This window comes from Gorilla gorilla, chromosome 23 (assembly GCF_029281585.2).
Source record: "Gorilla gorilla gorilla isolate KB3781 chromosome 23, NHGRI_mGorGor1-v2.1_pri, whole genome shotgun sequence".
NCBI lineage: Eukaryota > Metazoa > Chordata > Mammalia > Primates > Hominidae > Gorilla > Gorilla gorilla.
The window spans coordinates 8,442,357-8,514,445 of NC_086018.1; positions in this window are offsets into that span (position 1 = coordinate 8,442,357).

Genomic DNA, 72,089 nt, shown 5'->3' on the forward strand with positions numbered 1-72,089 from the left:
GAGGATGATGCTTGCTGACGAGGATGACGATGCGGGCTGACGAAGATGATGACGCGGGCAGACGACGATGATGATGCGGGCTGACGACGATGGTGATGTAGGCTGACGAGGATGATGATGCATGCTGACGAGGATGATGATGCGGGCAGACGAGGATGATGATGCGGGCTGACGGTGATGATGATGCGGCCTGACGAGGATGATGATGCGGGCTGACTAGGAGGATGATGTGGGCTTAGGAGGATGATGCTGTGGTCTGACGATGATGATGATGTGGTCTGACGATGATGATGATGTAGGCTGACGATGACGATGATGTGGGCTGACGAGGATGATGATGCGGGCTGACGAGGATGATGCAGGCTGATGAGGATGATGATGCGGGCTGACGACGATGATGATGCGGGCTGACGACGATGGTGATGCAGACTGACGACGATGGTGATGCGGGCTGACGAGGATGATGATGCGGGCTGACGAGGATGCTGAAGCGGGCTGCGAGGATGATGATGCGGGCTGATGAGGATGATGATGCGTGCTGACGAGGATGATGATGTGGGCTGAAGGTGATGGTGATGCGGGCTGACGAGGATGATGATGCGGGATGACGAGGATGATGATGCGTTCTGACGAGGATGATGATGCGGGCTGAGAGGATGATGATGCGGGCTGACGAGGATGATGATTCGTGCTGATGAGGATGATGACGCGGGCTGACGACGATGATGATCCGGGCTGACGACGATGATGATGCAGCCTGACGACGATGGTGATGCAGGCTGAAGAGGATGATGATGCGTGCTGACGAGGATGATGATGCGGGCTGACGAGGATGATGAAGCGGGCTGACGGTGATGATGATGCGGGCTGACGAGGATGATGATGCGGGCTGAAGAGGATGATGATGCGTGCCGACGAGGATGATGATGCGGGCTGCGAGGATGATGATGCGGGCTGACGGTGATGATGATGCGGGCTGACGAGGATGATGATGTGGGCTGACGAGGATGATGATGCGTGCTGCCGAGGATGATGATGCGGGCTGACGACGATGATGATGCGGGCAGACGAGGATGATGCAGGCTGATGAGGATGATGCAGGCTGATGAGGATGATGATGCGGGCTGACGAGGATGATGATGCGGACTGACGACGATGATGATGCGGGCTGACGACGATGGTGATGCAGTCTGACGACGATGGTGATGCGGGGTGACGAGGATGATGATACGGGCTGACGAGGATGCTGAAGCGGGCTGGGAGGATGATGATGCGGGCTGAGGAGGAGGATGATGTCGGCCTAGGAGGATGATGATGTGGCCTGACGAGGATGATGATGTGGGCTGACGAGGAGGATGATGTGGGCCTAGGAGGATGATGATGTGGTCTGACGATGATGATGATGTGGTCTGACGATGACGATGATGTAGGCTGACGATGACGATGATGTGGGCTGACGAGGATGATGATGCGGGCTGACGAGGATGCTGAAGCGGGCTGCGAGGATGATGATGCGGGCTGATGAGGATGATGATGCGTGCTGACGAGGATGATGATGTGGGCTGAAGGTGATGGTGATGCGGGCTGACGAGGATGATGATGCGGGATGACGAGGATGATGATGCGTTCTGACGAGGATGATGATGCGGGCTGAGAGGATGATGATGCGGGCTGACGAGGATGATGATTCGTGCTGATGAGGATGATGACGCGGGCTGACGACGATGATGATCCGGGCTGACGACGATGATGATGCAGCCTGACGACGATGGTGATGCAGGCTGAAGAGGATGATGATGCGTGCTGACGAGGATGATGATGCGGGCTGACGAGGATGATGAAGCGGGCTGACGGTGATGATGATGCGGGCTGACGAGGATGATGATGCGGGCTGAAGAGGATGATGATGCGTGCCGACGAGGATGATGATGCGGGCTGCGAGGATGATGATGCGGGCTGACGGTGATGATGATGCGGGCTGACGAGGATGATGATGTGGGCTGACGAGGATGATGATGCGTGCTGCCGAGGATGATGATGCGGGCTGACGACGATGATGATGCGGGCAGACGAGGATGATGCAGGCTGATGAGGATGATGCAGGCTGATGAGGATGATGATGCGGGCTGACGAGGATGATGATGCGGACTGACGACGATGATGATGCGGGCTGACGACGATGGTGATGCAGTCTGACGACGATGGTGATGCGGGGTGACGAGGATGATGATACGGGCTGACGAGGATGCTGAAGCGGGCTGGGAGGATGATGATGCGGGCTGAGGAGGAGGATGATGTCGGCCTAGGAGGATGATGATGTGGCCTGACGAGGATGATGATGTGGGCTGACGAGGAGGATGATGTGGGCCTAGGAGGATGATGATGTGGTCTGACGATGATGATGATGTGGTCTGACGATGACGATGATGTAGGCTGACGATGACGATGATGTGGGCTGACGAGGATGATGATGCGGGCTGACGAGGATGATGCAGGCTGATGAGGATGATGATTCGGGCTGACGAGGATGATGATGCGGGCTGACGACGATGATGATGCGGGCTGAGGACGACGGTGATGCGGGCTGACAAGGATGATGGTGCGGGCTGACGAGGATGATGATCTGGGCTGATGATGATTATGTGGGCTGACGACGATGTTGATGTGGGCTGATGACGACGCTGATGTGGGATGATGACGATGCTGATGTGGGCTGACGAGGACGATGATATGGGCTGTCGATGATGATGATGTGGGCTGAAGATGACGATGATGTTGGCTGACAATGAAGATGAGGTAGGCTGACAAGGATGAGGATGCGGGCTGAGGAGGATGATGATGTGGCCTGACGAGGATGATGATGTGGGCTGACGAGGAGGATGATGTGGGCCTAGGAGGATGATGATGTGGTCTGACGATGATGATGATGTGGTCTGACGATGATGATGATGTAGGCTGACGATGAAGATGATGTGGGCTGACGAGGATGATTATGCGGGCTGACGAGGATGATGCAGGCTGATGAGGATGATGATGCGGGCTGACGAGGATGATGATGCGGGCTGACGACGATGATGATGCGGGCTGAGGACGACGATGATGCGGGCTGACAAGGAAGATGATGCGGGCTGACGAGGATGATGAGGCGGGCTGACGACGATGGTGATGCGGGCTGACGGTGATGATGATGGGGGCTGACGAGGATGCTGAAACGGGCTGCGAGGATGATGATGCGGGCTGACGAGGATGATGTGGGACGACAATGATGATGTGGGATGACGACGATGATGATGAGGACTGACGAGGATGATGATGTGGTCTGACGATGATGATGATGTGGTCTGACGATGATGATGATGTAGGCTGACGATGACGATGATGTGGGCTGAAGATGACGATGATCTTGGCTGACGATGACGATGAGGTAGGCTGACAAGGATGAGGATGCGGGCTGAGGAGGATGATGATGTGGCCTGACGAGGATGATGATGTGGGCTGACGAGGAGGATGATGTGGGCCTAGGAGGGTGATGATGTGGTCTGACGATGATGATGATGTGGACTGACGATGATGATGATGTAGACTGACGATGACGATGATGTGGGCTGACGAGGATGATGATGCGGGCTGACGAGGATGATGCAGGCTGATGAGGATGATGATGCGGGCTGACGAGGATGATGATGCGGGCTGACGACGATGATGATGCGGGCTGAGGACGACGGTGATGCAGGCTGACAAGGATGATGATGCGGGCTGACGAGGATGATGAGGCGGGCTGACGACGATGGTGATGCGGGCTGACGGTGATGATGCGGGCTGACGAGGATGATGATGCGGGCTGACGAGGATGATGATGCGGGATGACGAGGATGATGATGCGGGCTGACGAGGATGATGATGTGGGCTGACGGTGATGGTGATGCGGGCTGACGAGGATGATGATGCGGGATGACGAGGATGAAGATGCATTCTGACGAGGATGATGATGCGGGCTGCGAGGATGATGATGCGGGCTGACGAGGATGATGATGCGTGCTGATGAGGATGATGATGCGGGCTGACGACGATGATGATCCGGGCTGTCGACGATGATGATGCGGGCTGACGACGATGGTGATGCGGGCTGATGAGGATGATGATGCGGGCTGACGAGGATGATGATCTGGGCTGATGATGATTATGTGGGCTGACGACGATGATGATGTAGGCTCACGATGACGATGATGCGGGCTGATGACGATGGTGATGCGGGCTGACGATGATGGTGATGCAGGCTGACGACGATGGTGATGCAGGCTGACGAGGATGATGATACGGGCTGACGAGGATGCTGAAGCGGGCTGCGAGGATGTTGATGCGGGCTGACGAGGATGAGGATGCATGCTGACGAGGATGATGACGCGGGCTGACGAGGATGTTGATGCGGGCTGACGGTGATGATGATGCGGGCTGACGAGGATGATGATGCGGGCAGACGAGGATGATGATGCGGGCTGACGAGGATGATGATCTGGGCTGATGATGATTATGTGGGCTGACGACGATGTTGATGTGGGCTGATGACGATGCTGATGTGGGCTGATGACGATGCTGATGTGGGCTGACGAGGACGATGATGCGGGCTGAAGAGGATGACGATGCGGGCTGACGATGACGATGATGTGGGCTGACGATGACGATGATGTGGTCTGACGAGGATGATGATGCCGGCTGACGAGGATGATGATATGGGCTGACGAGGATGATGATGTGGGCTGATGAGGATGATGATTTGGGCTGATGATACTGATGATGTGGGCTGACGATGATGATGTGGGCTGACGATGATGATGTGGGACGACAATGATGATGTGGGCTGACGACGATGATGATGAGGGCTGACGAGGATGATGATGTGGACTGACGACGATGGTCATGTGGGCTGACGATGGTTATGTGGGCTAACGACGATGGTGATGTGGGCTGACGACGACGATGATGTGGGCTGACGAGGATGATGATGCGGGCTGACGGTGATGATGATGCGGGCTGACGAGGAAGAAGCGGCGGGCTGACGAGGATGATGATGCGTGCTGACGAGGATGATGATGCGTGCTGACGAGGATGATGATGTGGGCTGACGAGGAGGATGATGTGGGCTGAGGAGGATGATGATGTGGTCTGACGATGACGATGATATGGGCTGACGATGACGATGATGCGGGCTGACCAGGATGATGATGCGGGCTGACGAGGATGATGATGCGGCCTGAAGAGGATGATGATGCGAGCTGATGAGGATGATGATGTGGGGAGACGATGATGATGTGGGCTGACGATGATGATGCGGGCTGACGATGACGATGTGGGCTGACGACGATGATGATGCGGGCTGACGACGATGATGATGAGGGCTCACAATGATGGTGATGCAGGCTGATGACGACGGTGATGCGGGCTGACGAGGATGATGATGAGGGGTGACGAGGATGATGATGCGGGCTGACGACGATGATGATGCGGCCTGACGAGGATGAAGATGCGGGCTGACGAGGGTGATGATGCAGGCTGACGAGGATGATGATGGCGGATGACGATGAAGATGATGCGGGCTGACGAGGATGAAGATGCGGGCTGAAGAGGATGATGATGCGGGCTGACGAGGATGGTGATGCGTGCTGACGAGGATGATGATACGGGCTGACGAGGATGCTGAAGCGGGCTGCGAGGATGATGATGCGGGCTGACGAGGATGAGGATGCATGCTGAGGAGGATGATGACGCGGGCTGACGAGGATGATGATGCGGGCTGACGGTGATGATGATGCGGGCTGACGAGGATGATGATGCGGGCTGACGAGGAGGATGATGTGGAACTAGGAGGATGATGCTGTGGTCTGACCATGATGATGATGTGGTCTGACGATGATGATGATGTAGGCTGACGATGACGATGATGTGGGCTGACGAGGATGATGATGCGGGCTGACGAGGATGATGCAGGCTGATGAGGATGATGATGCGGGCTGACGAGGATGATGCTGTGGGCTGATGAGGATGATGATTTGGGCTGATGAAAATGATGATGTGGGCTGACGATGATGATGTGGGCTGACGATGATGATGTGGGACGACAATGATGATGTGGGCTGACGACGATGATGATGAGGGCTGACGAGGATGATGATGTGGACTGACGACGATGGTGACGTGGGCTGACGATGGTTATGTGGGATGACGACGACGATGATGTGGGCTGACGAGGATGATGATGTGGGCTGACGATGAGGATGATGTGGGCTGAGGAGGATGATGATGTGGGCTGACGATGATGATGATGCTGGCTTAGGAGGATGATGATGTGGACTGACGATAATGATGATGTGGGCTGACGAGGAGGATGATGTGGGCTGAGGAGGATGATGATGTTGTCTGACGATGACGATGATATGGGCTGACGATGACGATGATGCGGGCTGACGAGGATGATGATGCGGGCTGACGAGGATGATGATGCGGCCTGAAGAGGATGATGATGCGAGCTGATGAGGATGATGATCTGCGGAGACGAAGATGATGTGGGTTGACGATGATGATGCGGGCTGACGATGACGATGTGGGCTGACGACGATGATGATGCGGGCTGACGACTATGATGATGAGGGCTCACGACGACGGTGATGCAGGCTGATGACGACGGTGATGCGGGCTGACGAGGATGATGATACGGGGTGACGAGGATGATGATGCGGGCTGAAAAGGATGATGATGCGGGCTGACAACGATGATGATGTTGGCTGTCGATGAGTTTGATGTGGGCAAAGGAGGATGATGATGTGGGCTGATGATGATGATAATGTGGGCTGATGAGGATGATGATGCGGGCTGAAAAGGATGATTATGCGGGCTGAGAACGATGAAGATGTGGGCTGTCGAGGAGTTTGATGTGGGCTAAGGAGGATGATGATGTGGGCTGATGATGATGATAATGTGGGCTGATGAGGATAATGATGTGGGCTGACGATGATGATGTGGGCTAACGATGATGGTGTGGGCTGACGACAATTATATGGACTGACGACGATGGTGATGTGGGCTGAAGACGATGATGATGTGGGCTGACGACGATGGTGATGAGGGCTGACGATGATTATGTGGGCTGACGACGATCGAGATGTGGGCTGACGAGGATGATGATGCGGGCTGACGAGGATGCTGAAGCGGGCTGCGAGGATGATGATGCGGGCTGACGAGGATGATGATGCGTGCTGACGAGGATGATGATGCGGGCTGACGAGGAAGATGATGCGGGCTGACGGTGATGGTGATCCGGGCTGACGAGGATGATGATGCGGGCTGCGAGGATGATCATGCGGGCTGACGAGAAGGATGATGCGTGCTGACGAGGATGATGATGCTTGCTGACGAGGATGATGATGCGGGCTGCGAGGATGATGATGAGGGCTGACGAGGATGATGATGCTTGCTGACGAGGATGATGATGCGGGCTGCGAGGATGATGATGAGGGCTGACGAGGATGATGATGCGTGATGACGAGGATGATGATGCGGGCTGACGGTGATGATGATGCGGGCTGACGGTGATGAAGATGCGGGCTGACGAGGATGATAATGCGGGCTGACGAGGATGATGATGCGGGCTGACGAGGATGATGATCTGGGCTGATGATGATTATGTGGGCTGACGACGATGTTGATGTGGGCTGATGACGATGCTGTTGTGGGCTGATGACGATGCTGATGTGGGCTGACAAGGATGATGACGCGGGCTGACGAGGATGATGATGCGGGCTGAGGGGGAGGATGATGTGGAACTAGGAGGATGATGATGTGGGCTGACGAGGATGAAGATGCGTGCTGACGACGAAGATGATGCGGGCTGACGACGATGGTGATGCGGGCTGACGAGGATCATGATGCATGCTGACGAGGATGATGAAGCGGGCTGACGACGATGATGATGAGGGCTGACGAGGATGCTGAAGCGGGCTGCGAGGATGATGATGCGGGCTGACGAGGATGATGACGCGGGCTGACGAGGATGATGATGCGGGCTGAGGGGGAGGATGATGTGGAACTAGGAGGATGATGATGTGGTCTGACCATGATGATGACGTGGTCTGACGATGATGATGATGTAGGCTGACGATGACGATGATGTGGGCTGACGAGGATGATGATGCGGTCTGACGAGGATGACGCAGGCTGATGAGTATGATGATGCGGGCTGACGAGGATAATGATGCGGGCTGACGACGGTGATGATGCGGGCTGACGAAGATGGTTATGCAGTCTGACGACGATGGTGATGCGGGCTGACGAGGATGATGATACGTGGGGACGATGATGCTGAAGCGGGCTGCGAGGATGATGATGCGGGCTGACGAGGATGATGATGCATGCTGACGAGGATGATGATGCGGGCTGACGGTGATGATGATGCGGGCTGACAACGATGATGATGTGGGCTGTCGATGAGTTTGATGTGGGCAAAGGAGGATGATGATGTGGGCTGATGATGATGATAATGTGGGCTGATGAGGATGATGATGCGGGCTGAAAAGGATGATTATGCGGGCTGACAACGATGATGATGTGGGCTGTCGAGGAGTTTGATGTGGGCTAAGGAGGATGATGATGTGGGCTGATGATGATGATAATGTGGGCTGATGAGGATGATGATGTGGGCTGACGATGATGATGTGGGCTAACGATGATGGTGTGGGCTGACGACAATTATATGGACTGACGACGATGGTGATGTGGGCTGAAGACGATGATGATGTGGGCTGACGTCGATGGTGATGAGGGCTGACGATGATTATGTGGGCTGACGACGATCGAGATGCGGGCTGACGAGGATGATGATGCGGGCTGACGAGGATGCTGAAGCGGGCTGCGAGGATGACGATGCGGGCTGACGAGGATGATGATGCGTGCTGACGAGGATGATGATGCGGGCTGAAGAGGAAGATGATGCGGGCTGACGAGGATTATGATGCATGCTGACGAGGATGATGATGCGGGCTGCGAGGATGATGATGCAGGCTGACGAGGAGGATGATGCGTGCTGACGAGGATGATGATGCGGGCTGACGACGATGATGATGCGGGCTGACGACGATGATGATGCGGGCTGACGACGATGGTGATGCGGGCTGACGAGGAGGATGATGTGGGCCTAGGAGGATGATGATGTGGTCTGACGATGATGATGATGTGGTCTGACGATGATGATGATGTAGGCTGACGATGACGATGATGTGGGCGGACGAGGATGATGAAGCGGGCTGACGAGGATGATGCAGGCGGATGAGGATGATGATGCGGGCTGACGAGGATGATGATGCGGGCTGACGAAGATGATGATGCGGGCTGACGAGGATGATGATGCAGGCCGACGAGGATGCTGAAGCGGGCTGCGAGGATGATGATGCGGGCTGACGAGGATGATGATGCGTGCTGACGAGGATAATGATGCGGGCTGACAAGGATGATGATGCGGGCTGATGAGGATGATGATGAATGCTGATGAGGATGATGATGCGGGCTGAAGAGGATGATGATGCGTGCTGACGAGGATGATGATGCGGGCTGACGAGGATGATGATGCGGGCTGACGGTGATCATGATGCGGGCTGACGAGAATGATGATGAGGGCTGACGAGGAGGATGATGTGGGCCTAGGAGGATGATGATGTGGTCTGACGATGATGATCATGTGGTCTGACGATGATGATGATGTAGGCTGACGATGACGAAGATGCGGGCTGACGATGATGATGATGTAGGCTGACGATGACGATGATGCGGGCTGACGACGATGGTGATGCGCGCTGACGACGATGGTGATGCAGGCTGACGACGATGGTGATGCAGGCTGACGGGGATGATGATACGGGCTGACGAGGATGCTGAAGCGGGCTGCGAGGATGATGACGCGGGCTGACGAGGATGATGATGCTGGCTGACGGTGATGATGATGTGGGCTGACGAGGATGATGATGCGGGCTGACGGGGATGATGATGAGTGCTGACGAGGATGATGATGCGGGCTCCAAGGATGATGAAGCGGGCTGACGAGGATGATGATGCGTGCTGACGAGGATGATGATGCGTGCTGACGACGATGATGTTGCGGGCTGACGACGATGATGATGCGGGCTGACAACGATGGTGATGCAGGCTGACGGTGATGATGATGGGGGCTGACGAGGATGCTGAAGCGGGCTGCGAGGATGATGATGCGGGCTGACGAGGATGATGATGCGGGCTGACGAGGATGATGAAGCGGGTTGACGAGGATGATGATCCGTGCTGACGAGGATGATGATGCGGGCTGCGAGGATGATGATGCGGGCTGACGAGGATGATGATGCGTGCTGACGAGGACGATGATGCGGTCTGCCGAGGATGATGATGCGGGCTGACGGTGATGAAGATGCACGCTGACGAGGATGATGAGGCGGGCTGACGAGGATGATGATGCGGGCTGACGAGGATGATGATCTGGGCTGATGATGATTATGTGGGCTGACGACGATGTTGATGTGAGCTGATGACGATGCTGATGTGGGCTGATGACGATGCTGATGTGGGCTGACGAGGATGATGATGCGGGCTGAAGAGGATGACGATGCGGGCTGACGATGACGATGATGTGGGCTGACGATGACGATGATGTGGGCTGACGAGGATTATGATGCCGGCTGACGAGGATGATGATGTGGGCTGACGAGGATGATGATGTGGGCTGATGAGGATGATGATTTGGGCTGATGATAATGATGATGTGGGCTGACGATGATGATGTGGGCTGACGATGATGATGTGGGACGACAATGATGATGTGGGCTGACGACGATGATGATGAAGACTGACGAGGATGATGATGTGGTCTGACGATGATGATGATGTGGTCTGACGATGATGATGATGTAGGCTGACGATGACGATGATGTGGGCTGACGAGGGGGATGATGCATGCTGACGAGGATGATGATGCGGGCTGACGAGGATGATGACGCGGGCTGACGAGGATGATGATGCTGACTGACGGTGATGATGATGCGGGCTGACGAGTATGATGATGCGGGCTCCAAGGATGATGAAGCGGGCTGACGAGGATGATGATGCGTGCTGACGAGTATGATGATGCGTGCTGACGACGATGATGATGCAGGCTGACGACGATGATGATGCGGCCTGACGACGATGGTGATGTGGGCTGACGGTGATGATGATGGGGGCTGACGAGGATGCTGAAGCGGGCTGCGAGGATGATGATGCGGGCAGACGAGGATGATGATGCGTGCTGACGAGGATGATGATGCGGGCTGACGAGGATGATGATGCGGGCTGACGAGGATGATGATGCATGCTGACGAGGATGATGATGCGTGCTGACGAGGATGATGATGCGGGCTGACGACGATGATGAAGCGGGCTGACGACGATGGTGATGCGGGCTGACAGTGATGATGATGGGGGCTGACGAGGATGCTGAAGCGGGCTGCGAGGATGATGATGCGTGCTGACGACGATGATGTTGCGGGCTGACGACGATGATGATGAGGGCTGACGAGGATGATGATGCGCGCTGACGGTGATGATGATGCGGGCTGACGAGGATGATGGTGCGGGCTGATGAGGATGATGATGCGGGCTGACGAGGATGATGATCTGGGCTGATGATGATTATGTGGGCTGACGACGATGTTGATGTGGGCTGATGACGATGCTGATGTTGGCTGAAGACGATGCTGATGTGGGCTGACAAGGATGATGATGCGGGCTGAAGAGGATGACGATGCGGGCTGACGAGGATGACGATGCGGGCTGACGATGACGATCATGTGGGCTGACGACGATGGTGATGGGGGCTGAAGAGGATGATGATGCCTACTGACGAGGATGATGATGCGGGATGACGAGGATGATGATGCGGGCTGACGAGGATGATGATGCGGGCTGACTGTGATAATGATGCGGGCTGACAAGGATGATGATGCGGGCTGACGAGGAGGATGTTATGGGCTGTCGATGATGATGATGTGGGCTGAAGATGACGATGATGTGGGCTGACGATGACGATGATGTAGGTTGACAAGGATGATGATGTGGGCTGAAGAGGATGATGATGTGGGCTGACGAGGATGATGATGTGGGCTGATGAGGATGATGATTTGGGCTGATGATAATGATGATGTGGGCTGACGATGATGATGTGGGCTGACGATGATGATGTGGGACGACAATGATGATGTGGGCTGACGACGATGATGATGCAGGCTGACGACGATGATGATGCGGCCTGACGACGATGGTGATGTGGGCTGACGGTGATGATGATGGGGGCTGACGAGGATGCTGAAGCGGGCTGCGAGGATGATGATGCGGGCAGACGAGGATGATGATGCGTGCTGACGAGGATGATGATGCGGGCTGACGAGGATGATGATGCGGGCTGACGAGGATGATGATGCATGCTGACGAGGATGATGATGCGTGCTGACGAGGATGATGATGCGGGCTGACGACGATGATGAAGCGGGCTGACGACGATGGTGATGCGGGCTGACAGTGATGATGATGGGGGCTGACGAGGATGCTGAAGCGGGCTGCGAGGATGATGATGCGTGCTGACGACGATGATGTTGCGGGCTGACGACGATGATGATGAGGGCTGACGAGGATGATGATGCGCGCTGACGGTGATGATGATGCGGGCTGACGAGGATGATGATGCGGGCTGATGAGGATGATGATGCGGGCTGACGAGGATGATGATCTGGGCTGATGATGATTATGTGGGCTGACGACGATGTTGATGTGGGCTGATGACGATGCTGATGTTGGCTGAAGACGATGCTGATGTGGGCTGACAAGGATGATGATGCGGGCTGAAGAGGATGACGATGCGGGCTGACGAGGATGACGATGCGGGCTGACGATGACGATCATGTGGGCTGACGACGATGGTGATGGGGGCTGAAGAGGATGATGATGCCTACTGACGAGGATGATGATGCGGGATGACGAGGATGATGATGCGGGCTGACGAGGATGATGATGCGGGCTGACTGTGATAATGATGCGGGCTGACAAGGATGATGATGCGGGCTGACGAGGAGGATGTTATGGGCTGTCGATGATGATGATGTGGGCTGAAGATGACGATGATGTGGGCTGACGATGACGATGATGTAGGTTGACAAGGATGATGATGTGGGCTGAAGAGGATGATGATGTGGGCTGACGAGGATGATGATGTGGGCTGATGAGGATGATGATTTGGGCTGATGATAATGATGATGTGGGCTGACGATGATGATGTGGGCTGACGATGATGATGTGGGACGACAATGATGATGTGGGCTGACGACGATGATGATGCAGGCTGACGACGATGATGATGCGGCCTGACGACGATGGTGATGTGGGCTGACGGTGATGATGATGGGGGCTGACGAGGATGCTGAAGCGGGCTGCGAGGATGATGATGCGGGCTGACGAGGATGATGATGCGTGCTGACGAGTATGATGATGCGGGCTGACGAGGATGATGATGCGGGCTGACGAGGATGATGATGCGTGCTGACGAGGATGATGATGCGTGCTGACGAGGATGATGATGCGGGCTGACGACGATGATGAAGCGGGCTGACGACGATGGTGATGCGGGCTGACAGTGATGATGATGGGGGCTGACGAGGATGCTGAAGCGGGCTGCGAGGATGATCATGCGTGCTGACGACGATGATGTTGCGGGCTGACGACGATGATGATGAGGGCTGACGAGGATGATGATGCGCGCTGACGGTGATGATGATGCGGGCTGACGAGGATGATGATGCGGGCTGATGAGGATGATGATGCGGGCTGACGAGGATGATGATCTGGGCTGATGATGATTATGTGGGCTGAAGACGATGTTGATGTGGGCTGATGACGATGCTGATGTTGGCTGAAGACGATGTTGGTGTGGGCTGACAAGGATGATGATGCGGGCTAAAGAGGATGACGATGCGGGCTGACGAGGATGACGATGCGGGCTGACGATGACGATGATGTGGGCTGACGACGATGGTGATGGGGGCTGAAGAGGATGATGATGCCTGCTGACGAGGATGATGATGCGGGATGACGAAGATGATGATGCGGGCTGACGAGGATGATGATGCGGGCTGATGGTGATGGTGATGCGCGCTGACGAGGATGATGATGCGGGCTGACGAGGATGATGATGCGGGCTGATGAGGATGATGATGCGTGCTGATAAGGATGATGATGCGGACTGACGACAATGATGATGCGGGCTGACGACGATGATGGTGCGGGCTGACGACGATGGTGATGCGGGCTGAAGAGGATGATGATGCGTGCTGACGAGGATGATGATGTGGGCTGACGAGGATGATGATGCGGGCTGACGGTGATCATGATGCGGGCTGACGAGGATGATGATGCGTGCTGACGAGGATGATGATGCGTGCTGACGACGATGATGATGCGGGCTGACGACGATGATGATGCGGGCTGACAACGATGGTGATGCAGGCTGACGGTGATGATGATGGGGGCTGACGAGGATGCTGAAGCGGGCTGCGAGGATGATGATGCGGGCTGACGAGGATGATGATGCGGGCTGACGAGGATGATGAAGCGGGCTGACGAGGATGATGATGCGTGCTGACGAGGATGATGATGCGGGCTGCGAGGATGATGATGCGGGCTGACGAGGATGATGATGCGTGCTGACGAGGACGATGATGCGGGCTGCCGAGGATGATGATGCGGGCTGACGGTGATGATGATGCACGCTGACGAGGATGATGAGGCGGGCTGACGAGGATGATGATGCGGGCTGACGAGGATGATGATCTGGGCTGATGATGATTATGTGGGCCGACGACGATGTTGATGTGAGCTGATGACGATGCTGATGTGGGCTGATGACGATGCTGATGTGGGCTGACGAGGATGATGATGCGGGCTGAAGAGGATGACGCTGCGGGATGACAATGACGATGATGTGGTCTGACGATGACGATTATGTGGTCTGACGAGGATGATGATGCCGGCTGACGAGGGTGATGATGTGGGCTGACGAGGATGATGATGTGGGCTGATGAGGATGAAGATTTGGGCTGATGATAATGATGATGTGGGCTGACGATGATGATGTGGGCTGACGATGATGATGTGGGACGACAATGATGATGTGGGCTGACGACGATGATGATGAAGACTGACGAGGATGATGATGTGGTCTGACGACGATGATGATGTGGTCTGACGATGATGATGATGTAGGCTGACGATGACGATGATGTGGGCTGATGAGGGTGATAATGCGTGCTGACGAGGATGATGATGCGGGCAGACGAGGATGATGATGCGGGCTGACGAGGATGATGATGCGGGCCGACGAGGATGATGATGCGGGCTGACGAGGATTGTGATGCGGGCTGACGGTGATGATGATGCGGGCTGACGAGGATGATGATGCGGGCTGACGAGGAGGATGATGCGGGCTGACGAGCATGCTGAAGCGGGCTGCGAGGATGATGATGCGGGCTGACGAGGATGATGATGCGTGCTGACGAGTATGCTGAAGCGGGCTGCGAGGATGATGATGCGGGCTGACGAGGATGATGATGCGTGCTGACGAGGATGATGATGCTGGCTGACGAGGATGATGATGCGGGCTGACGGTGATGGTGATGCGGGCTGACGAGGATGATGATGCGGGCTGACGAGGATGATGATGCCTGCTGATGAGGATGATGATGTGTGCTGATGAGGATGATGATGCGGGCTGACGACATTGATGATGCGGGCTGACGACGATGATGATGCGGGCTGACGACGATGGTGATGCGGGCTGAAGAGGATGATGATGTGTACTGACGAGGATGATGATGCGGGCTGACGAGGATGATGATGCGGGGTGACGGTGATGATGATGCGGGCTGATGACGATGATGATGCGGGGTGACGAGGAGGATGATGTGGGCCTAGGAGGATGATGATGTGGTCTGACGATGATGATGATGTGGTCTGACGATGATGATGATGTAGGCTGACGATGACGATGATGTGGGCTGACGAGGATGATGATGCGGGCTGACGAGGATGATGCAGGCTGATGAGGATGATGATGCGGGCTGACGACGATGGTGATGCGGGCTGACGACGATGGTGTTGCAGGCTGACGACGATGCTGATGCAGGCTGACGAGGATGATGATACGGGCTGACGAGGGTGCTGAAGCGGGCTGCGAGGATGATGATGCGGGCTGACGAGGATGATGATGCATGCTGACGAGGAAGATGACGCGGGCTGATGAGGATGATGATGCGGGCTATTGGTGATGATGATGCGGGCTGACGAGGATGATGATGCAGGCTGACGATAATGATGATGCGTGCTGAACAGGATGATGATGCCGGCTGCGAGGATGATGATGCGGGCTGACGACGATGATGATGCGGGCTGACGACGATGATGATGCAGGCTGAAGAGGATGATGATGCGGGCTGACGAGGAGGATGATGTGGGCCTAGGAGGATGATGATGAGGTCTGACGATGATGATGATGCAGGCTGACGATGACGATGATGTGGGCTGACGAGGATGATGATGCGGGCTGACGAGGATGATGCAGGCTGATGAGGATGATGATGCGGGCTGACGAGGATGATGATGCGGGCTGACGACGATGATGATGCGGGCTGACGACGATGGTGATTCAGGCTGACGATGATGGTGATGCAGGCTGACGAGGATGATGATGCGGGCTGACGGGGATGCTGAAGCGGGCTGCGAGGATGATGATGCGGGGTGACGAGGATGAGGATGCATGCTGACGAGGATGATGACGCGGGCTGACGAGGATGATGATGCTGGCTGACGGTGATGATGATGCGGGCTGACGAGGATGATGATGCGGGCAGACGAGGATGATGATGCGTGCTGACGAGGATGATGATGCGGGCTCCGAGGATGATGATGCGTGCTGACGAGGATGATGATGCGTCCTGACGACGACGATGATGCGGGCTGACGACGATGATGATGCGGGCTGATGGTGATGGTGATGCGCGCTGACGAGGATGATGATGCGGGCTGACGAGGATGATGATGCGGGCTGATGAGGATGATGATGCGTGCTGATAAGGATGATGATGCGGACTGACGACAATGATGATGCGGGCTGACGACGATGATGGTGCGGGCTGACGACGATGGTGATGCGGGCTGAAGAGGATGATGATGCGTGCTGACGAGGATGATGATGTGGGCTGACGAGGATGATGATGCGGGCTGACGGTGATCATGATGCGGGCTGACGAGGATGATGATGCGTGCTGACGAGGATGATGATGCGTGCTGACGACGATGATGATGCGGGCTGACAACGATGGTGATGCAGGCTGACGGTGATGATGATGGGGGCTGACGAGGATGCTGAAGCGGGCTGCGAGGATGATGATGCGGGCTGACGAGGATGATGATGCGGGCTGACGAGGATGATGAAGCGGGCTGACGAGGATGATGATGCATGCTGACGAGGATGATGATGCGGGCTGTGAGGATGATGATGCGGGCTGACCAGGATGATGATGCGTGCTGACGAGGACGATGATGCGGGCTGCAGAGGATGATGAGGCGGGCTGACGAGGATGATGATGCGGGCTGACGAGGATGATGATCTGGGCTGATGATGATTATGTGGGCCGACGACGATGTTGATGTGAGCTGATGACGATGCTGATGTGGGCTGATGACGATGCTGATGTGGGCTGACGAGGATGATGATGCGGGCTGAAGAGGATGACGCTGCGGGATGACAATGACGATGATGTGGGCTGACGATGACGATGATGTGGGCTGACGAGGATGATGATGCCGGCTGACGAGGGTGATGATGTGGGCTGACGAGGATGATGATGTGGGCTGATGAGGATGAAGATTTGGGCTGATGATAATGATGATGTGGGCTGACGATGATGATGTGGGCTGACGATGATGATGTGGGACGACAATGATGATGTGGGCTGACGACGATGATGATGAAGACTGACGAGGATGATGATGTGGTCTGACGACGATGATGATGTGGTCTGACGATGATGATGATGTAGGCTGACGATGACGATGATGTGGGCTGATGAGGGTGATAATGCGTGCTGACGAGGATGATGATGCGGGCTGACGAGGATGATGATGCGGGCTGACGAGGATGATGATGCGGGCCGACGAGGATGATGATGCGGGCTGACGAGGATTGTGATGCGGGCTGACGGTGATGATGATGCGGGCTGACGAGGATGATGATGCGGGCTGACGAGGAGGATGATGCGGGCTGACGAGCATGCTGAAGCGGGCTGCGAGGATGATGATGCGGGCTGACGAGGATGATGATGCGTGCTGACGAGTATGCTGAAGCGGGCTGCGAGGATGATGATGCGGGCTGACGAGGATGATGATGCGTGCTGACGAGGATGATGATGCTGGCTGACGAGGATGATGATGCGGGCTGACGGTGATGGTGATGCGGGCTGACGAGGATGATGATGCGGGCTGACGAGGATGATGATGCCTGCTGATGAGGATGATGATGTGTGCTGATGAGGATGATGATGCGGGCTGACGACATTGATGATGCGGGCTGACGACGATGATGATGCGGGCTGACGACGATGGTGATGCGGGCTGAAGAGGATGATGATGCGTACTGACGAGGATGATGATGCGGGCTGACGAGGATGATGATGCGGGGTGACGGTGATGATGATGCGGGCTGATGACGATGATGATGCGGGGTGACGAGGAGGATGATGTGGGCCTAGGAGGATGATGATGTGGTCTGACGATGATGATGATGTGGTCTGACGATGATGATGATGTAGGCTGACGATGACGATGATGTGGGCTTACGAGGATGATGATGCGGGCTGACGAGGATGATGCAGGCTGATGAGGATGATGATGCGGGCTGACGACGATGGTGATGCGGGCTGACGACGATGGTGTTGCAGGCTGACGACGATGCTGATGCAGGCTGACGAGGATGATGATACGGGCTGACGAGGGTGCTGAAGCGGGCTGCGAGGATGATGATGCGGGCTGACGAGGATGATGATGCATGCTGACGAGGATGATGACGCGGGCTGATGAGGATGATGATGCGGGCTATTGGTGATGATGATGCGGGCTGACGAGGATGATGATGCAGGCTGACGATAATGATGATGCGTGCTGAACAGGATGATGATGCCGGCTGCGAGGATGATGATGCGGGCTGACGACGATGATGATGCGGGCTGACGACGATGATGATGCAGGCTGAAGAGGATGATGATGCGGGCTGACGAGGAGGATGATGTGGGCCTAGGAGGATGATGATGTGGTCTGACGATGATGATGATGCAGGCTGACGATGACGATGATGTGGGCTGACGAGGATGATGATGCGGGCTGACGAGGATGATGCAGGCTGATGAGGATGATGATGCGGGCTGACGAGGATGATGATGCGGGCTGACGACGATGATGATGCGGGCTGACGACGATGGTGATTCAGGCTGACGATGATGGTGATGCAGGCTGACGAGGATGATGATACGGGCTGACGAGGATGCTGAAGCGGGCTGCGAGGATGATGATGCGGGGTGACGAGGATGAGGATGCATGCTGACGAGGATGATGACGCGGGCTGACGAGGATGATGATGCTGGCTGACGGTGATGATGATGCGGGCTGACGAGGATGATGATGCGGGCAGACGAGGATGATGATGCGTGCTGACGAGGATGATGATGCGGGCTCCGAGGATGATGATGCGTGCTGACGAGGATGATGATGCGTCCTGACGACGACGATGATGCGGGCTGACGACGATGATGATGCGGGCTGATGACGATTGTGATGCGGGCTGACGGTGATGATGATGGGGGCTGACGAGGATGCTGACGCGGGCTGCGAGGATGATAATGCGGGCTGACGAGGATGATGATGCATGCTGACGAGGATGATGACGCGGGCTGACGAGGATGATGATGCTGACTGACGGTGATGATGATGCGGGCTGACGAGGATGATGATGCGGGCTCCAAGGATGATGAAGCGAGCTGACGAGGATGATGATGCGTGCTGACGAGGATGATGATGCATGCTGACGACGATGATGATGCGGGCTGACGACGATGATGATGCGGGCTGACGACGATGGTGATGTGGGCTGACGGTGATGATGATGGGGGCTGACGAGGATGCTGAAGCGGGCTGCGAGGATGATGATGCGGGCTGACGAGGATGATGATGCGGGCTGACGAGGATGATGACGCGGGCTGATGAGGATGATGATGCGGGCTAAAGGTGATGATGATGCGGGCTGACGAGGATGGTGATGCAGGCTGACGATAATGATGATGCGTGCTGACGAGGACGATGATGCGTGCTGACGACGATGATGATGCGGGCTGACGACGATGATGATGCGGGCTGACGACGATGGTGATGTGGGCTGACGGTGATGATGATGGGGGCTGACGAGGATGCTGAAGCGGGCTGCGAGGATGACGATGCGGGCTGACGAGGATGATGATGCGTGCTGACGAGGATGATGATGCGGGCTTACGAGGATGATGATGCAGGCTGACGACGATGGTGATGCAGGCTGACGGGGATGATGATACGGGCTGACGAGGATGCTGAAGCGGGCTGCGAGGATGACGATGCGGGCTGACGAGGATGATGATGCGTGCTGACGACGATTGTGAGGCGCGCTGACGACGATGGTGATGCAGGCTGACGACGATGGTGATGCAGGCTGACGGGGATGATGATACGGGCTGACGAGGATGCTGAAGCGGGCTGCGAGGATGATGAGGCGGGCTGACGAGGATGATGATGCTGGCTGACGGTGATGATGATGCGGGCTGACGAGGATGATGATGCGGGCTGACGGGGATGATGATGAGTGCTGACGAGGATGATGATGCGGGCTCCAAGGATGATGAAGCGGGCTGACGAGGATGATGATGCGTGCTGACGAGGATGATGATGCGTGCTGACGACGATGATGATGCGGGCTGACGACGATGATGATGCGGGCTGACAACGATGGTGATGCAGGCTGACGATGATGATGATGGGGGCTGACGAGGATGCTGAAGCGGGCTGCGAGGATGATGATGCGGGCTGACGAGGATGATGATGCGGGCTGACGAGGATGATGAAGCGGGCTGACGAGGATGATGATGCGTGCTGACGAGGATGATGATGCGGGCTGCGAGGATGATGATGCGGGCTGACGACGATGATGATGCGTGCTGACGAGGACGATGATGCGGGCTGCCGAGGATGATGATGGGGGCTGACGGTGATGATGATGCACGCTGACGAGGATGATGAGGCGGGCTGACGAGGATGATGATGCGGGCTGACGAGGATGATGATCTGGGCTGATGATGATTATGTGGGCTGACGACGATGTTGATGTGAGCTGATGACGATGCTGATGTGGGCTGATGACGATGCTGATGTGGGCTGACGAGGATGATGATGCGGGCTGAAGAGGATGACGATGCGGGCTGACGATGACGATGATGTGGGCTGACGATGACGATGATGTGGGCTGACGAGGATGATGATGCCGGCTGACGAGGATGATGATGTGGGCTGACGAGGATGATGATGTGAGCTGATGAGGATGATGATTTGGGCTGATGATAATGATGATGTGGGCTGACGATGATGATGTGGGCTGACGATGATGATGTGGGACGACAATGATGATGTGGGCTGACGACGATGATGATGAAGACTGACGAGGATGATGATGTGGTCTGACGACGATGATGATGTGTTCTGACGATGATGATGATGTAGGCTGACGATGACGATGATGTGGGCTGACGAGGGTGATGATGCTTGCTGACGAGGATGATGATGCTGGCTGACGAGGATGATGATGCGGGCTGACGACGATGGTGATGCGGGCTAACGAGGATGATGATGCGTGCTGACGAGGATGATGATGCGGGCTGAAGACGATGATGATGCGGGCTGACGACGATGATGATGCGGGCTGACGACGATGGTGATGCGGGCTAACGAGGATGATGATGCGTGCTGACGAGGATGATGATGCGGGCTGACGAGGATGGTGATGCGGGCTGACGGTGATGATGATGCGGGCTGACGAGGATGATGATGCGGGCTGATGAGGATGATGATGCGGGTTGACGACGATGATGATGCGGGCTGACGACGATGAAGATGCGGGCTGAGGACGACGGTGAAGCGGGCTGACAAGGGTGATGATGCGGGCTGACGAGGATGATGATGCGGGCTGACGACGATGGTGATGCGGGCTGATGGTGATGTTGATGGGGGCTGACGAGGATGCTGAAGCGGGCTGCGAGGATGATGATGCGGGCTGACGAGGATGATGATGCGGGCTGACGGTGATGATGATGCGGGCTGATGAGGATGATGATGCGGGCTGACGAGGATGATGATCTGGGATGATGATGATTATGTGGGATGACGACGATGTTGATGTGGGCTGATGACGATGCTGATGTGGGCTGATGACGATGCTGATGTGGGCTGACGAGGATGATGATGCGGGCTGAAGAGGATGACGATGCGGGCTGACGATGACGATGATGTGGGCTGACGATGACGATGATGTGGGCTGACGAGGATGATGATGCCGGCTGACGAGGATGATGATATGGGCTGACGAGGATGATGATGTGGGCAGATGAGGATGATGATTTGGGCTGATGATAATGATGATGTGGGCTGACGATGATGATGTGGGCTGACGATGATGATGTGGGACGACAATGATGATGTGGGCTGACGACGATGATGATGAGGGCTGACGAGGATGATGATGTGGACTGACGACGACGGTGATGTGGGCTGACGATGGTTATGTGGGCTAACGACGATGGTGATGTGGGCTGACGACGACGATGATGTGGGCTGACGAGGATGATGATGTGGGCTGACGATGAGGATGACGCGGGCTGACGAGGATGATGATGCGGGCTGACGGTGATGATAATGCGGGCTGACGAGGATGATGATGCGGGCTGACGAGTATGATGATGCGTGCTGACGAGGATGATGATGCGGGCTGCGAGGATGATGATGCGGGCGGACGGTGATGATGCGGGCTGACGAGTATGATGATGCGGGCTGACGAGGATGATGATGCGTGCTGACGAGGATGATGATGCGGGCTGAGGAGGATGATGATGCGTGCTGACGAGGATGATGATGTGCGCTGACGAGGAGGATGATGTAGGCTGAGGAGGATGATGATGTGGTCTGACGATGACGATGATATGGGCTGACGATGACGATGATGCGGGCTCACGAGGATGATGATGCGGGCTGCCGAGGATGATGATGCGGGCTGACGGTGATGATGATGCACGCCGACGAGGATGATGATGCGGGCTGACGAGGATGATGATCTGGGCTGATGATGATTATGTAGGCTGACGACGATGTTGATGTGAGCTGATGACGATGCTGATGTGGGCTGATGACGATGCTGATGTGGGCTGACGAGGATGATGATGCGGGCTGAAGAGGATGACGATGCAGGCTGACGATGACAATGATGTGGGCTGACGATGACGATGATGTGGGCTGACGAGGATGATGATGCCGGCTGACGAGGATGATGATGTGGGCTGACGAGGATGATGATGCGGGCTGACGAGGATGATGCAGGCTGATGAGGATGATGATGCGGGCTGACGAGGATGATGATGCGGGCTGACGACCATGATGATGCGGGCTGACGACGATGGTGATGCAGGCTGACAACGATGGTGATGCAGGCTGACGAGGATGATGATACGGGCTGACGAGGATGCTGAAGCGGGCTGCGAGGATGATGATGCGGGCTGACGAGGATGATGATGCATGCTGACGAGGATGATGACGCGGGCTGACGAGGATGATGATGCTGGCTGACGGTGATGATGATGCGGGCTGACGAGGATGATGATGCGGGCAGACGAGGATGATGATGCGTGCTGACGAGGATGATGATGCGGGCTCCGAGGATGATGATGCGGGCTGACGAGGATGATGATGCGTCCTGACGACGACGATGATGCGGGCTGACGACGATGATGATGCGGGCTGATGACGATTGTGATGCGGGCTGACGGTGATGATGATGGGGGCTGACGAGGATGCTGAAGCGGGCTGCGAGGATGATAATGCGGGCTGACGAGGATAATGATGCATGCTGACGAGGATGATGACGCGGGCTGACGAGGATGATGATGCTGACTGACGGTGATGATGATGCGGGATGACGAGGATGATGATGCGGGCTCCAAGGATGATGAAGCGGGCTGACGAGGATGATGATGCGTGCTGACGAGGATGATGATGCGTGCTGACGACGATGATGATGCGGGCTGACGACGATGATGATGCGGGCTGACGACGATGGTGATGTGGGCTGACGGTGATGATGCTGGGGGCTGACGAGGTTGCTGAAGCGGGCTGCGAGGATGATGATGCGGGCTGACGAGGATGATGATGCGTGCTGACGAGGATGATGACGCGGGCTGATGAGGATGATGATGCGGGCTAATGGTGATGATGATGCGGGCTGACGAGGATGATGATGCAGGCTGACGATAATGATGATGCGTGCTGAACAGGATGATGATGCCGGCTGCGAGGATGATGATGCGGGCTGACGACGATGATGATGCGGGCTGAAGACGATGATGATCCAGGCTGAAAAGGATGATGATGCGGGCTGACGAGGAGGATGATGTGGGCCTAGGAGGATGATGATGTGGTCTGACGATGATGATGATATAGGCTGACGATGACGATGATGTGGGCTGCTGAGGATGATGATGCGGGCTGAGGAGGATGACGCAGGCTGATGAGGATGATGATGCGGGCTGACGAGGATGATGATGCGGGCTGACGACGATGATGATGCGGGCTGACGACGATGGTGATGCAGGCTAACGACGATGGTGATGCAGGCTGACGAGGATGATGATACGGGCTGACGAGGATGCTGAAGCGGGCTACGAGGATGATGCTGCGGGCTGACGAGTATGATGATGCATGCTGACGAGGATGATGACGCGGGCTGACGAGGATGATGATGCTGGCTGACGGTGATGATGATGCGGGCTGACGGGGATGATGATGCGGGCAGACGAGGATGATGATGCGTGCTGACGAGGATGATGATGCGGGCTGACGACGATGGTGATGTGGGCTGACGGTGATGATGATGGGGGCTGACGAGGATGCTGAAGCGGGCTGCGAGGATGATGATGCGGGCTGACGAGGATGATGATGCGTGCTGACGAGGATGATGATGCGGGCTGACGAGGATGATGATGCGGGCTGACGAGGATGATGATGCGTGCTGACGAGGATGATGATGCGGGCTGCGAGGATGATGATGCGGGCTGACGAGGATGATGATGCGGGCTGACGAGGACGATGATGCGGGCTGCCGAGGATGATGATGCGGGCTGACGGTGATGATGATGCAGGCTGACGAGGGTGATGATGCGTGCTGACGAGCATGATGATGCGGGCTGACGAAGATGATGATCTGGGCTGAAGATGATTATGTGGGCTGATGACGATGTTGATGTGGGCTGATGACGATGCTGATGTGGGCTGATGACGATGCTGATGTGGGCTGAGGAGGATGATGAAGCGGGCTCTAGAGGATGACGATGCGGGCTGACGATGACGATGATGTGGGCTGACGATGACGATGATGTGGGCTGACGAGGATGATGATGCCGGCTGACGAGGATCATGATGTGGGCTGACGAGGATGATGATGTGGGCTGATGAGGATGATGATTTGGGCTGATGATAATGATGATGTGGGCTGACGATGATGATGTGGGGTGACGATGATGATGTGGGACGACAATGATGATGTGGGCTGACGACGATGATGATGAGGACTGACGAGGATGATGATGTGGTCTGACGATGATGATGATGTGGTCTGACGATGATGATGATGAAGGCTGACGATGACGATGATGTGGGCTGTCGAGGACGATGATATGGGCTGTCGATGATGATGATGTGGGCTGAAGATGACGATGATGTGGGCTGACGATGACGATGATGTAGGTTGACAAGGATGATGATGCGGGCTGAGGAGTATGATGATGTGGCCTGACGAGGATGATGATGTGGGCTGACGAGGAGGATGATGTGGGCCTAGGAGGATAATGATGTGGTCTGACGATGATGATGATGTGGTCTGACGATGATGATGATGTAGGCTGGCGATGACGATGATGTGGGCTGACGAGGATGATGATGCGGGCTGACGAGGATGATGCAGGCTGATGAGGATGATGATGCGGGCTGACGAGGATGATGATGCGGGCTGAAGAGGATGATGATCTGGGCTGATGATGATTATGTGGGCTGACGACGATGTTGATGTGAGCTGATGACGATGCTGATGTGGGCTGATGACGATGCTGATGTGGGCTGACGAGGATGATGATGCGGGCTGAAGAGGATGATGATGCGGGCTGACGATGACGATGATGTGGGCTGACGATGACGATGATGTGGGCTGACGAGGATGATGATGCCGGCTGACGAGGATGATGATGTGGGCTGACGAGGATGATGATGTGGGATGATGAGGATGATGATTTGGGCTGATGATAATGATGATGTGGGCTGACGATGATGATGTGGGCTGACGATGATGATGTGGGACGACAATGATGATGTGGGCTGACGACGACGATGATGAGGACTGACGAGGATGATGATGTGGTCTGACGATGATGATGATGCGTTCTGACGATGATGATGATGTAGGCTGACGATGACGATGATGTGGGCTGACGAGGGTGATGATGCGTGCTGACGAGGATGATGATGCGGGCTGACGAGGATGATGATGCGGGCTGACGAGGAGGATGATGCGGGCTGACGAGGATGCTGAAGCGGGCTGCGAGGATGATGATGCGGGCTGACGAGGATGATGATGCGTGCTGACGAGGATGCTGAAGCGGGCTGCGAGGATGATGATGCGGGCTGACGAGGATGATGATGCGTGCTGACGAGGATGATGATGCGGGCTGACGAGGATGATGATGCGGGCTGACGGTGATGGTGATGCGGGCTGACGAGGATGATGATGCGGACTGACGAGGATGATGATGCCTGCTGATGAGGATGATGATGCCTGCTGATGAGGATGATGATGCGGGTTGACGACAATGATGATGCGGGCTGACGACGACGATGATGCGGGCTGACGACGATGGTGATGCGGGCTGAAGAGGATGATGATGCGTGCTGAAGAGGATGATGATGCGGGCTGACGAGGATGATGATGCGGGGTGACGGTGATGATGATGCGGGCTGATGAGGATGATGATGCGGGCTGACGAGGAGGATGATGTGGGCCTAGGAGGATGATGATGTGGTCTGACGATGATGATGATGTGGTCTGACGATGATGATGATGTGGGCTGACGATGACGATGATGTGGGCTGACGAGGATGATGATGCGGGCTGACGAGGATGATGCGGGCTGATGAGGATGATGATGCGGGCTGACGAGGATGATGATGTGGGCTGACGACGATGGTGATGCGGGCTGACGACGATGGTGATGCAGGCTGACGACGATGCTGATGCAGGCTGACGAGGATGATGATACGGGCTGACGAGGGTGCTGAAGCGGGCTGCGAGGATGATGATGCGGGCTGACGAGGATGATGATGCATGCTGACGAGGATGATGACGCGGGCTGATGAGGATGATGATGCGGGCTAATGGTGATGATGATGCGGGCTGACGAGGATGATGATGCAGGCTGCGAGGATGATGATGCGGGCTGACGACGATGATGATGCGGGCTGACGACGATGATGATGCAGGCTGAAGAGGATGATGATGCGGGCTGACGAGGGAGATGATGTGGGCCTAGGAGGATGATGATGTGGTCTGACGATGATGATGATGTAGGCTGACGATGACGATGATGTGGGCTGACGAGGATGATGATGAGGGCTGACGAGGATGATGCAGGCTGATGAGGATGATGATGCGGGCTGACGAGGATGATGATGCGGGCTGACGACGATGATGATGCGGGCTGACGACGATGGTGATGCAGGCTGACGACGATGGTGATGCATCCTGACGAGGATGATGATACGGGCTGACGAGGATGCTGAAGCGGGCTGCGAGGATGATGATGCGGGCTGACGAGGATGATGATGCATGCTGACGAGGATGATGACGCGGGCTGACGAGGATGATGATGCTGGCTGACGGTGATGATGATGCGGGCTGACGAGGATGATGATGCGGGCAGACGAGGATGATGATGCGTGCTGACGAGGATGATGATGCGGGCTCCGAGGATGATGATGCGTGCGGACGAGGATGATGATGCGTCCTGACGACGACGATGATGCGGGCTGACGAAGATAATGATGCGGGCTGATGACGATTGTGATGCGGGCTGACGGTGATGATGATGGGGGCTGACGAGGATGCTGAAGCGGGCTGCGAGGATGATAACGCGGGCTGACGAGGATGATGATACGGGCTGACGAGGATGCTGAAGCGGGCTGCGAGGATGATGATGCATGCTGACGAGGATGATGACGCGGGCTGACGAGGATGATGATGCTGACTGACGGTGATGATGATGCGGGCTGACGAGGATGATGATGCAGGCTCCAAGGATGATGAAGCGGGCTGACGAGGATGATGATGCGTGCTGACGAGGATGATGATGCGTGCTGACGACGATGATGATGCGGGCTGACGACGATGATGATGCGGGCTGACGACGATGGTGATGTGGGCTGACGGTGATGATGATGGGGGCTGACGAGGATGCTGAAGCGGGCTGCGAGGATGATGATGCGGGCTGACGAGGATGATGATGCGTGCTGACGAGGATGATGATGCGGGCTGCGAGGATGATGATGCGGGCTGACGGTGATGATGCGGGCTGACGAGTATGATGATGCGGGCTGACGAGGATGATGATGCGTGCTGACGAGGATGATGATGCGGGCTGAGGAGGATGATGATGCGTGCTGACGAGGATGATGATGTGCGCTGACGAGGAGGATGATGTAGGCTGAGGAGGATGATGATGTGGTCTGACGATGACGATGATATGGGCTGACGATGACGATGATGCGGGCTCACGAGGATGATGATGCGGGCTGCCGAGGATGATGATGCGGGCTGACGGTGATGATGATGCACGCCGACGAGGATGATGATGCGGGCTGACGAGGATGATGATCTGGGCTGATGATGATTATGTAGGCTGACGACGATGTTGATGTGAGCTGATGACGATGCTGATGTGGGCTGATGACGATGCTGATGTGGGCTGACGAGGATGATGATGCGGGCTGAAGAGGATGACGATGCGGGCTGACGATGACAATGATGTGGGCTGACGATGACGATGATGTGGGCTGACGAGGATGATGATGCCGGCTGACGAGGATGATGATGTGGGCTGACGAGGATGATGATGCGGGCTGACGAGGATGATGCAGGCTGATGAGGATGATGATGCGGGCTGACGAGGATGATGATGCGGGCTGACGACCATGATGATGCGGGCTGACGACGATGGTGATGCAGGCTGACGACGATGGTGATGCAGGCTGACGAGGATGATGATACGGGCTGACGAGGATGCTGAAGCGGGCTGCGAGGATGATGATGCGGGCTGACGAGGATGATGATGCATGCTGACGAGGATGATGACGCGGGCTGACGAGGATGATGATGCTGGCTGACGGTGATGATGATGCGGGCTGACGAGGATGATGATGCGGGCAGACGAGGATGATGATGCGTGCTGACGAGGATGATGATGCGGGCTCCGAGGATGATGATGCGGGCTGACGAGGATGATGATGCGTCCTGACGACGACGATGATGCGGGCTGACGACGATGATGATGCGGGCTGATGACGATTGTGATGCGGGCTGACGGTGATGATGATGGGGGCTGACGAGGATGCTGAAGCGGGCTGCGAGGATGATAATGCGTCCTGACGAGGATAATGATGCATGCTGACGAGGATGATGACGCGGGCTGACGAGGATGATGATGCTGACTGACGGTGATGATGATGCGGGATGACGAGGATGATGATGCGGGCTCCAAGGATGATGAAGCGGGCTGACGAGGATGATGATGCGTGCTGACGAGGATGATGATGCGTGCTGACGACGATGATGATGCGGGCTGACGACGATGATGATGCGGGCTGACGACGATGGTGATGTGGGCTGACGGTGATGATGCTGGGGGCTGACGAGGTTGCTGAAGCGGGCTGCGAGGATGATGATGCGGGCTGACGAGGATGATGATGCGTGCTGACGAGGATGATGACGCGGGCTGATGAGGATGATGATGCGGGCTAATGGTGATGATGATGCGGGCTGACGAGGATGATGATGCAGGCTGACGATAATGATGATGCGTGCTGAACAGGATGATGATGCCGGCTGCGAGGATGATGATGCGGGCTGACGACGATGATGATGCGGGCTGAAGACGATGATGATCCAGGCTGAAAAGGATGATGATGCGGGCTGACGAGGAGGATGATGTGGGCCTAGGAGGATGATGATGTGGTCTGACGATGATGATGATATAGGCTGACGATGACGATGATGTGGGCTGCCGAGGATGATGATGCGGGCTGAGGAGGATGACGCAGGCTGATGAGGATGATGATGCGGGCTGACGAGGATGATGATGCGGGCTGACGACGATGATGATGCGGGCTGACGACGATGGTGATGCAGGCTAACGACGATGGTGATGCAGGCTGACGAGGATGATGATACGGGCTGACGAGGATGCTGAAGCGGGCTACGAGGATGATGCTGCGGGCTGACGAGTATGATGATGCATGCTGACGAGGATGATGACGCGGGCTGACGAGGATGATGATGCTGGCTGACGGTGATGATGATGCGGGCTGACGGGGATGATGATGCGGGCAGACGAGGATGATGATGCGTGCTGACGAGGATGATGATGCGGGCTGACGACGATGGTGATGTGGGCTGACGGTGATGATGATGGGGGCTGACGAGGATGCTGAAGCGGGCTGCGAGGATGATGATGCGGGCTGACGAGGATGATGATGCGTGCTGACGAGGATGATGATGCGGGCTGACGAGGATGATGATGCGGGCTGACGAGGATGATGATGCGTGCTGACGAGGATGATGATGCGGGCTGCGAGGATGATGATGCGGGCTGACGAGTATGATGATGCGTGCTGACGAGGACGATGATGCGGGCTGCCGAGGATGATGATGCGGGCTGACAGTGATGATGATGCAGGCTGACGAGGATGATGATGCGTGCTGACGAGCATGATGATGCGGGCTGACGAAGATGATGATCTGGGCTGAAGATGATTATGTGGGCTGATGACGATGTTGATGTGGGCTGATGACGATGCTGATGTGGGCTGATGACGATGCTGATGTGGGCTGAGGAGGATGATGATGCGGGCTCTAGAGGATGACGATGCGGGCTGACGATGACGATGATGTGGGCTGACGATGACGATGATGTGGGCTGACGAGGATGATGATGCCGGCTGACGAGGATCATGATGTGGGCTGACGAGGATGATGATGTGGGCTGATGAGGATGATGATTTGGGCTGATGATAATGATGATGTGGGCTGACGATGATGATGTGGGGTGACGATGATGATGTGGGACGACAATGATGATGTGGGCTGACGACGATGATGATGAGGACTGACGAGGATGATGATGTGGTCTGACGATGATGATGATGTGGTCTGACGATGATGATGATGTGGGCTGTCGAGGACGATGATATGGGCTGTCGATGATGATGATGTGGGCTGAAGATGACGATGATGTGGGCTGACGATGACGATGATGTAGGTTGACAAGGATGATGATGCGGGCTGAGGAGTATGATGATGTGGCCTGACGAGGATGATGATGTGGGCTGACGAGGAGGATGATGTGGGCCTAGGAGGATGATGATGTGGTCTGACGATGATGATGATGTGGTCTGACGATGATGATGATGTAGGCTGGCGATGACGATGATGTGGGCTGACGAGGATGATGATGCGGGCTGACGAGGATGATGCAGGTTGATGAGGATGATGATGCGGGCTGACGAGGATGATGATGCGGGCTGAAGAGGATGATGATCTGGGCTGATGATGATTATGTGGGCTGACGACGATGTTGATGTGAGCTGATGACGATGCTGATGTGGGCTGATGACGATGCTGATGTGGGCTGACGAGGATGATGATGCGGGCTGAAGAGGATGATGATGCGGGCTGACGATGACGATGATGTGGGCTGACGATGACGATGATGTGGGCTGACGAGGATGATGATGCCGGCTGACGAGGATGATGATGCCGGCTGACGAGGATGATGATGTGGGCTGATGAGGATGATGATTTGGGCTGATGATAATGATGATGTGGGCTGACGATGATGATGTGGGCTGACGATGATGATGTGGGACGACAATGATGATGTGGGCTGACGACGACGATGATGAGGACTGACGAGGATGATGATGTGGTCTGACGATGATGATGATGCGTTCTGACGATGATGATGATGTAGGCTGACGATGACGATGATGTGGGCTGACGAGGGTGATGATGCGTGCTGACGAGGATGATGATGCGGGCTGACGAGGATGATGATGCGGGCTGACGAGGAGGATGATGCGGGCTGACGAGGATGCTGAAGCGGGCTGCGAGGATGATGATGCGAGCTGACGAGGATGATGATGCGTGCTGACGAGGATGCTGAAGCGGGCTGCGAGGATGATGATGCGGGCTGACGAGGATGATGATGCGTGCTGACGAGGACGATGATGCGGGCTGACGAGGATGATGATGCGGGCTGACGGTGATGGTGATGCGGGCTGACGAGGATGATGATGCGGACTGACGAGGATGATGATGCCTGCTGATGAGGATGATGATGCCTGCTGATGAGGATGATGATGCGGGTTGACGACAATGATGATGCGGGCTGACGACGACGATGATGCGGGCTGACGACGATGGTGATGCGGGCTGAAGAGGATGATGATGCGTGCTGAAGAGGATGATGATGCGGGCTGACGAGGATGATGATGCGGGGTGACGGTGATGATGATGCGGGCTGATGAGGATGATGATGCGGGCTGACGAGGAGGATGATGTGGGCCTAGGAGGATGATGATGTGGTCTGACGATGATGATGATGTGGTCTGACGATGATGATGATGTGGGCTGACGATGACGATGATGTGGGCTGACGAGGATGATGATGCGGGCTGACGAGGATGATGCAGGCTGATGAGGATGATGATGCGGGCTGACGAGGATGATGATGTGGGCTGACGACGATGGTGATGCGGGCTGACGACGATGGTGATGCAGGCTGACGACGATGCTGATGCAGGCTGACGAGGATGATGATACGGGCTGACGAGGGTGCTGAAGCGGGCTGCGAGGATGATGATGCGGGCTGACGAGGATGATGATGCATGCTGACGAGGATGATGACGCGGGCTGATGAGGATGATGATGCGGGCTAATGGTGATGATGATGCGGGCTGACGAGGATGATGATGCAGGCTGCGAGGATGATGATGCGGGCTGACGACGATGATGATGCGGGCTGACGACGATGATGATGCAGGCTGAAGAGGATGATGATGCGGGCTGACGAGGGGGATGATGTGGGCCTAGGAGGATGATGATGTGGTCTGACGATGATGATGATGTAGGCTGACGATGACGATGATGTGGGCTGACGAGGATGATGATGCGGGCTGACGAGGATGATGCAGGCTGATGAGGATGATGATGCGGGCTGACGAGGATGATGATGCGGGCTGACGACGATGATGATGCGGGCTGACGACGATGGTGATGCAGGCTGACGACGATGGTGATGCATCCTGACGAGGATGATGATACGGGCTGACGAGGATGCTGAAGCGGGCTGCGAGGATGATGATGCGGGCTGACGAGGATGATGATGCATGCTGACGAGGATGATGATGCATGCTGACGAGGATGATGATGCGGGCTGCGAGGATGATGATGCAGGCTGACGAGGAGGATGATGCGTGCTGACGAGGATGATGATGCGGGCTGACGACGATGATGATGCGGGCTGACGACGATGATGATGCGGGCTGACGACGATGGTGATGCGGGCTGACGAGGAGGATGATGTGGGCCTAGGAGGATGATGATGTGGTCTGACGATGATGATGATGTGGTCTGACGATGATGATGATGTAGGCTTACGATGACGATGATGTGGGCGGACGAGGATGATGAAGCGGGCTGACGAGGATGATGCAGGCGGATGAGGATGATGATGCGGGCTGACGAGGATGATGATGCGGGCTGACGAAGATGATGATGCGGGCTGACGAGGATGATGATGCAGGCCGACGAGGATGCTGAAGCGGGCTGCGAGGATGATGATGCGGGCTGACGAGGATGATGATGCGTGCTGACGAGGATAATGATGCGGGCTGACAAGGATGATGATGCGGGCTGATGAGGATGATGATGAATGCTGACGAGGATGATGATGCGGGCTGAAGAGGATGATGATGCGTGCTGACGAGGATGATGATGCGGGCTGACGAGGATGATGATGCGGGCTGACGGTGATCATGATGCGGGCTGACGAGAATGATGATGAGGGCTGACGAGGAGGATGATGTGGGCCTAGGAGGATGATGATGTGGTCTGACGATGATGATCATGTGGTCTGACGATGATGATGATGTAGGCTGACGATGACGATGATGCGGGCTGACGACGATGGTGATGCGCGCTGACGACGATGGTGATGCAGGCTGACGACGATGGTGATGCAGGCTGACGGGGATGATGATACGGGCTGACAAGGATGCTGAAGCGGGCTGCGAGGATGATGACGCGGGCTGACGAGGATGATGATGCTGGCTGACGGTGATGATGATGTGGGCTGACGAGGATGATGATGCGGGCTGACGGGGATGATGATGAGTGCTGACGAGGATGATGATGCGGGCTCCAAGGATGATGAAGCGGGCTGACGAGGATGATGATGCGTGCTGACGAGGATGATGATGCGTGCTGACGACGATGATGTTGCGGGCTGACGACGATGATGATGCGGGCTGACAACGATGGTGATGCAGGCTGACGGTGATGATGATGGGGGCTGACGAGGATGCTGAAGCGGGCTGCGAGGATGATGATGCGGGCTGACGAGGATGATGATGCGGGCTGACGAGGATGATGAAGCGGGTTGACGAGGATGATGATCCGTGCTGACGAGGATGATGATGCGGGCTGCGAGGATGATGATGCGGGCTGACGAGGATGATGATGCGTGCTGACGAGGACGATGATGCGGTCTGCCGAGGATGATGATGCGGGCTGACGGTGATGAAGATGCACGCTGACGAGGATGATGAGGCGGGCTGACGAGGATGATGATGCGGGCTGACGAGGATGATGATCTGGGCTGATGATGATTATGTGGGCTGACGACGATGTTGATGTGAGCTGATGACGATGCTGATGTGGGCTGATGACGATGCTGATGTGGGCTGACGAGGATGATGATGCGGGCTGAAGAGGATGACGATGCGGGCTGACGATGACGATGATGTGGGCTGACGATGACGATGATGTGGGCTGACGAGGATTATGATGCCGGCTGACGAGGATGATGATGTGGGCTGACGAGGATGATGATGTGGGCTGATGAGGATGATGATTTGGGCTGATGATAATGATGATGTGGGCTGACGATGATGATGTGGGCTGACGATGATGATGTGGGACGACAATGATGATGTGGGCTGACGACGATGATGATGAAGACTGACGAGGATGATGATGTGGGCTGACGATGAGGATGATGTGGGCTGAGGAGGATGATGATGTGGGGTGACGATGATGACGATGCTGGCTGAAGAGGATGATGATGCGGGCTGACGAGGATGATGATGCGGGCTGAGGAGGATGATGATGTGGGCTGACGAGGATGATGATGTGGGCTGACGAGGAGGATGATGTGGGCTGAGGAGGATGATGATGTGGTCTGACGATGACGATGATATGGGCTGACGATGACGATGATGCGGGCTGACGAGGATGATGATGCGGGCTGACGAGGATGATGATGCGGCCTGAAGAGGATGATGATGCGAGCTGATGAGGATGATCATGTGGGGAGACGATGATGATGTGGGCTGACGATGATGATGCGGGCTGACGACGACGATGTGGGCTGACGACGATGATGATGCGGGCTGACGACGATGATGATGACGGCTCACGACGAAGGTGATGCAGGGTGATGTCGACGGTGATGCGGGCTGACAACGATGGTGATGCGGGCTGACGACGATTGTGATGCAGGATGACGAGGATGATGATACGGGCTGACGAGGATGCCGAAGCGGGCTGCGAGGATGATGATGCGAGCTGATGAGGATGATGATGCACGCTTAGGAGGATGAAGACCCAGGCGGACGAGGATGATGATGCGGGCTGACGGTGATGATGATGCGGGCTGACGAGGATGATGATGCGGGCTGACGAGGATGATGATGCGGGCTGAGGACGATGATGATGTGGGCTGAAGAAGATGATGATGCGTGCTGAGGAGGATGATGATGCGGGCTGACGAGGATGATGATGCGGGCTGACGAGGATGATGATGCGTGCTGACGAGGATGATGATGCGGGCTGACGAGGATGATGATGCCGGCTGACGGTGATGATGAAGCGGGCTGACGAGGATGATGAATCGGGCTGACGAGGATGATGATGCGGGCTGACGAGGTTGATGATCTGGGCTGATGATGATTATGTGGGCTGACGGCGATGTTGATGTGGGCTGATGACGATGCTGATGTGGGCTGATTACGATGCTGATGTGGGCTGATGACGATGCTGATGTGGGCTGACGAGGATGATGATGCGGGCTGAAGAGGATGACGATGCGGGCTGACGATGACGATGATGTGGGCTGACGATGACGATGACGTGGGCTGACGAGGATGATGATGCCGGCTGACGAGGATTATGATGTGGGCTGACGAGGATGATGATGTGGGCTGATGAGGATGATGATTTGGGCTGATGATAATGATGATGTGGGCTGACGATGATGATATGGGCTGACGATGATGATGTGGGACGACAATGATGATGTGGGCTGACGACGATGATGATGAGGGCTGACGAGGATGATGATGTGGGCTGACGATGAGGATGATGTGGGCTGAGGAGGATGATGATGTGGGGTGACGATGATGACGATGCTGGCTGAAGAGGATGATGATGCGGGCTGACGAGGATGATGATGCGGGCTGAGGAGGATGATGATGTCGGCTGACGAGGATGATGATGTGGGCTGACGAGGAGGATGATGTGGGCTGAGGAGGATGATGATGTGGTCTGACGATGACGATGATATGGGCTGACGATGACGATGATGCGGGCTGACGAGGATGATGATGCGGGCTGACGAGGATGATGATGCGGCCTGAAGAGGATGATGATGCGAGCTGATGAGGATGATCATGTGGGGAGACGATGATGATGTGGGCTGACGATGATGATGCGGGCTGACGACGACGATGTGGGCTGACGACGATGATGATGCGGGCTGACGACGATGATGATGACGGCTCACGACGAAGGTGATGCAGGGTGATGTCGACGGTGATGCGGGCTGACGACGATGGTGATGCGGGCTGACGACGATTGTGATGCAGGCTGACGAGGATGATGATACGGGCTGACGAGGATGCCGAAGCGGGCTGCGAGGATGATGATGCGAGCTGATGAGGATGATGATGCACGCTTAGGAGGATGATGACCCAGGCGGACGAGGATGCTGAAGCGGGCTCCGAGGATGATGATGCGGGCTGACGAGGTTGATGATGCGTGCTGACGAGGATGATGATGTGGGCTGACGACGATGATGATGTGGGCTGACGAGGATGATGATGTGGGCCTAGGAGGATGATGATGTGGTCTGACGATGACGATGATGTGGTCTGACGATGATGATGATGTAGGCTGACGATGACGATGATGTGGGCTGACAAGTATGATGATGCGGGCTGACGAGGATGATGCAGGCTGATGAGGATGATGATGCGGGCTGACGAGGATGATGATGCGGGCTGACGACGATGATGATGCGGGCTGACGACGATGGGGATGAAGGCTGACTACGATGGTGATGCGGGCTGACGAGGATGATGATGCGGGCTGACGAGGATGCTGCAGCGGGCTGCGAGGATGATGATGCGTGCTGACGAGGATGATGATGCGTGCTGACGAGGAGGATGATGCGGGCTGACGAGGATGATGATGCGGGCTGACGGTGATGGTGATGCGGGCTGACGAGGATGATGATGCGGGCTGACGAGGATGATGATGCGGGCTGACGGTGATGATGATGCGGGCTGACGAGGATGATGATGCGGGCTGACGAGGAGGACGATGTGGGCCTAGGAGGATGATGATGTGGTCTGACGATGATGATGATGTGGCCTGACGGTGATGATGATGTAGGCTGACGATGACGATGATGTGGGCTGACGAGGATGATGATGCGGGCTGACGAGGATGACGCAGGCTGATGAGGATGATGATGCGGGCTGACGACGATGGTGATGCGGGCTGACGACGATGGTGACGCAGGCTGACGACGATGCTGATCCAGGCTGACGAGGATGAAGATCCGGCTGACGAGGATGCTGAAGTGGGCTGCGAGGATGATGATGCGGGCTGACGAGGATGATGATGCATGCTGACGATGAGGATGATGTGGGCTGAGGAGGATGACGATGTGGGCTGACGTTGATGATGATGCAGGCTGATGAGGATGATGATGCCGGCTGACGAGGATGATGATGTGGGCTGATGATGATGATGATGATGTAGGCTGATGAGGATGATGATGTGGGCTGATGAGGATGATGATGTGGGCTGATGAGGGTGATGATGTGGGCTGACGAGGATGATGTGAGCTAACGATGATGATGTGGGCTGACGACAATGATGATGTGGGCTGACGACGATGGTGATGTTGGCTGACGATGATTATGTGGGCTGACGACGATGGAGATGTGGTCTGACGACGATGATGATGTGGGCTGACGAGGGTGATGATGTGGGGAGACGAAGAGGATGATGTGGGCTGAGGAGGATGATGATGTCGGCTGACGATGAGGATGGTGTGCGCTGATGATGATGATGATGTGGGCTGACGATGAAGATGATGTGGGCTGACGATGATGATGATGTGGGCTGACGATGACGATGATGTGGGCTGTCGATGACGATGATGTGGGCTGACGAGGATGATGATGCGGGCTGACGAGGATGATGATGCGTGCTGACGAGGATGATGATGCGGGCTGACGACGATGATGATGCAGGCTGACGACGATGGTGGTGCGGGCTGACGAGGATGATGATGCGAGCTGAGGAGGACGATGATGCGGGCCTAGGAGGATGATGATGTGGTCTGACGATGATGATGATGTGGTCTGACGATGATGATGATGTAGGCTGACGATGACGATGATGCGGGCTGACGAAGATGATGATGCGGGCTGACGACGATGATTATGCGGGCTGACGACGATGGTGATGCAGGCTGACGACGATGGTGATGCAGGCTAACGACGATGATGATGCGGGCTGACGACGATGATGATGCGGGCTGACGACGATGGTGATGCGGGCTGACGAGAATGATGATGCGGGCTGACGAGGAGGATGATGTGGGCCTAGGAGGATGATGATGTGGTCTGACGATGATGATGATGTGGCCTGACGATGATGATGATGCAGGCTGACGACGATGATGATGCGGGCTGACGACGATGATGATGCGGGCTGACGACGATGGTGATGCGGGCTGACGAGGATGGTGATGTGTGCTGATGAGGATAATGATGCGGGCTGACGAGGATGATGATGCGGGTTGACGGTGATGATGATGCGGGTTGACGAGAATGATGATGCGGGCTGACGAGGAGGATGATGTGGACCTAGGAGGATGATGATGTGGTCTGACGATGATGATGATGTGGCCTGACGGTGATGATGATGTAGGCTGACGATGACGATGATGCGGGCTGACGAAGATGATGATGCGGGCTGACGACGATGATGATGCGGGCTGACGACGATGGTGATGCACGCTGACGACGATGGTGATGCAGGCTGACGAGGATGATGATACTGGCTGACGATGATGATATGGGCTAACGATGATGGTGTGGGCTGACGGCAATTATGTGGACTGACGACGATGGTGATGTGGGCTGAAGACGATGATGATGTGGGCTGACGTCGATGGTGATGAGGGCTGACGATGATTATGTGGGCTGACGACGATCGAGATGTGGGCTGACGACGATCGATGATACTGTAGGCTGACGAGGATGATGATGTGGCCTGACGATGAGGATGATGTTTGCTGAGGAGGATGATGATGTGGGCTGACGATGAGGATGATGTGGGATGACGATGACGATGATATGGGATGACGATGACGATGATGTGGGCTGTCGATGATGTGGGCTGTCGATGACGATGTTGTCGCCTGACGATGACGATGATGTGGGCTGACGAGGACGGTGATATGGGCTGTCTATGATGATGATGTGGGCTGAAGGTGACGACGATGTGGGCTGACGATGACGATGATGTAGGCTGACAAGGATGATGATGCGGGCTGAGGAGGATGATGATGTGGGCTGATGAGCATGATGATGTGGGTTGATGAGGATGATGATGTGGGCTGATGAGGGATGATGATGGGGGCTGATGATGGATGATGATGGCGGCTGATGATGATGATGATGTGGGCTGACGATGATGATGTGGGCTAACGATAATGATGTGGCCTGATGATGATTATGTGGGCTGACGATGATGGTGATGTGGGCAGACGACGATATTGATGCGGGCTTTCGACGTTGGTGATGTGGCCTGACGATGATTATGTGGGCTGACGACGATGGTGATGTGGGCTGACGATGATGATGATGTGGGCTGACGATGACGATGATGTGGGCTGTCGATGGCGATGATGTGGGATGACGATGACGATGATGTGGACTGACGAGGGTGCTGATGTGGGCTGTCGATGACGATGATGTGGGCTGACGATGACGATGATGTGGGCTGACGAGGATGATGATGTGGGCTGAGGAGGAAGATGATGCGTGCTGACGAGGATTATGATGCGGGCTGACGAGAATGATGATGCGGGCTGACAAGCTTGAAGATGCGTGCGGACGAGGATGATGATGCCGGCTGACGAGGATGATGATGTGGGCAGATGATGATGATGATGATGTAGGCTGATGAGGATGATGATGTGGGCTGATGAGGATGATGATGTGGGCTGATGAGGGTGATGATGTGGGCTGATGAGGATGATGATATGGGCTGATGATGATGATGATGTGGGCTGACGAGGATTATGTGGGCTAACGATGATGATGTGGGCTGACGACAATGATGATGTGGGCTGACGACGATGGTGATGTTGGCTGACGATGATTATGTGGGCTGACGACGATGGAGATGTGGGCTGACGACGATGATGATGTGGGCTGACGAGGATGATGATGTGGGGAGACGAAGAGGATGATGTGGGCTGAGGAGGATGATGATGTCGGCTGACGATGAGGATGCTGTGCGCTGATGATGATGATGATGATGCGGGCTGACGATGAAGATGATGTGGGCTGACGATGACGATGATGTGGGCTGACGATGACGATGATGTGGGCTGACGAGGATGATGATGCGGGCTGACGAGGAGGATGATGCGGGCTGACGAGGATGATGATGCGGGCTGACGAGGATGATGATGCGTGCTGACGAGGATGATGATGCGGGCTGACGACGATGATGATGCGGGCTGACGAGGATGATGATGCGGACTGAAGAGGATGACGATGCGGGCTGGCGATGACGATGATGTGGGCTGACGATGACGATGATGTGGGCTGACGATGATGATGATGTGGACTGACGACGATGGTGATGTGGGCTGACGATGGTTATGTGGGCTGACGACGATGGTGATGTGGGCTGACGACGACGATGATGTGGGCGGACGAGGATGTTGATGTGGGCTGACGATGAGGATGATGTGGGCTGAGGAGGATGATGATGAGGGCTGACGTTGATGATGATGCAGGCTGATGAGGATGATGAAGTGGGCTGATGAGGATGACGATGTGGGCTGATGAGGATGATGGTGTGGGCTGATGATTATGATGAAGTGGGCTGAGGATGATCATGTGGGCTGACGATGATGATGTGGGCTGATGATGATGATGTGGGCTGACGACGATGTTGATGTGGGCTGACGAGGACGATGATGCGGGCTGACGAGGATGATGATGCGGGCTGACGAGGATGATGATGCGGGCTGACGAGGATGATGATGCGGCCTGACGATTATGAAGATGCGGGCTGACGAGGGTGATGATGCAGGCTGACGAGGATGATGATGGGGGCTGACGAGGAAGATGATGCGGGCTGATGAGAAAGATGATGCAGACTGACGAGGATGATGATGCGGGCTGAAAAGGATGATGATGCGGGCTGACAACGATGATGATGTGGGCTGTCGAGGAGTTTGATGTGGGCTAAGGAGGATGATGATGTGGGCTGACGACGATGATGATGTGGGCTGACGAGGATGATGATGTGGGCCTAGGAGGATGACGATGCTGTCTGACGATGATGATGATGTGGCCTGACGGTGATGATGATGTAGGCTGACGATGACGATGATGCGGGCTGACGAAGATGATGATGCAGGCTGACGACGATGATGATGCGGGCTGATGACGATGGTGATGCAGGCTGACGACGATGGTGATGCGGGCTGACGAGGATGAAGATACTGGCTGACGATGATGATGTGGGCTAACGATGATGGTGTGGGCTGACGACAATTATGTGGACTGACGACGATGGTGATGTGGGCAGAAGACGATGATGATGTGGGCTGACGTCGATTGTGATGAGGGCTGACGATGATTATGTGGGCTGACGACGATCGAGATGTGGGCAGACGACGATCGATGATACTGTGGGCTGACGAGGATGATGACGTGGCCTGACGATGAGGATGATGTTTGCTGAGGATGATGATGATGTGGGCTGACGATGAGGAAGATGTGGGATGACGATGACGATGATATGGGATGACGATGACGATGATGTGGGCTGTCGAGGATGATGATGTGGGCTGTCGATGACGATGTTGTCGCCTGACGATGACGATGATGTGGGCTGACGAGGACGATGATATGGGCTGCCTATGATGATGATGTGGGATGAAGATGACGACGATGTGGGCTGACGATGACGATGATGTTGGCTGACAAGGATGATGCTGCGGGCTGAGTAGGATGATGATGTGGCCTGACGAGGATGATGATGTGGGCTGACGAAGAGGATGATGTGGGCCTAGGAGGATGATGATGTCGTCTGACGATGATGATGATGTGGTCTGACGATGATGATGATGTAGGCTGACGATGACGATGATGTGGGCTGACGAGGATGATGATGCGGGCTGACGAGGATGATGCAGGATGATGAGGATGATGATGCGGGCTGACGAGGATGATGATGCGGGCTGACGACGATGATGATGCGGGCTGACGACGATGGTGATGCAGACTGACGACGATGGTGATGGGGGCTGACGAGAATGATGATGCGTGCTGACGACGATGATGATGCGGGCTGACGACTATGATGATGCGGGCTGACGACGATGGTGATGCGGGCTGACGAGGATGATGATACGGGCTGACGAGGATGCTGAAGCGGGCTGCGAGGATGATGATGCGGGCTGACGAGGATGATGATGCCTGCTGACGAGGATGATGACGCAGGCTGACGAGGATGATGATGCTGGCTGACGGTGATTGTGATGCGGGCTAACGAGGATGAAGATGCGGGCTGACGAGGATGATGTTGCGTGCTGACGAGGATGATGATGCGGGCTCCGAGGATGATGATGCGGGCTGACGAGGATGATGATGCGTGCTGACGAGGATGATGATGCGTGCTGACGACGATGATGATGCGGACTGACGACGATGATGATGCGGGCTGACGACGATGGTGATGCGGGCTGACGGTGATGATTATGCGGGCTGACGAGGATGCTGAAGCGGGCTGCGAGGATGATGATGCGGGCTGACGAGGATGATGATGCGTGCTGTCGAGGATGATGATGCGGGCTGACGAGGATGATGATGAGGGCTGACGAGGATGATGCTGTGGACTGACGACGATGGTGATGTGGGCAGATGATGGTGATGTGGGCTGACGACGATGGTGATGTGGGCTGATGACGACGATGATGTGGGCTGACGAGGATTATGATGTGGGCTGACGAAGAGGATGATGTGGGCTGAGGAGGATGATGATGTGGGCTGATGATGATGATGATGCTGGCTGAAGAGGATGATGATGCGGGCTGACGAGTATGATGATGCGGGCTGAGGAGGATGATGACGTGGGCTGACGAGGATGATGATGTGGGCTGACGAGGAGGATGATGTGGGCTGAGGAGGATGATGATGTGGGATGACGATGATAATGATGCTGGCTGAAGAGGATGAAGATGCGGGCTGACGAGGATGATGATGCGGGCAGAGGAGGATGATGATGTGGGCTGACGAGGATGATGATGTGGGCTGACGAGGAGGATGATGCGGGCTGACGAGGATGATGATGCGGGCTGACGAGGATGATGATGCGGCCTAAAGAGGATGATGATGCGAGCTGATGAGGATGATGATGTGGGGAGACGATGATGATGTGGGCTGACCATGATGATGCGGGCTGACGACGACGATGTGGGCTGACGACGATGATGATGCGGGCTGACGACGATGATGATGAGGGCTCACGACGATCGTGACGCAGGCAGATGACGACGGTGATGCGGGCTGACGAGGATGATGATGCGGGGTGACGAGGATGGTGATGCGGGCTGACGAGGATGATGATGCGTGCTGACGAGGATGATGATGCGTGCTGACGACGATGATGATGCGGACTGACGACGATGATGATGCGGGCTGACGATGATGTTGATGCGGGCTGACGGTGATGATGATGCGGGCTGACGAGGATGCTGAAGCGGGCTGCGAGGATGATGATGCGGGCTGACGAGGATGATGATGCGTGCTGTCGAGGATGATGATGCGGGCTGACGAGGATGATGATGAGGGCTGACGAGGATGATGATGTGGACTGACGACGATGGTGATGTCGGCAGACGATGGCTATGTGGGCTGACGACGATGGTGATGTGGGCTGACGACGACGATGATGTGGGCTGACGAGGATGATGATGTGGGCTGACGATGAGGATGATGTGGGCTGAGGAGGATGATGATGTGGGCTGACGATGATGATGATGCTGGCTGAAGAGGATGATGATGCGGGCTGACGAGGATGATGATGCGGGCTGAGGAGGACGATGATGTGGGCTGAGGAGGATGATGATGTGGTCTGACGATGACGATGATATGGGCTGACGATGACGATGATGCGGGCTGACGAGGATGATGATGCGGGCTGACGAGGATGATGATGCGGCCTGAAGAGGATGATGATGCGAGCTGATGAGGATGATGATGTGGGGAGACGATGATGATGTGGGCTGACGATGATGATGCGGGTTGACGATGACGATGTGGGCTGACGACGATGATGATGCAGGCTGACGACGATGATGATGAGGGCTCACTACGATGGTGATGCAGGGTGATGACGACGGTGATGCGGGCTGACGAGGATGATGATGCGGGGTGACGAGGATGATGATGCAGGCTGACGAGGATGATGATGCGGCCTGACGAGGATGAAGATGCGGGCTGACGAGGTTGATGATGCAGGCTGACGAGGATGATGATGGGGGCTGACGAGGAAGATGATGAGGGCTGATGAGGATGATGATGCGGACTGACGAGGATGATGATGCGTCCTGAAAAGGATGATGATGCGGGCTGACAACGATGATGATGTGGGCTGTCGAGGAGTTTGATGTGGGCTAAGGAGGATGATGATGTGGGCTGATGATGATGATAATGTGGGCTGATGAGGATGATGATGTGGGCTGATGATGATGATGTGGGCTAACGATGATGGTGTGGGCTGACGAAAATTATGTGGACTGACGACGATGGTGATGTGGGCTGAAGACGATGATGATGTGGGCTGATGTCGATGGTGATGAGGGCTGACGATGATTATGTGGGCTGACGACGATCGAGATGTGGGCTGACGACGATGATGCTGTGGGCTGACGAGGATGATGATGTGGTCTGACGATGAGGATGATGTTTGCTGAGGAGGATGATGATGTGGGCTGACGATGAGGATGATGTGGGATGACGATGACGATGATATGGGATGACGATGACGATGATGTGGGATGACGATGACGATGATGTGGGCTGACGAGGATGATGATGCCGGCTGACGAGGATGATGATGTGGGCTGACGAGGTTGATGACGTGGGCTGACGAGGAGGATGATGTGGGCCTAGGAGGATGATGATGTTGTCTGACGATGATGATGATGTGGTCTGACGATGATGATGATGTAGGCTGACGATGACGATGATGTGGGCTGACGAGGATGATGATGCGGGCTGACGAGGATGATGCAGGCTGATGAGGATGATGATGCGGGATGACGAGGATGATGATGCGGGCTGACGACGATGATGATGCGGGCTGAGGACGACGGTGATGCGGGCTGACAAGGATGATGATGCGGGCTGACGAGGATGATCATGCGTGCTGACGACGATGATGTTGCGGGCTGAAGACGATGATGATGCGGGCTGACGAGGATGCTGAAGTGGGCTGCGAGGATGATGATGCGGGCTGACGAGGATGATGATGCGTGCAGACGAGGATGATGATGCGGGCTGATGTTGATGATTATGTGGGCTGATGAGGATGAAGATGCGGGCTGACGAGGATGATGATGCTGGCTGACGAGGAGGATGATGTGGGCCTAGGAGGATGACGATGTGGTCTGACGATGATGATGATGTGGTCTCACGATGATGATGATGTAGGCTGACGATGACGATGATGTAGGCTGACAAGGATGTTGATGCGGGCTGACGAGGATGATGCAGGCTGATGAGGTTGATGATGCGGGCTGACGAGGATGATGATGCGGGCTGACGACGATGATGATGCGGGCTGAAGACGATGGTGACGCAGGCTGACGACGATGGTGATGCGGGCTGACGAGGATGATGATGCGGGCTGACGAGGATGAAGATGCGTGCTGACAAGGATGATGATGCGGGCTGCAAGGATGATGATGCGGGCTGACGAGGATGATGATGCGTGCTGACGAGGATGATGATGCGGGCTGACGACGATGATGATGCAGGCTGACGACGATGATGATGCAGGCTGACGACGATGGTGAAGAGGGCTGACGAGGATGATGATGCGGGCTGACGAGGATGTTGAAGCGGGCTGCGAGGATGATGATGCGGGCTGACGAGGATGATGATGCGTGCTGACGAGGATGATGATGCGGGATGACGAGGATGATGATGCGGGCTGACGGTGATGGTGATGCGGGCTGACGAGGATGATGATGCGGGCTGCGAGGATGATGATGCGGACTGACGAGGAGAATGATGCGTGCTGATGAGGATGATGATGCGGGCTGACGACGATGATGATGCGGGCTGACGACGATGATGATGCGGGCTGACGAAGATGGTGATGCGGGCTGATGAGGATGATGATGCGGGCTGACGGTGATGATGATGCATGCTGACGAGGATGATGATGCGGGCTGACGGTGATGATGATGCGGGCTGACGAGGATGATGATGCGGGCTGACGAGGAGGATGATGTGGGCCTAGGAGGATGATGATGTGGTCTGACGATGATGATGATGTGGTCTGACGATGATGATGATGTAGGCTGACGATGACGATGATGTGGGCTGACGAGGATGGTGATGCGGGCTGACGAGGATGATGCAGGCTGATGAGGATGATGATGCGGGCTGACGAGGATGATGATGCGGGCTGATGACGATGATGATGCGGGCTGACGACGATGGCGATGCAGGCCGACGATGATGTTGATGCAGGCTGACGACGATGGTGATGCGGGCTGACGAGGATGATGATGCGGGCTGACGAGGATGCTGAAGCGGGCTGCGAGGATGATGATGCGGGCTGACGAGGATGATGATGCGTGCTGACGAGGATGATGATGCGGGCTGACGAGGATGATGATGCGGGCTGACGAGGATGATGATGCGGGCTGACGGTGATGATGATGCGTGCTGACGAGGATGATGATGCGGGCTGACGAGGATGATGATGCGGGCTGACGAGGATGATGATCTGGGCTGATGATGATTATGTGGGCTGACGACGATGTTGATGTGGGCTGATGACGATGCTGATGTGGGCTGATGACGATGCTGATGTGGGCTGAAGAGGATGACGATGCGGGCTGAAGAGGATGACGATGCGGGCTGACGATGACGATGATGTGAGCTGACGATGACCATGATGTGGGGTGACGAAGATGATGATGCCGGCTGACGAGGATGATGATGTGGGCTGACGAGGATGATGATTTGGGCTGATGATAATGATGATGTGGGCTGACGATGATGATGTGGGCTGACGATGATAATGTGGGACGACAATGATGATGTGGGCTGACGAGGATGATGATGAGGGCTGACGAGGATGATGATGTGGACTGACGACGATTTTGATGTGGGCTGACGATGATTATGTGGGCTGACGACGATGGTGATGTGGGCTGACGACGACGATGATGTGGGCTGACGAGGATGATGATGTGGGCTGACGATGAGGATGATGTGGGCTGAGGAGGATGATGTGGGCTGACGAGGATGATGATGCGGCCTGACGACGATGAAGATGCGGGCTGACGAGGGTGATGATGCCGGCTGACGAGGATGATGATGGGGGCTGACGACGAAGATGATGAGGGCTGATGAGGATGATGATGCGGACTGACGAGGAAGATGATGCGTCCTGAAAAGGATGATGATGCGGGCTGACATCGATGATGATGTGGGCTGTCGAGGAGTTTGATGTGGGCTAAGGAGTATGATGATGTGGGCTGATGATGACGATAATGTGGGCTGATGAGGATGATGATGTGGGCTGACGATGATGATGTGGGCTAACGATGTTGCTGTGGGCTGACGACAGTTATGTGGACTGACGACGATGGTGATGTGGGCTGAAGACGATGATGATGTGGGCTGACGTCGATGGTGATGAGGGCTGACGATGATTATGTGGGCTGACGACGATCGAGATGTGGGCTGACGACGATGATGCTGTGGGCTGACGAGGATGATGATGTGGTCTGACGATGAGGATGATGTTTGCTGAGGAGGATGATGATGTGGGCTGACGATGAGGATGATGTGGGATGACGATGACGATGATATGGGATGACGATGACGATGATGTGGGATTACGATGACGATGATGTGGGCTGACGAGGATGATGATGCCGGCTGACGAGGATGATGATGTGGGCTGACGAGGATGATGACGTGGGCTGACGAGGAGGATGATGTGGGCCTAGGAGGATGATGATGTTGTCTGACGATGATGATGATGTGGTCTGACGATGATGATGATGTAGGCTGACGATGACGATGATGTGGGCTGACGAGGATGATGATGCGGGCTGACGAGGATGATGCAGGCTGATGAGGATGATGATGCGGGATGACGAGGATGATGATGCGGGCTGACGACGATGATGATGATGCGGGCTGAGGACGACGGTGATGCGGGCTGACAAGGATGATGATGCGGGCTGACGAGGATGATGATGCGTGCTGACGACGATGATGTTGCAGGCTGACGACGATGATGATGCGGGCTGACGAGGATGCTGAAGCGGGCTGCGAGGATGATGATGCGGGCTGACGAGGATGATGATGCGTGCAGACGAGGATGATGATGCGGGCTGATGTTGATGATTATGTGGGCTGATGAGGATGATGATGCGGGCTGACGAGGATGATGATGCTGGCTGACGAGGAGGATGATGTGGGCCTAGGAGGATGATGATGTGGACTGACGATGATGATGATGTGGTCTCACGATGATGATGATGTAGGCTGACGATGACGATGATGTAGGCTGACAAGGATGTTGATGCGGGCTGACGAGGATGATGCAGGCTGATGAGGTTGATGATGCGGGCTGTCGAGGATGATGATGCGGGCTGACGACGATGATGATGCGGGATGAAGACGATGGTGACGCAGGCTGACGACGATGGTGATGCGGGCTGACGAGGATGATGATGCCGGCTGACGAGGGTGCTGAAGCGGGCTGCGAGGATGATTATGCGGGCTGACGAGGATGATGATGCGTGCTGACGAGGATGATGATGCGGGCTGACGAGGATGATGATGCGGGCTGACGGTGATGGTGATGCGGGATGACGAGGATGATGATGCGGGCTGACGAGAATGATGATGCGTTCTGACGAGGATGATGATGGGGGCTGCGAGGATGATGATGCGGGCTGATGAGGATGATGATGCGTGCTGATGAGGATGATGATGCGGGCTGACGACAATGATGATGCGGGCTGACGAGGATGATTATGCGAGCTGACGAGGATGATGATGCGGGCTGACGAGGATGATGATGCGGGCTGACGAGGATGATGATGCGGGCTGACGAGGATGATGATGCGTGCTGACGATGATGATGATGCGGGCTGACGAGGATGATGATGCGGGCTGACGATGATGATGATGTTGGCTGACGAGGATGATGATGTGGGCTGATGATGAAGATGATGTGGGCTGATGAGGATGATGATGTGGGTTGATGAGGATGATGATGTGGGCTGATGAGGGATGATGATGGGGGCTGATGATGGATGATGATGGCGGCTGATGATGATGATGATGTTGGCTGACGATGATGATGTGGGCTAAGGATAATGATGTGGCCTGATGATGATTATGTGGGCTGACGATGATGGTGATGTGGGCAGACCACGATATTGATGTGGGCTTTCGACGTTTGTGATGTGGCCTGACGATGATTATGTGGGCTGACGACGATGGTGATGTGGGCTGACGATGATGATGATGTGGGCTGGCGACGATGATGATGTGGGCTGACGAGGAGTATGATTTGGGCTGAGGAGGGTGATGGTGTGGGCTGACGATAATGGTGATGTGGGCTGACGATGACGATGATGTGGGCAGTCGATGACGATGATGTGGGATGACGATGACGATGATGTGGACTGACGAGAATGCTGATGTGGGCTGTCGATGACGATGATATGGGCTGACGATGACGATGATGTGGGCTGAAGAGGATGATGACGCGGGCTGACGATGATGATGATGTGGACTGACGACGATGGTGATGTGGGCTGACGATGGTTTTGTGGGATGACGACGATGGTGATGTGGGCTGACGACAAAGATGATGTGGGCTGACGTGGACTATGATGTGGGCTGACGATGAGGATGATGTGGGCTGAGGAGGATGATGATGTGGGCTGACGATGATGATGATGCGGGCTGATGAGGATGGTGATGTGGGCTGATGAGGATGATGATGTGGGCTGATGAGGATGATGATGTGGGCTGATGATTATGATGAAGTGGGCTGATGACGATCATGTGGGCTGACGATGATGATGTGGGCTGATGATGATGATGTGTGCTGACGACGAAGTTGATCTGGGCTGACGAGGACGATTATGCGGGCTGTCGAGGATGATGATGTGGGCTGACGAGGAGTATGATGTGGGCTGACGAGGATGATGATGTGGACTGACGATGACTATGATGTGTGCTGACGAGGATGATGATGCGGGCTGACGAGGATGATGATGCGGGCTGACGAGCATGATGATGCGGGCTGACGAGCATGATAACTCGGGCTGACGAGGATGATGATGCGGGCTGACGAGGATGATGATTCGGGCTGATTGTGATGGTGATGCGGGCTGACGAGGATGATGATGCGGGCTGACGGTGATCATGATGCGAGCTGACGAGGATGATGATGCGGGCTGACGAGGAGGATGATGTGGGCCTAGGAGGATGATGATGTGGTCTGACGATGATGATGATGTGGTCGGATGATGATGATGATGTAGGCTGACGATGACGATGATGCGGGCTGACGACGATGGTGATGCGGGCTGACGACGATGGTGATGCAGCCTGACGACGATGGTGATGCAGGCTGACGAGGATGATGATACGGGCTGACGAGGATGCTGAAGCGGGCTGCGAGGATGATGATGCATGCTGACGAGGATGATGACGCGGGCTGACGAGGAAGATGATGCGGGCTGACGGTGATGATGATGCGGGCTGACGAGGATGATGATGCGGGCTGACGAGGATGATGATGCGTGCTGACGAGGATGATGATGCGGGCTGACGACGATGATGATGCGGGCTGACGACGATGATGATGCAGACTGACGACGATGGTGATGTGGGCTGACAGTGATGATGATGCGGGCTGACGAGGATGCTGAATGGGGCTGCGAAGATGATGATGCGGGCTGACGAGGATGATGATGCGTGCTGACGAGGATGATGATGCGGGCTGACGAGGATGATGATGCGGGCTGACGGTGATGGTGATGCGGGCTGACGAGAATTATGATGCGGGCTGAGGAGGAGGATGATGTGCAACTAGGAGGATGATGATGTGGTCTGACCATGACGATGATGTGGTCTGACGATGATGATGATGTAGGCTGACGATGACGAAGATGTGGGCTGACGACGATGATGATGCGGGCTGACGACGATGGTGATGCAGTCTGACGACCATGGTGATGCGGGCTGACGAGGATGTTGATACGGGCTGACGAGGATGCTGAAGCGAGCTGCGAGGATGATGATGCGGGCTGACGAGGATGATGATGCATGCTGACGAGGATGATGACGCGGGCTGACGAGGATGATGATGCGGGCTGACGGTGATGATGATGCGGGCTGACGAGGATGATGATGCGTGTTGACAAGGATGATGATGAGGGCTGCAAGGATGATGATGCGGGCTGACGAGGATGATGATGCGTGCTGACGAGGATGATGATGCGGACTGACGACGATGATGATGCGGGCTGACGACGATGGTGATGCGGGCTGACGACGATTGTGATGCGTGCTGATGAGGATGATGATGCGGGCTGACGAGGATGCTGAAGCGGGCTGCGAGGATGATGATGCGGGCTGACGAGGATGATGATGCGTGCTGTCGAGGATTATGATGCGGGCTGAAGAGGATGAAGATGCGGGCTGCGAGGATGATGATGCGGGCTGACGAGGATGATGATGCGTGCTGACGAGGATGATGACGCGGACTGACGAGGAGGATGATGCGGGATTACGGTGATGATGATGCGGGCTGACGAGGATGATGATGCGGGCTGACGAGGATGATGATGCGTGCTGATGAGGATGATGATGCGGGCTGACGACGATGATGATGCGGGCTGACGACGATGATGATGCATTCTGACGACGATGGTGATGCGGGCTGACGGTGATGATGATGCGGTCTGACGAGTGTGCTGAAGCGGGCTGCGAGGATGATGATGCGGGCTGACGAGAATGATGATGCTTGCTGACGAGGATGATGATGCGGGCTGACGAGGATGATGATGCGGGCTGAGGGGGAGGATGATGTGGAACTAAGAGGATGATGATGTGGTCTGACCATGATGATGATGTGGTCTGACGATGATGATGATGTAGGCTGACGATGACGATGACGTGGGCTGACGAGGATGATGATGCGGTCTGACGAGAATGATGCAGGCTGATGAGGATGATGATGCGGGCTGACGAGGATGATGATGCGGGCTGACGACGATGATGATGCGGGCTGACGAAGATGGTAATGCAGTCTGACGACGATGGTGATGCGGGGTGACGAGGATGATGATACGGGGGGACGAGGATGCTGAAGCGGGCTGCGAGGATGATGATGCGGGCTAACGAGGATGATGATGCATGCTGACGAGGATGATGATGCGGGCTGACGAGGATGATGATGCGGGCTGACGGTCATGATGATGCGGGCTGAGGAGGATGATGATGCGGGCTGACGAGGATGAAGATGCGTGCTGACAAGGATGATGATGCGGGCTGACGAGGATGATGATGCGTGCTGACGCGGATGATGATGCGGGCTGACGACGATGATGATGCAGGCTGACGACGATGATGATGCAGGCTGACGACGATGGTGAAGAGGGCTGACGAGGATGATGATGCGGGCTGACGAGGATGTTGAAGCGGGCTGCGAGGATGATGATGCGGGCTGACGAGGATGATGATGCGTGCTGACGAGGATGATGATGCGGGATGACGAGGATGATGATGCGGGCTGACGGTGATGGTGATGCGGGCTGACGAGGATGATGATGCGGGCTGCGAGGATGATGATGCGGGCTGACGAGGAGAATGATGCGTGCTGATGAGGATGATGATGCGGGCTGACGACGATGATGATGCGGGCTGACGACGATGATGATGCGGGCTGACGAAGATGGTGATGCGGGCTGATGAGGATGATGATGCGGGCTGACGGTGATGATGATGCGGGCTGACGAGGATGATGATGCGGGCTGACGAGGAGGATGATGTGGGCCTAGGAGGATGATGATGTGGTCTGACGATGATGATGATGTGGTCTGACGATGATGATGATGTAGGCTGACGATGACGATGATGTGGGCTGACGAGGATGGTGATGCGGGCTGACGAGGATGATGCAGGCTGATGAGGATGATGATGCGGGCTGACGAGGATGATGATGCGTTCTGACGAGGATGATGATGCGGGCTGCGAGGATGATGATGCGGGCTGATGAGGATGATGATGCGGGCTGAAGGTGATGATGATGCGAGCTGACGAGGAAGATGATGCGGGCGGACGAGGAGGATGATGTCGGCCTAGGAGGATGATGATGTGATCTGACGATGATGATGATGTAGTCTGACGATGATGATGATGTGGGCTGACGAGGATGATGATGCGGGGTGACGAGGATGATGCAGGCTGATGAGGATGATGATGCGGGCTGACGACGATGGTGATGCAGGCTGACGACGATGCTGATGCACGCTGACGAGGAAGATGATACGGGCTGACGAGGATCCTGAAGCGGGCTGCGAGGATGATGAAGCGGGCTGACGGTGATGGTGATGCGGGCTGATGAGGATGATGATGCGGGCTGACGGTGATGATGATGCGGGCTGACGAGGAGGATGATGTGGGCCTAGGAGGATGATGATGTGGTCTGACGATGATGATGATGTGGTCTGACGATGATGATGATGTAGGCTGACGATGACGATGATGTGGGCTGACGAGGATGATGATGCGGGCTGACAAGGATGATGCAGGCTGATGAGGATGATGATGCGGGCTGACGAGGATGATGATGCGGGCTGACGACGATGATGATGCGGGCTGACGACGATGGTGATGCAGGCTGACGAGGATGATGATACGGGCTGACGAGGATGCTGAAGCAGGCTGCGTGGATGATGATGCGGGCTGACGAGGATGATGATGCATGCTGACGAGGATGATGACGCGGGCTGACGAGGATGATGATGCTGGCTGACGGTGATGATGATGTGGGCTGACGAGGATGATGATGCGGGCTGACGAGGATGATTATGCGTGCTGACGAGGATGATGATGCGGCTCCGAGGATGATGATGCGGGCTGACGAGGATGATGATGCGTGCTGACGAGGATGATGATGCGTGCTGACGACGATGATGATGCGGGCTGACGACGATGATGATGCGGGCTGACGACGATGGTGATGCGGGCTGACGGTGATGATGATGGGGGCTGACGAGGATGCTGAAGCGGGCTGCGAGGATGATGATGCGGGCTGACGAGGATGATGATGCGTGCTGACGAGGATGATGATGCGGGCTGACGAGGATGATGATGCGGGCTGACGAGGATGATGATGCATGCTGATGAGGATGATGATGCGGGCTGCCAGGATGATGATGCGGGCTGACGAGGATGATGATGCGTGCTGATGAGGATGATGATGCGGGCTGACGAGGATGATGATGCAGGCTGACGGTGATGATGATGCGGGCTGACGAGGATGATGATGCGGGCTGAAGAGGATGATGATGCGGGCTGACGAGGATGATGATCTGGGTTGATGATGATTATGTGGGCTGACGACGATGGTGATGTGGGCTGATGACGATGCTGATGTGGGCTGATGACGAGGCTGATGTGGGCTGAAGAGGATGACGATGCGGGCTGACGATGACGATGATGTGGGATGACGATGACGATGTGGGCTGACGAGGATGATGATGCCGGCTGACGAGGATGATGACGTGGGCTGACGAGGATGAAGATGTGGGCTGATGAGGATGATGATTTGGGCTGATGATAATGATGATGAGGGCTGACGATGATGATGTGGGCTGACGATGATGATGTGGGCTGACGAGGATGATGATGAGGGCTGACGAGGATGATGATGTGGACTGACGACGATTGTGATGTGGGCTGACGATGGTTATGTGGGCTGACGAAGATGGTGATGTGGGCTGACGACGACGATGATGTGGGCTGACGAGGATGATGATGTGGACTGACGACGATGGTGATGTGGGCTGACGATGGTTATGTGGGCTGACGAAGATGGTGATGTGGGCTGACGACGACGATGAAGTGGGCTGACGAGGATGATGATGCGGGCTGCGAGGATGATGATGCGGGCTGACGGTGATGATGATGCGGGCTGACGAGGATGATGATGCGGGCTGACGAGGATGATGATGCTTGCTGACGAGGATGATGATGCGGGCTGAGGAGGATGATGATCTCGGCTGATGATGATTATGTGGGCTGACTACGATGTTGATGTGGGCTGATGACGATGCTGATGTGTGCTGATGACGATGCTGATGTGGGCTGATGTGGATGATGATGCGGGCTGACGATGACGATGATATGGGCTGATGATGACGATGATGTGGGCTGAAGAGGATGATGATGTGGGCAGACGAGGATGATGATGTGGGCTGATGAGGATGATGATTTGGGCTGATGATAATGATGATGTGGGCTGACGATGATGATGTGGGCTGACGATGATGATGTGGGACGACAATGATGATGTGTGCTGACGACGATGATGATAAGGGCTGACGAGGATGATGATGTGGACTGACGACGATGGTGATGTGGGCTGACGATGGTTATGTGGGCTAACGACGATGGTGATTTCGGCTGACGAGGACGATGATGTGGGCTGACGAGGATGATGATGTGGGCTGACGATGAGGATGATGCGGGGTGACGAGGATGATGATGCGGGCTGACGAGGATTATGATGCGGCCTGACGAGTATGAAAATGCGGGCTGACGAGGGTGATGATGCGGGCTGACGAGGATGATGATGGCGGCTGACGAGGAATATGATGCGGGCTGATGAGGATGACGATGCGGACTGACGAGGAAGATGATGCGGGCTGAAAAGGATGATGATGCGGGCTGACAACGATGATGATGTGGGCTGTCGAGGAGTTTGATGTGGGCTAAGGAGGATGATGATGTGGGCTGATGATGATGATAATGTGGGCTGATGAGGATGATGAAGTGGGCTGACGATGATGATGTGGGCTAAAGATGATGGTGTAGGCTGACGACTATTATGTGGACTGACGACGATGGTGATGTGGGCTGAAGTCGATGATGATGCGGGCTGACGTCGATGGTGATGAGGGCTGACGATCATTATGTGGGCTGACGACGATCGAGATGTGGGCTGACGACGATGGTGATGCGGGCTGACGAGGATGATGATGCGGGCTGACGATGACGATGATGTAGGCCGACAAGGATGATGATGCGGGCTGACGAGAATGATGCAGGCTGATGAGGATGATGATGCGGGATGACGGTGATGGTGATGCGGGCTGACGAGGATGATGATGCGGGCTGAGGAGGATGATGATGCGGGCTGACGACGATGATGACGCGGGCTGACGACGATGATGATGCGGGCTGACGAGGATGATGATGCGTGCTGACGAGGATGCTGATGCGGGCTGACGACGATGATGATGCCGGCTGACGACGATGATGATGCGGGCTGACGAGGATGATGATGCTGGCTGACGAGGATGATGATGCGTGCTGACGAGGATGATGATGCGGGCTGACGAGGATGATGATGCGGGCTGACGGTGATGGTGATGCGGGCTGACGAGGATGATGATGCGGGCTGACGAGGATGATGATGCGTGCTGACGAGGATGATGATGCGGGCTGCCAGGATGATGATGCGGGCTGACGAGGATGATGATGCGTGCTGACGAGGATGATGATGCGGGCTGACGAGGATGATGATGCAGGCTGACGGTGATGATGATGCGGGCTGATGAGGATGATGATGCGGGCTGACGAGGATGATGATGCGGGCTGACGAGGATGATGATCTGGGTTGATGATGATTATGTGGGCTGACGACGATGGTGATGTGGGCTGATGACGATGCTGATGTGGGCTGATGACGATGCTGATGTGGGCTGAAGAGGATGATGATGCGGGCTGAAGAGGATGACGATGCGGGCTGACGATGACGATGATGTGGGATGACGATGACGATGATGTGGGCTGACGAGGATGATGATGCCGGCTGACGAGGATGATGATGTGGGCTGACGAGGATGAAGATGTGGGCTGATGAGGATGATGACTTGGGCTGATGATAATGATGATGTGGGCTGACGATGATGGTGTGGGCTGACGATGATGATGTGGGACGACAATGATGATGTGGGCTGACGAGGATGATGATGAGGGCTGACGAGGATGATGATGTGGACTGACGACGATGGTGATGAGGGCTGACGATGGTTATGTGGGCTGACGAAGATGGTGATGTGGGCTGACGACGACGATGATGTGGGCTGACGAGGATGATGATGTGGGCTGACGATGAGGATGACGCGGGCTGACGAGGATGATGATGTGGGCTGACGGTGACGATGATGCGGGCTGACGAGGATGATGATGCGGGCTGACGAGGATGATGATGCGTGCTGACGAGGATGATGATGCGGGCTGCGAGGATGATGATGCGGGCTGACGGTGATGATGATGCGGGCTGACGAGGATGATGATGCGGGCTGACGAGGATGATGATGCGTGCTGACGAGGATGATGATGCGGGCTGAGGAGGATGATGATGCGTGCTGACGAGGATGATGATGTGGGCTGACGAGGAGGATGATGTGGGCTGAGGAGGATGATGATGTGGTCTGACGATGACGATGATATGGGCTGACGATGACGATGATGCGGGCTGACGAGGATGATTATGCGGGCTGACGAGGATCATGATGCGGCCTGAAGAGGATGATGATTCGAGCTGATGAGGATGATGATGTGGGGAGACGATGATGATGTGGGCTGACGATGATGATGCGGGCTGACGATGACGATGTGGGCTGACGACGATGATGATGCGGGCTGACGACGTTGATGATGAGGGCTCACGACGATGGTGATGCAGGCTGATGACGACGGTGATGCGGGCTGACGAGGATGATGATGCGTTCTGACGAGGATGATGATGCGGGCTGCGAGGATGATGACGCGGGCTGATGAGGATGATGATGCGTGCTGATGAGGATGATGATGCGGGCTGACGACAATGATGATGCGGGCTGACGACGATGATGATGCGGGCTGACGACTATGGTGATGCGGGCTGACGAGGATGATGATGCGGGATGACGAGGATGATGATGCGGGCCTAGGAGGATGATGATGTGGTCTGACGATGATGATGATGTGGTCTGACGATGATGATGATGTAGGCTGATGATGACGATGATGTGGGCAGACGAGGATGATGATGCGGGCTGACGAGGGTGATGCAGGCTGATGAGGATGATGATGCGGGCTGACGAGGATGATGATGCGGGCTGACGACGATGGTGATGCGGGCTGACGACGATGGTGATGCAGGCTGACGACGATGCTGATGCAGGCTGACGAGGATGATGATGCGGGCTGACGAGATTGATGATGCGGGCTGACGAGGATGATGATGAGGGCTGACGGTGATGATGATGCGGGCTGACGAGGATGATGATGCGGGCTGACGAGGATGATGATGCGGGCTGACGAGGATGCTGATCTAGGTTGATGATGATTATGTGGGCTGACGACGATGGTGATGTGGGCTGATGACGATGCTGATGTGGGCTGATGACGATGCTGATGTGGGCTGAAGAGGATGATGATGCGGGCTGAAGAGGATGACGATGCGGGCTGACGATGACGATGATGTGGGATGACGATGACGATGATGTGGGCTGACGAGGATGATGATGCCGGCTGACGAGGATGATGATGTGGGCTGACGAGGATGATGATGTGGGCTGATGAGGATGATGATTTGGGCTGATGATAATGATGATGTGGGCTGACGATGATGATGTGGGCTGACGATGATGATGTGGGACGACAATGATGATGTGGGCTGACGAGGATGATGATGAGGGCTGACGAGGATGATGATGTGGACTGACGACGATGGTGATGTGGGCTGACGATGGTTATGTGGGCTGACGAAGATGGTGATGTGGGCTGACGACGTCGATGAAGTGGGCTGACGAGGATGATGATGCGGGCTGCGAGGATGATGATGCGGGCTGACGGTGATGATGATGCGGGCTGACGAGGATGATCATGCGGGCTGAGGAGGATGATGATGAGTGCTGACGAGGATGATGATGTGGGCTGACGAGGAGGATGATGTGGGCTGAGGAGGATGATGATGTGGTCTGACGATGACGATGATATGGGCTGACGACGATGATGCGGGCTGAAGAGGATGATGATGCGGGCTGACGAGGATGATGATGCGGCCTGAAGAGGATGATGATTCGAGCTGATGAGGATGATGATGTAGGGATACGGTGATGATGTGGGCTGACGATGATGATGTGGGACGACAATGATGATGTGGGCTGACGAGGATGATGATGAGGGCTGACGAGGATGATGATGTGGACTGACGACGATGGTGATGTGGGCTGACGATGGTTATGTGGGCTGACGAAGATGGTGATGTGGGCTGAGGAGGAGGATGATGTGTGCCTAGGAGGATGATGATGTGGTCTGACGATGACGATGATGTGTTCTGACGATGATGATGATGTAGGCTGACGATGACGATGATGTGGGCTGATGAGGATGATGATGCGGGCTGACGAGGATGATGCAGCCTGATGAGGATGATGATGTGGGCTGACGAGGATGATGATGCGGGCTGACGACGATGATGATGCGGGCTGACGACGATGGTGATGCAGTCTGACGACGATGGTGATGCGGGCTAACGAGGATGATGATGCGGGCTGACGAGGATGATGATGCGGGCTGAAAAGCATGATGATGCGGGCTGACAACGATTATGATGTGGGCTGTCGAGGAGTTTGATGTGGGCTAAGGAGGATGATGATGTGGGCTGATGATGATGATAATGTGGGCTGATGAGGATGATGATGTGGGCTGTCGATGTCGATGTTGTCGCCTGACGATGACGATGATGTGGGCTGACGAGGACGATCATATGGGCTGTCGATGATGATGATGTGGGCTGAAGATGACGATGATGTGGGCTGACGAAGACGATGATGTAGGCTGACAAGGATGATGATGCGGGCTGAGGAGGATGATGATGTGGCCTGACAAGGATGATGACGTGGGCTAACGAGGAGGATGATGTGGGCCTAGGAGGATGGTGATGTGGTCTAACGATGATGATGATGTGGTCTGACGATGATGATGATGTAGGCTGACGATAACGATGATGTGGGCTGACGAGGATGATGATGCGGGCTGACGAGGATGATGATGCAGGCTGATGGTGAGGGTGATGCGGGCTGACGAGGATGATGATGTGGGCTGACGAGGATGATGATGCGTTCTGACGAAGATGATGATGCGGGTTGCAAGGGTGATGATGCGGGCTGACGAGGATTATGATGCGTGCAGATGAGGATGATGATACGGGCTGACGACCATGATGATGCGGGCTGACGACGATGATGATGCGGGCTGACGACGATGGTGACGCGGCCTGAAGAGGATGATGATGCGTGCTGACGAGGATGATGATGCGGGCTAACAAGGATGATGATGCGGGCTGACGGTGATGATGATGCGGGCTGACGAGGAGGATGATGCGTGCTGACAAGGATGATGATGCGGGCTGACGAGGACGATGATGGGTGCTGACGAGGATGATGATGCGGGCTGACGAGGATGATGATGCGGGCTGACGACGATGATGATGCAGGCTGACGACGATGGTGATGCGGGCTGACGAGGATGATGATGCAGGCTGACGAGGATGCTGAACCCGGCTGCGAGGATGATGATGCGGGCTGACGAGGATGATGATCTGGGCTGATGATGATTATGTGGACTGACTACGATGTTGATGTGGGCTGATGACGATGCTGATGTGGGCTGATGACGATGCTGATGTGGGCTGACGAGGATGATGATGCGGGCTGAAGAGGATGACGATGCGGGCTGACGATGACCATGATGTGGGCTGACGATGACGATGATGTGGGCTGACGAGGATGATGATGCCTTCTGACGAGGATGATGATGTGGGATGATGAGGATGATAATTTGGGCTAATGATAATGATGATGTGGTATGACGATGATGATGTGGGCTGACGATGATGATGTGGGACGACAATGATGATGTGGGCTGACGTCGATGGTGATGAGGGCTGACGATGATTATGTGTGCTGACGACGATCGAGATGTGGGCTGACGACGATGACGCTGTGGGCTGACGAGGATGATGATGTGGCCTGACGATGAGGATGATGTTTGCTGAGGAGGATGATGATGTGGGCTGACGATGAGGATGATGTGGGATGATGATGACGATGATATGGGATGACGATGACGATGATGTGGGCTGTCGAGGATGATGATGTGGGCTGTCGATGACGATGTTGTCGCCTGACGATGACGATGATGTGGGCTGACGAGGACGATGATATGGGCTGTCGATGATGATGATGTGGGCTGAAGATGACGATGATGTGGGCTGACGATGACGATGATGTAGGCTGACAAGGATGATGATGCGGGCTGAGGAGGATGATGATGTGGCCTGACGAGGATGATGATGTGGGCTGACGAGGAGGATGATGTGGGCTGTCGATGAGTTTGAAGTGGGCAAAGGAGGATGATGATGTGGGCTGATGATGATGATAATGTGGGCTGATGAGGATGATGATGCGGGCTGAAAAGGATGATTCTGCGGGCTGACAACGATGATGATGTGGGCTGTCGAGGAGTTTGATGTGGGCTAAGGAGGATGATGATGTGGGCTGATGATGATGATAATGTGGGCTGATGAGGATGATGATGTTGGCTGATGATGATGATGTGGGCTAACGATGATGGTGTGGACTGAGGACAATTATATGGACTGACGACGATGGTGATGTGGGCTGAAGACGATGATGATGTGGGCTGACGTCGATGGTGGTGAGGGCTGACGATGATTACGTGGGCTGACGACGATCGAGATGCGGGCTGACGAGGATGATGATGCGGGCTGACGAGGATGCTGAAGCGGGCTGCGAGGATGATGATGCGGGCTGACGAGGATGATGATGCGTGCTGACGAGGATGATGATGCGGGCTGACGAGGAAGATGATGTGGGCTGACGGTGATGGTGATCCGGGCTGACGAGGATGATGATGCGGGCTGCGAGGATGATCATGTGGGCTGACGAGGAGGATGATGCTTGCTGACGAGGATGACGATGCGGGCTGACGAAGATGATGACGCGGGCAGACGACGATGATGATGCGGGCTGACGACGATGGTGATGTAGGCTGACGAGGATGATGATGCATGCTGACGAGGATGATGATGCGGGCAGACGAGGATGATGATGCGGGCTGACGGTGATGATGATGCGGCCTGACGAGGATGATGATGCGGGCTGACTAGGAGGATGATGTGGGCTTAGGAGGATGATGCTGTGGTCTGACGATGATGATGATGTGGTCTGACGATGATGATGATGTAGGCTGACGATGACGATGATGTGGGCTGACGAGGATGATGATGCGGGCTGACGAGGATGATGCAGGCTGATGAGGATGATGATGCGGGCTGACGACGATGATGATGCGGGCTGACGACGATGGTGATGCAGACTGACGACGATGGTGATGCGGGCTGACGAGGATGATGATGCGGGCTGACGAGGATGCTGAAGCGGGCTGCGAGGATGATGATGCGGGCTGATGAGGATGATGATGCGTGCTGACGAGGATGATGATGTGGGCTGAAGGTGATGGTGATGCGGGCTGACGAGGATGATGATGCGGGATGACGAGGATGATGATGCGTTCTGACGAGGATGATGATGCGGGCTGAGAGGATGATGATGCGGGCTGACGAGGATGATGATTCGTGCTGATGAGGATGATGACGCGGGCTGACGACGATGATGATCCGGGCTGACGACGATGATGATGCAGCCTGACGACGATGGTGATGCAGGCTGAAGAGGATGATGATGCGTGCTGACGAGGATGATGATGCGGGCTGACGAGGATGATGAAGCGGGCTGACGGTGATGATGATGCGGGCTGACGAGGATGATGATGCGGGCTGACGAGGATGATGAAGCGGGCTGACGGTGATGATGATGCGGGCTGACGAGGATGATGATGCGGGCTGAAGAGGATGATGATGCGTGCCGACGAGGATGATGATGCGGGCTGCGAGGATGATGATGCGGGCTGACGGTGATGATGATGCGGGCTGACGAGGATGATGATGTGGGCTGACGAGGATGATGATGCGTGCTGCCGAGGATGATGATGCGGGCTGACGACGATGATGATGCGGGCAGACGAGGATGATGCAGGCTGATGAGGATGATGCAGGCTGATGAGGATGATGATGCGGGCTGACGAGGATGATGATGCGGACTGACGACGATGATGATGCGGGCTGACGACGATGGTGATGCAGTCTGACGACGATGGTGATGCGGGGTGACGAGGATGATGATACGGGCTGACGAGGATGCTGAAGCGGGCTGGGAGGATGATGATGCGGGCAGACGAGGAGGATGATGTCGGCCTAGGAGGATGATGATGTGGCCTGACGAGGATGATGATGTGGGCTGACGAGGAGGATGATGTGGGCCTAGGAGGATGATGATGTGGTCTGACGATGATGATGATGTGGTCTGACGATGACGATGATGTAGGCTGACGATGACGATGATGTGGGCTGACGAGGATGATGATGCGGGCTGACGAGGATGATGCAGGCTGATGAGGATGATGATTCGGGCTGACGAGGATGATGATGCGGGCTGACGACGGTGATGATGCGGGCTGAGGACGACGGTGATGCGGGCTGACAAGGATGATGGTGCGGGCTGACGAGGATGATGATCTGGGCTGATGATGATTATGTGGGCTGACGACGATGTTGATGTGGGCTGATGACGACGCTGATGTGGGATGATGACGATGCTGATGTGGGCTGACGAGGACGATGATATGGGCTGTCGATGATGATGATGTGGGCTGAAGATGACGATGATGTTGGCTGACAATGAAGATGAGGTAGGCTGACAAGGATGAGGATGCGGGCTGAGGAGGATGATGATGTGGCCTGACGAGGATGATGATGTGGGCTGACGAGGAGGATGATGTGGGCCTAGGAGGATGATGATGTGGTCTGACGATGATGATGATGTGGTCTGACGATGATGATGATGTAGGCTGACGATGACGATGATGTGGGCTGACGAGGATGATTATGCGGGCTGACGAGGATGATGCAGGCTGATGAGGATGATGATGCGGGCTGACGAGGATGATGATGCGGGCTGACGACGATGATGATGCGGGCTGAGGACGACGATGATGCGGGCTGACAAGGAAGATGATGCGGGCTGACGAGGATGATGAGGCGGGCTGACGACGATGGTGATGCGGGCTGACGGTGATGATGATGGGGGCTGACGAGGATGCTGAAACGGGCTGCGAGGATGATGATGCGGGCTGACGAGGATGATGTGGGACGACAATGATGATGTGGGATGACGACGATGATGATGAGGACTGACGAGGATGATGATGTGGTCTGACGATGACGATGATGTGGTCTGACGATGATGATGATGTAGGCTGACGATGACGATGATGTGGGCTGAAGATGACGATGATCTTGGCTGACGATGACGATGAGGTAGGCTGACAAGGATGAGGATGCGGGCTGAGGAGGATGATGATGTGGCCTGACGAGGATGATGATGTGGGCTGACGAGGAGGATGATGTGGGCCTAGGAGGGTGATGATGTGGTCTGACGATGATGATGATGTGGACTGACGATGATGATGATGTAGACTGACGATGACGATGATGTGGGCTGACGAGGATGATGATGCGGGCTGACGAGGATGATGCAGGCTGATGAGGATGATGATGCGGGCTGACGAGGATGATGATGCGGGCTGACAACGATGATGATGCGGGCTGAGGACGACGGTGATGCAGGCTGACAAGGATGATGATGCGGGCTGACGAGGATGATGAGGCGGGCTGACGACGATGGTGATGCGGGCTGACGGTGATGATGCGGGCTGACGAGGATGATGATGCGGGCTGACGAGGATGATGATGTGGGATGACGAGGATGATGATGCGGGCTGACGAGGATGATGATGTGGGCTGACGGTGATGGTGATGCGGGCTGACGAGGATGATGATGCGGGATGACGAGGATGAAGATGCATTCTGACGAGGATGATGATGCGGGCTGCGAGGATGATGATGCGGGCTGACGAGGATGATGATGCGTGCTGATGAGGATGATGATGCGGGCTGACGACGATGATGATCCGGGCTGTCGACGATGATGATGCGGGCTGACGACGATGGTGATGCGGGCTGATGAGGATGATGATGCGGGCTGACGAGGATGATGATCTGGGCTGATGATGATTATGTGGGCTGACGACGATGATGATGCGGGCTGACGAGGAGGATGATGTGGGCCTAGGAGGATGATGATATGGTCTGACGATGATGATCATGTGGTCTGACGATGATGATGATGTAGGCTCACGATGACGATGATGCGGGCTGATGACGATGGTGATGCGGGCTGACGATGATGGTGATGCAGGCTGACGACGATGGTGATGCAGGCTGACGAGGATGATGATACGGGCTGACGAGGATGCTGAAGCGGGCTGCGAGGATGATGATGCGGGCTGACGAGGATGAGGATGCATGCTGACGAGGATGATGACGCGGGCTGACGAGGATGTTGATGCGGGCTGACGGTGATGATGATGCGGGCTGACGAGGATGATGATGCGGGCAGACGAGGATGATGATGCGGGCTGACGAGGATGATGATCTGGGCTGATGATGATTATGTGGGCTGACGACGATGTTGATGTGGGCTGATGACGATGCTGATGTGGGCTGATGACGATGCTGATGTGGGCTGACGAGGACGATGATGCGGGCTGAAGAGGATGACGATGCGGGCTGACGATGACGATGATGTGGGCTGACGATGACGATGATGTGGTCTGACGAGGATGATGATGCCGGCTGACGAGGATGATGATATGGGCTGACGAGGATGATGATGTGGGCTGATGAGGATGATGATTTGGGCTGATGATACTGATGATGTGGGCTGACGATGATGATGTGGGCTGACGATGATGATGTGGGACGACAATGATGATGTGGGCTGACGACGATGATGATGAGGGCTGACGAGGATGATGATGTGGACTGACGACGATGGTCATGTGGGCTGACGATGGTTATGTGGGCTAACGACGATGGTGATGTGGGCTGACGACGACGATGATGTGGGCTGACGAGGATGATGATGCGGGCTGACGGTGATGATGATGCGGGCTGACGAGGAAGAAGCGGCGGGCTGACGAGGATGATGATGCGTGCTGACGAGGATGATGATGCGTGCTGACGAGGATGATGATGTGGGCTGACGAGGAGGATGATGTGGGCTGAGGAGGATGATGATGTGGTCTGACGATGACGATGATATGGGCTGACGATGACGATGATGCGGGCTGACCAGGATGATGATGCGGGCTGACGAGGATGATGATGCGGCCTGAAGAGGATGATGATGCGAGCTGATGAGGATGATGATGTGGGGAGACGATGATGATGTGGGCTGACGATGATGATGCGGGCTGACGATGACGATGTGGGCTGACGACGATGATGATGCGGGCTGACGACGATGATGATGAGGGCTCACAATGATGGTGATGCAGGCTGATGACGACGGTGATGCGGGCTGACGAGGATGATGATGAGGGGTGACGAGGATGATGATGCGGGCTGACGACGATGATGATGCGGCCTGACGAGGATGAAGATGCGGGCTGACGAGGGTGATGATGCAGGCTGACGAGGATGATGATGGCGGATGACGATGAAGATGATGCGGGCTGACGAGGATGAAGATGCGGGCTGAAGAGGATGATGATGCGGGCTGACGAGGATGGTGATGCGTGCTGACGAGGATGATGATACGGGCTGACGAGGATGCTGAAGCGGGCTGCGAGGATGATGATGCGGGCTGACGAGGATGAGGATGCATGCTGAGGAGGATGATGACGCGGGCTGACGAGGATGATGATGCGGGCTGACGGTGATGATGATGCGGGCTGACGAGGATGATGATGCGGGCTGACGAGGAGGATGATGTGGAACTAGGAGGATGATGCTGTGGTCTGACCATGATGATGATGTGGTCTGACGATGATGATGATGTAGGCTGACGATGACGATGATGTGGGCTGACGAGGATGATGATGTGGGCTGACGAGGATGATGCAGGCTGATGAGGATGATGATGCGGGCTGACGAGGATGATGCTGTGGGCTGATGAGGATGATGATTTGGGCTGATGAAAATGATGATGTGGGCTGACGATGATGATGTGGGCTGACGATGATGATGTGGGACGACAATGATGATGTGGGCTGACGACGATGATGATGAGGGCTGACGAGGATGATGATGTGGACTGACGACGATGGTGACGTGGGCTGACGATGGTTATGTGGGATGACGACGACGATGATGTGGGCTGACGAGGATGATGATGTGGGCTGACGATGAGGATGATGTGGGCTGAGGAGGATGATGATGTGGGCTGACGATGATGATGATGCTGGCTTAGGAGGATGATGATGTGGACTGACGATAATGATGATGTGGGCTGACGAGGAGGATGATGTGGGCTGAGGAGGATGATGATGTTGTCTGACGATGACGATGATATGGGCTGACGATGACGATGATGCGGGCTGACGAGGATGATGATGCGGGCTGACGAGGATGATGATGCGGCCTGAAGAGGATGATGATGCGAGCTGATGAGGATGATGATCTGCGGAGACGAAGATGATGTGGGTTGACGATGATGATGCGGGCTGACGATGACGATGTGGGCTGACGACGATGATGATGCGGGCTGACGACTATGATGATGAGGGCTCACGACGACGGTGATGCAGGCTGATGACGACGGTGATGCGGGCTGACGAGGATGATGATACGGGGTGACGAGGATGATGATGCGGGCTGATAAGGATGATGATGCGGGCTGACAACGATGATGATGTTGGCTGTCGATGAGTTTGATGTGGGCAAAGGAGGATGATGATGTGGGCTGATGATGATGATAATGTGGGCTGATGAGGATGATGATGCGGGCTGAAAAGGATGATTATGCGGGCTGAGAACGATGAAGATGTGGGCTGTCGAGGAGTTTGATGTGGGCTAAGGAGGATGATGATGTGGGCTGATGATGATGATAATGTGGGCTGATGAGGATAATGATGTGGGCTGACGATGATGATGTGGGCTAACGATGATGGTGTGGGCTGACGACAATTATATGGACTGACGACGATGGTGATGTGGGCTGAAGACGATGATGATGTGGGCTGACGTCGATGGTGATGAGGGCTGACGATGATTATGTGGGCTGACGACGATCGAGATGTGGGCTGACGAGGATGATGATGCGGGCTGACGAGGATGCTGAAGCGGGCTGCGAGGATGATGATGCGGGCTGACGAGGATGATGATGCGTGCTGACGAGGATGATGATGCGGGCTGACGAGGAAGATGATGCGGGCTGACGGTGATGGTGATCCGGGCTGACGAGGATGATGATGCGGGCTGCGAGGATGATCATGCGGGCTGACGAGAAGGATGATGCGTGCTGACGAGGATGATGATGCTTGCTGACGAGGATGATGATGCGGGCTGCGAGGATGATGATGAGGGCTGACGAGGATGATGATGCTTGCTGACGAGGATGATGATGCGGGCTGCGAGGATGATGATGAGGGCTGACGAGGATGATGATGCGTGCTGACGAGGATGATGATGCGGGCTGACGGTGATGATGATGCGGGCTGACGGTGATGAAGATGCGGGCTGACGAGGATGATAATGCGGGCTGACGAGGATGATGATGCGGGCTGACGAGGATGATGATCTGGGCTGATGATGATTATGTGGGCTGACGACGATGTTGATGTGGGCTGATGACGATGCTGTTGTGGGCTGATGACGATGCTGATGTGGGCTGACAAGGATGATGACGCGGGCTGACGAGGATGATGATGCGGGCTGAGGGGGAGGATGATGTGGAACTAGGAGGATGATGATGTGGGCTGACGAGGATGAAGATGCGTGCTGACGACGAAGATGATGCGGGCTGACGACGATGGTGATGCGGGCTGACGAGGATCATGATGCATGCTGACGAGGATGATGAAGCGGGCTGACGACGATGATGATGAGGGCTGACGAGGATGCTGAAGCGGGCTGCGAGGATGATGATGCGGGCTGACGAGGATGATGACGCGGGCTGACGAGGATGATGATGCGGGCTGAGGGGGAGGATGATGTGGAACTAGGAGGATGATGATGTGGTCTGACCATGATGATGACGTGGTCTGACGATGATGATGATGTAGGCTGACGATGACGATGATGTGGGCTGACGAGGATGATGATGCGGTCTGACGAGGATGACGCAGGCTGATGAGTATGATGATGCGGGCTGACGAGGATAATGATGCGGGCTGACGACGGTGATGATGCGGGCTGACGAAGATGGTTATGCAGTCTGACGACGATGGTGATGCGGGCTGACGAGGATGATGATACGTGGGGACGACGATGCTGAAGCGGGCTGCGAGGATGATGATGCGGGCTGACGAGGATGATGATGCATGCTGACGAGGATGATGATGCGGGCTGACGGTGATGATGATGCGGGCTGACAACGATGATGATGTGGGCTGTCGATGAGTTTGATGTGGGCAAAGGAGGATGATGATGTGGGCTGATGATGATGATAATGTGGGCTGATGAGGATGATGATGCGGGCTGAAAAGGATGATTATGCGGGCTGACAACGATGATGATGTGGGCTGTCGAGGAGTTTGATGTGGGCTAAGGAGGATGATGATGTGGGCTGATGATGATGATAATGTGGGCTGATGAGGATGATGATGTGGGCTGACGATGATGATGTGGGCTAACGATGATGGTGTGGGCTGACGACAATTATATGGACTGACGACGATGGTGATGTGGGCTGAAGACGATGATGATGTGGGCTGACGTCGATGGTGATGAGGGCTGACGATGA